Consider the following 60,948-nt stretch of genomic DNA (forward strand, 5'->3'; position numbering starts at 1 on the left):
TTTTCTTTTTTTTTTTTTTCCCCCTGAAATGAAGTTCCCTCCTCAGAGAAGAGAGTTTTATTTGGAAAAATGAATTCTGTGTGGCATGATTCAAACTGAACGTTGTCTCTTTGTTCCTTTTTAAAAGTCAAGTTGCATAAAAAGTAATACATTTCCAAAATCAGAGTGTCTGGTCCTTCAGATCTGATTACTTACTCCAAGTCCATCATTAGGATAGTGTAATGCAGATCCATGCTTTAAGCAGGACTCTCCAGTGAAAACAATGAGTTGTCTGCCTTCTGCCTAAATTAATAACACAACATGTCCTGTAGAAAATAACTAAAAGAATCAAGGCAAGTTAGTTTCATTTAGGCTAAATGTGGGAGTTTTGCTTTGAAGTAAGAACTTAGCAATTTGGTCATGTTCTGTTCTAAAAGAAATTAATTTGAGAACTATATCCCAAATGATCAAGACAGGCAGGAACTTTGTATATAAGTAACCAGGATTACATCCCTGAAATACAAATGAGGATTCTTTGCAGCTTTATTATCAGATTTTCCATACAAAATGGTCAGCATAAACTCTCAAATCCTATATTCCTCTTTACTTTTTATAATTGGCTCTTTTTTTAACTTTAGTCTGTGTAACTCCTTAACAACACACTCTTTTTGTCTATTTTGTACTATTCTGCTCATGCTAGACCACAAAAATAAAACAACTTTGTAAAAGGAGGTTAGGAGGTCTGTACTTTTGTTAAGTATGTGCTTTACTTGGTGTGCCTGCAGCACAAATAAACAAAAGCAGGAGGTCACATCATTGTGCTCGTGTGTGGCTCCAGTAACAGGACTTTGGACTATAGCCTACACAGGTGTGAGCACCACAATGGTCACATTAAGACTGCATTTCAAGCTTGTGTCCCAGCACATGTTTAAGCTCAAACTTGCTTCATGTCCAAATAATTTCAATATTAACACCCAAAACAGAGCTTCAAACAGAGATTTGGAGTCATACTATTCTTTAGTTCAGATTCAAACATGTTAACATGCAGCAAAATTACACAAGGCAGAAAAGGCCGTGTAGGTGCCTTCTAAAAAGGTTGGTATCTACAGCCGGGGATATGTAGGCTGTTGAACTGTACTTCAAGGCCAGAACTGGAGACACACAGATGAGAAAGTTCATTTTGTTTCACACAGCTTCCTGTCTTGTGCTCTACCCACAAGGGTAAGGGAGATGCAGCCTATGTGGCCCAAAGTTTCCTGATTCTCCTTAGAAAAAAATGCAATTTGTTAAGTAAGTTCTATTTTAACCTAATGGCAACCTCCACCGGCAAGGCAGTCCCCATGCTGAGATTCTTTTCACAGGAGAGAAAAGGCTGTCAGAAGGACTTTTCAGCCTGCCTTTGTTCATTGTATCTTCTCAGCTCTTGCAGGTGCTGAGCAAAGTGGCAACATCTGTTGTGAGAAGAGAGAGTGAATAAAAAACAGTGTGAACTTCTCTTCCTAGCGGCCTGGTCTCACTACCTGTGTTCCACCGTCTTGTATTTATGTTGTTTAGTCATTTAACTCTTACCAGGGGATTTGTATTGTTTTCATCTAATTGTCTCCAAGACATTCTGAATAGAACAACTTGACACAGAGCAACTTCACCCAGCTGAGAGAGAGAGGGATACAAATAAATTTTTCACTGTACTGTAGACTGGAAGAATGAAGGGAGGTCATACCTCACCTACCCATGCTGTACAAAGCTCTTATTCATGTACGTATGGTCACTGATGTAGAGTGGTCTTTAAATAACTTGTTACGAAGAAAATCAGTATCAGAAAAGTAAACAAAATTACAAATTTCTTGACTCTTCAGCTTTGCTGAGACCCTCTTTCTCATGCCCTTCTCCAAACATAAAAGGTACCTTAACGTTCTTTGTCATGCAAAAATTTCATTTGTGTGAGACGCCAGTGACTTGTCTCACTGGCGTTTTAGGGCATAAATACCTCTTCTAAAAAGAAGGAAAAGGTCAGATTCGTTAAAGACTTCACTCTACTCATGACTACCAGGCTATTGCAATGTAATGACTCCAGGAGATAGGTCTTCAGTCCTAGTGTTAAGGAATGCGATTTGAGCCGTTGCCGGTACAGACATGTCACTGATGCTACTAAAACAAAACTTGAGCTAAAATTTGTTTCAAGTCTTTACTTGCTTGCAATGGAAAGTTTGCTGGCAGCTGTTGTCATCATTAGCCTTGTGGCGATGTTTTTTCTGAAGTGTCTTGTGTCTTATTGAAGCTTAACGCTTGTTAAGTTGGGAGGGGACTTTGGGTGATCTGCCAGCAGCAGACAATAAAGTGTTCTTTTCTCCTGTTGTAACAGAGTCGTAAGTTTTGGTTTATGGATAATGGCAGCTACACACAGTAAATTAAAACACACACAAAAGAGAGGAAAACATGAGGGTTTTTCTCTAAGTAGCCTATTTAGCCTATTACAGGCTCCCCTCAGGTTTTAAATACAACCATAAAAACACTCTAATTTTTCACCATTAACTATTTTCTTTTATTAGTCAGCTAAGAGCAGGCATTTCTACAGCAGTGTCCCTCTCCAAGGACCCTAGCTTTACAAGCTTTGGGCAACATTACTATCACCTCCCTTTGCTCTGGGTTCCTAGTCATGCAAGGAAAGGTGTGATCTGGAGAACACCTCTTTTTCCCTGCACAGCTCTCTGGGAAGGAGCTGAAATCCATCATCAGCTAGTACACTGTCCTCTGGTTTTGCCTTCTCACTATGGATTGCTGGGATGGATGATGGTCTAATTTTTAAATATGGATCAACTATATCATCTTTATCCCATAAACTGTCACAGGGCTGTATCCCAAAGCATGCTAGGAAGCTCAGGAAAGAACCACTGAAGGAAACTGTGCAGTCCAAAGCAGACCACAGCACATTGTTTTGATGCAGTGAAGCCTCGCATATGGCTTAGAGACGTCTGTCAGGGTCATGGGACCCACAGCAGGACATCTGGTAATTTGTTGGTGTAAAACACTAAATGCACCAGAACCACTTAACTTCACCAGCTTCTGCGCAGAGGCCCTGTTATGTGTCCTGCAAGCAGATGGGAAGGTACTATGTCACTCTGCAGAAACACACAGCAGCCTCAGACTGCTAGGTTCAAGTTTAGGTTCATTATTCTAAAACAGGTCCAGTGAAAGCTAATCAGATTAAGATAATTAAAAAGCAACCAGGCACCTTCAGCAGAAAAAACAAGACTAGAAGTCCAAGCAAGGAGCAGCATGTTTTTGCCCATTGGTTGTGGTTTTCCTTGTTTGCTCAAGTTACCAGAGTCCTTGAAGTTACATGGAGCAAGCATGGCCAGGTACTGGAATTGTTTTAGCAGTATGATGAAACTAAACTGTAAAGAAATCTCCAAGGTGTGTTCAATTTAACACAGAGCTCTGTGGGTAGGCCCTGGCTGCAGACACAGGTTACGTGGGGAATTAAGTTCCTTACAGGAACTCCAGCTCCTCAGGGCAACCTTGGACTTGTCACTTCAACTCTCTGTGTCTTTTCTCCTCCTTCACATTACAGCCACAACGATGATGCACTGCTGCCTTACCCTTTCCTGTCTCACCTCCTGGAACAGGAGCTCCTCATGAAGCAAGTTGCTGGCAGGAGCACAGCCTGGCACAGCGACGCCACCGGCACTGATCTTCAGGGCTCCACCAGCAGCAGGAGGGTGTGTGACACTCCTGTGTCACCTCTAGACCACACACAGAAAGGTTCACTGTCCCTGCCACAGTGCTGACAGAAGGACAGCAGGCAATAACCACTCTCTGCACACTTAATAATTTAAAGGAGGTAATTGCCATACATAACTTAAACCTTATGGGTAACACAGGAAAGTGGAATTAATTAACTGTCTTGGCACTTGGTTTTGATTCTACTGCTAGGATGTATTGTAAAACATATAAACATCATGGAAGTGTTGTTCTATTTGTCATGCTGTATAACAAACTGGGGAAAATACTACCGAATAAGAAGCCAACATCTTTCCTCACTGCTTTAAGTAATCATCTCTTCCAGTACAGATCTGAGGCAACAGCATTCCTGCTATTAGCTGTCTTCCAGTTACACAGGAATATGAGGTACAGAAATAAAATTCCATTTCTATTACATCTGCCTTTCCTAAGTGGCCAGTGCATACATTTTGTTCAATTTAATTCTGGAATCTCAGACCCAGCCAGAGACCAGTCTCAAGGTCACTCACCTGGCAGTCTTTTGCCAGGGTCTTTGCACTTGCATATTTTCTTAATTTTCCTTCATGGTGTTTGTGTGTCTTTTGATCTTTCTGAATGATAAAACAAGGTAACCAGAAAAAAGTCATTTTAGCATGTGTAACCACAATTTCATAATTTCATTGGAATTTCTCTGGAAGGTTTGTAGTTCAATCTTGGCAAACACCTCAGGTGGAGTCCTTTTTTTCTTTTGTGACCCAAACATTTGCAAAAGATGGGCAGTTTTATCTCTTTTTTTTTTTTTTCCTCAAAGGTTCTATATTTTTTAAAAAAAGAATATTTCACACATCCGTTTTCACTTAGATGTTGAGAGAGCTGGCTGCCTTAATGGAAGTGCAGAGATCCCAGCTGAGCTTAGTGTCCCCTCAAAGTAAAAGTAAGGTAATGGCTGTTCAAAATCAGGCAACTGCCATGTTCTCAGTGGCAAAACTTATAAACAGACTGTGCCAAGAGAGATGTTATATCCTTTTGCTTCTGAAATGTCCCTAAAGCTCAGGTTCAGGGACCGGGGCTTTCCTCGGGTGCTAGAGGTCTGTAAGCAGCAGTAGCATATGTATTTCAAACATCAGCCACTGCTGAAAGACAATGAACAAAGGGCATGCAAAAGGGAGGAAAAGAACTCGGAGCCAAATTCTCTCAGGTCACATACCAGGTGAGATGACACCAGTTCAGGCCGTTCACTTGTCCAAACGAGGCCCTGCTGCCATCTGCCCACATATTTCTATCTTTCCGGTGTTGTTGCCACAGCAAGTCCTTCATTCTTTTGAAACAAAACAAAGAAAAAAAAAAAAAAGGCCACCTGCACTATTGTATATGTATTGATTTGGTTGATTTGCTGCCCGTGTAACTCAGAGCATCATTAATCTGATACAGAGAGCACCATTTGAAAGACTTTGACTGCATACAATATCAAGTGTCACCCTGAGCTTTAGAGTACAAAAAGTACAGATAGCACAAACAAAAGGGCCATATTCACCCTGGTTTAACTCTTCCAGCCTTGCTAACAATTGCCATAATATAGTTATTCTGGAGTTGAATCAAAGGAAAATCTGAACCAGAATAGAAATGGGAGAAAGTTTCTTGGATAAAAATGTTTTCTTGATTTCTTAAGAATGTTGTTTGATTGATATCACTGAAAATGCCAGATGATTGGAAACATTCATGTTACTGTTTTTCAGATGTTGGAATTGTCTGGTTTCTGGATAGCAATATGCTTATCAAAGGTACTAATCACTTCCTCCACATAAGCAAGATTAATTCTCTCCAGAAAATTAATATGCAGGTAGCCTCTGACCAGGACTGGTGAACTGCCTCATAAGTAGTTGGGCAACAGTAAAAACCCCTGAGAGTATATTTAGAGAAAGTAGCAGCAGGCATTTGCTTTTACAGGAAGAAACCTTTCAAACTCAAATACACCTTGTGCTCTTGTCCAAATTCCTTCCCCTCACCTGTATTCTGATCCATCCTTCTATTGCTGTGTCAGCTATCATCCTTGCTGTTCCCATGCCCTCCTCCTCTTATTCTCATCAATTGCTGTCAGCTGCTGCCTTCTCCAACAAGACTTAACAACTACAGCACACAGGGCTGCTGTACAGGCTGCAGGTCACCAGCCAAGTGCTTTTGGAGTCTGCTCTGTGATCCCACATGGATTTTCAGCATGTTTCCCCAGTTCCTACACTCACACATACACAAAAAAAAAAAAAAAAAAAAAAAAAAAAAAAAAAAAAAGAAAGAAAAAAGAAAAAAAAAAAAAAAAAAAAAAAATAAGAATGCCAAATCTCCGGCACAATAGGGCTGTCATAAGCCTGAAGCAAAACAAAACTCAGCACCCTGTCCAGCCTTCCCGCACTTGATCACTCCCCATATTACTCACCCCAGGAGCTCAGTCTAACCTTTATGTCATGCCTGTGGCAGACAGAAACTCCTACAGTTTTGCTGAAGCTAAATATTATATATGAATTTTCAGTCATTCAGGTGTCTCTTAAAATAAACTTTGCAGTGCAATTCAATGACTTGTCTTTGTCCTACCAATACAATCCTTCTTATGTTGAAAAGGGTATTTTGATCTGAATGACAGAGTCTGAGCTGGATCCTGCTCTGTTTTCAAGCCAACAAGATGGTAGAGGGCCAGGGCATACTTCAGCTTCCAGGTAAAAACCCAGGTAAAATCCAGCCCAGAAACAAGCAAAACATGATCTAGAAACTTTAATTAAGGTGAGAGGGGGAAACCAAAGCAACTGTGTTAAGTTTTTAAAACAGTTCCAGTACCAGTTGAAATCAACCCCATCTGCCTTGAAATTCACCGAGAACAGATTGTCTGCAGTTTTCGTGGGTGTGTCCTAGTCCTCTGGCTTAGCACTGCAAAAATGTAAGAAAAGAAAAAAAAATATTTTCTAAAGAAATTGATGTTGGTTGCTGACTCGGGTAGAGTACCTACGACAAAAACCCAACTTCTCTCTGTCACTGAATTATTGTTTCTCACTGACGTTACGAAAACAACCTGGAGATAAGCCATTGATAAATGGTTTCTATTTCCCCAAAGGTAAGTTTCCCGTTTTACGCTGCAGTGCAGACAATCGAGCCTATGTCAGCTTGTCAGGAACGCGTGACAGTGGTTTCCTGTAACAAACAGGCCATGTTCCACTCCGCACATTCCAATTCCATTAATCCTTCTACTACATTGTGTTTAAAATATAAGTAGCATGATTGGAAAAACAATAAAGATATCATCTGAGAAGTAAGTATATAAGGGTGCAGAATTCTTAGAGAACAGTATTGCTGACACTGGACTGTCCCTGGACTTCTCAATACTTAGGGAAGATGAGATCTTGACACCCTAAGAACAGGTGAACGTAATTCACGTGTGCTGACAAAATTCAGGAACTGAGGGTTTAACCTCTGCTGCTGCAGTGAAGAATGCAGAAGATGCTGCAACGAAGAAAGCAGAAGTGATAGATTGCTCCTGCAAAGAGCAATCACCCCCTCTTTCTGCTCTGCTCTCACCATTCATCTATTTCGTCAGCCTTTTACTGAGGAGCAGCTGGATAACTGGCTGCACATGGGGATGCAGATGTCCCTTCCAGCACAGGCATTCAGGCAGCAGAATCCTTGCCAGCTCAGTTTATGAAACAGGGGGACCCACTTCACCCCTTGGTTCTGTGTGTCCCCACAGACTTAAATAAAGACAAGTCTTTGAAGAATTCTAAAACACAAAACCTAAAGAGCAGCAACTAAGTGAAAGGAGAAAGCATGACTGACGATTTCCTCACGCACTCACAGTGAGATCATCCATTTCGGGATGAAAAATTATTTTATGCACTTCCTTAATGAAATAACAATCCCTTCGTTTCTAACACAGAAGCCGGCTTTAACAGTGGCAGAGCCTAAATCAATACCTTAGATGTGGTTTAACACTTTCTGCTTTTGTTTCACTGCCTTTTAAAAAATAACTCAAATACAAGTCCCTGGTAGTTGTTCTTAGAATTAATTATATTCCTGTATTTGCTTGAATACAGGCCAGAAAGTAATGAACTACAGACCTGAGTGTCAGAAAAAATGTATGATTGAAGGTACAAATACACTATCGACTATTGCATACATTCTTTAAATTGCTGGGGTGGGTAAAAGTGTTCTCCCATTTAGCTCACGCACTTTTATTTACTGAACTGAAAAAGCATTTGTTGGTCAGTATTCTTTGCTTTCTTTTAGGTTCCTAGTTGCTGCCATTTTACAGAGCACACTGTCTGGTCCTGACTGCATATGAGTCAGCCTGACTGCATATCAGTCAGTTTTAAGGAGGTAGGTGGAGAATTAGTGTTTGGGCCAGGTGAGGAGAGTGATACTTGTTTCCCTGATACTTTTGACTAGAAGTAGTTTATTGGGGAGCACGGGGTGGGCATCCTCAGAAATGTAGTTATGTTAATTCTAGAGGGTGCATCAGAGTGATTTTTCTAGGTGTTTTCTAGGTGTTGTGCCCAGGGAAGAATGGTTTCACCACTGTGCTCTGATTTTGCATTTCTAGATGCTTACATAAGAAAACCACCTTGCTGATTTGCAAATAGAAACATTCAAGGCCTCCACACTGTATAAGTAAGTTGCTTTTTTAAACACTAGCTTATATTCCAATTACTTTACTTTCAAAAAAGCATCTGTTAAAACATTCACTTTCTAAAGAAGACCACACTGCAAGCACCTGCACAAAGGATGATTAGGACAATTCCTTTCAGATACCTGAATTACGTAGCACCCAATTAAATTACACACTTTACCTGTACAAGCACCAATTTAGAGGACATGCTCCAGGTCAGCCTTACTGACTTTGCTGCCCACTTTTTGCTAATCATGGAGGAATACAAATTAATCTCATGAGTGGGATATGAGCAAGCTGTAGTGGATTAACTCCCAGCTATAAAAGATAACCACTGCCAAAAGGACTAGGGAACACCATCAGAATTCACTAGTTGGTCCATTTTGACAGTAGGATACATTGACACTTGCTACAAGTGTTGTTCAGAAGGGACTAGGGCAAGGTAGCCAGTGTGTTGTAAATTCACACCTTAGCTTACTTCTCTCTAATCTGCCTATATCAGACACAGTGATGAAAGACAACATTTAAAACTGATTACACTGAGCAAATCCAAAAAGTTGTCTAATCACTGGTTTGGTTGAAGTTCACATTCAAAACCAGACCTCCTGTCTTAGCTTAGACAATTTGGAATGGAAGTCAAAGTAAGTGGTTGCAGATTAATTTGGTCTAGCTTAAGTGAATCATCAAAAAAACTCTTCTACACTAAAATCCTGTAGTATCTGTTTTCTCAGACAACATGACTCAGTCCTTAGCTATCAGCTGGATTCTGACCCTGCCTTAGAAGGAGGCTCGGATAAAGGTGACCTGAGCCATCAGTCCTGACAATCCTGCCTTCCATCAGGGGCTTATGGAAGCACCAGAAAAAAATACACTTTCCTTGAGGCAAATTACTGCTTCCCTTGGAATTTTCAGAAGCTCACCAGTGCTTAAGGAAACAACAATACTTACATTGTGTCTGTTTTACACAGCTTTTTTTTTTTTTTTTTTAATCACTAGAGCATTGAAAAAGCTGTGGTGTTACATACAGCACAGTAAACACAGTGCAAAAAGACGTTTGACTGGCATCATGAAACGAAGAATCACTTCAAAGTTTATATCTTTCCTGTGTGGGTGAAGAGTTTATGTTTTAGCCATGCAGTTTTCCTGAGGGAGGAAAATAATACAAAAGATGCTGTTAAATCCCAATTATCTTTTCTGTGTTCGTTTGCTTTTTTTTTTAGTTGATCCCATCTCTTTAGTGATAAAGCAGCTGGAAATGAGGAAAATGTTACATATCATTTCTAGACTTAGTCCAGTAATGTGCTCATGCTGTAGCTGTCCGTTCATTATACAGTTTCCTAATGAAATCTTAAGGCTTTTAACAGCATTCATATTGTATTAAGTAAAGTTTTGGTCACTCTGCATGTACCAGTTCCCAAAAAGTTGGATCTCTTTCATACATTGAAAAGTTTGGAGCACGTGCCCCTCAGACATACCACTGCTTTGTTTCAAAATGAAACACCTTTGGCTTTAAAAAATAACCCTGTGAGCCCACCATTTTTGTCTGCCCTGCCAAGGTTTGCTGGTACCTCAGCTATCCTGATACAGATTTTGTGAGGTTGTACTATTATATTTATTTAATAGTTATGGTTTAAAAATTCCTTTTGTTTAAGTATAAAATTTTAAACCAGACAATTTCACCAATACACTCCACCAAGAAAGCCCACAAACACTTTCGTCAGAATATTCTGGAGACAATGACAAAGTTGGCTTCTGGATCAATCAAGAAGGTGAGTGATAGCCTCTTTGCCACTTGTGAATGTCAGGGCTTCCGATGTGTGTCTCAGAGGAAAGTGGACAGAAGCTCTGCCGAGACCTGTGCTAGGGAAAGGCACTGCCACACCTTTCCCACTTCTCCCTGCCCTTCCCCTACTTCTGCCACAAGATACCTCCTCCTGGGATTTCCCAGAGGTAGCTTGTAGGTGAATCCGCAGATGGCTGGGACAAGGAATTCTGCCGACCTGAGTATTCTAGAACATGTGGTTTTATTGCAAGGGTCGTGGGTAAAAGGGCCTTGCCTTCAGCCACCAGCCTCGGCTGAAGAGAAGTCCCAAAAAGAGAGAGAGAAAGAACAGCAGGGTGAGAGCTAAGAGAGAAGGGAGCAAGAGAGCAAAGTGGCAGGGGGAAGACAGCAGGAGAGAGCAAGAGTAGGGGGAAGAGGAAGGGTAAGAGAGAGCGAGGTCCTTGTTACAATACATTGTATCTCCTTTTGTGATGAATATTCTAATTTACAGTGACCAACGAACACAAGACACAAAATCCTACAGAATCTATATACAGCCTGTAATAACTACTATATTACCATACTGTGTTATATTTTAAACTCTAAAAACTACTCTTTAGACTTCTGTTTTGCTACATTGACCTTTGGATCCCTTAGCCAGCAGAAAGGTATTGTTCAATCAAAAGGGATTCTCCTTCAGCTAGTTAGGCTATTGTTTTCAGGTTATATAGTAACTAAGACTCAGTATCCTACAACTCAAAGTAAGCTTTCATTTCTATTTCGATTACAGATTCATATTTTCAGAATCTTTTGCTAAGCAATCATATTTATAAGGTTTCCCTGATTTATCTTCCCCAACAGTAGCTAATCTGAAACAGGATAAAGAACAAATAATGAATGAGGCATAAAAACAAGCCACTCTGTTCATCCAATTTCAATCATGCTGCAAGACTGGTGTGAACATTCTCCTTTTAAAGTCCTAGGAGAGCCAACAACAGTTTAAACAGTGTGACTGTTGTGGCTGCTGAATATAAACAAGTGATCATAGATGACAGAAGCTGAAGAAGGGAGAGAGGAGAGGACGTAGAGCAAGTGGTCTGCTGGGTGATGCCCCGAACTGATACAAGCGTACTTACGGTTTTAAGTCACAGGCTGAAGGTCAAAGGTAGAGGCTTGATGGGTCTGTCTTGATTTTCCATTTTTATCTTGCACAGCCAGGAAGGGAAGCTTGAGTCACAGTCACATGTGGTTCTGTATACTGTGTATGGACTAGTACCACAGAGAAATGGCTGCCTAAGTTTATCTCTCCCCCTTGCTTCAAAAAGTCAGTAGCTGCCTTAAGAGCACAAGCCAGAAACACATACTGGAACAATATATTTTTTTCAAAATTATTTTATCATACAAGAAAGAAAATGTAAGAGAATTAAAAATCTGACTTCAGTAAAGTCATTAGTAAAGCTCCTTCTAACTTTACAAGCTTGGAATTTTCTGTGAAAGACATTAATTGCAAAAGTCAACAGCTTTGCTTTTGAAAAATTGGAACATACATTTACATCCATCTAGTGTCTTCCTAATACCCTCTTCCTGGATCTTGTTTCTAAGCACAAGAACCAGGAAAGACCAACAAAACTTTAGGTATTGGAAGACAAAATTCTGCAACAGGACTACTGTTGCAGTAACAGAATGAAGTAACAGAATATAAGAGTGGTTGGATTTCCTTGAAGGTTCTGAATTCTGAGGATGCTCAATACTAATGTGGCATTTTAAGTTTCTAACAAAAGACACTGTCTCACTAACACTAGGTTTCAAAACAAAAATATTTTTTTCTCACTGATACTCAATGAACCAGAAAGCAACAAATAACAAATATTCTTTTTTAAAATAAGAGACTTATCAAAAATTTTAGTGAGTTTTTCTTCAGTAATAGCTTGATTTAAACAAATATTTATTTTGCAATATGAAACACAAAGACAAATCTAATGTGCTAAGAGTATTTAAGCAAGATTCCTACAATAGAAAACTGTAGCTCCTTAACAAAACTATCTGGTATATTAGAAAAACAGAAGACAAATAAGTAGTAGACAATCTACTTGGATTTTCTCAGGTCTTTGACCCAAGGCCTGCCGAGGATACCGTAAGTACAGATTAACGGATGGGAAAGTAGTTCTCATATTTAAAATGACTGAAGGCCCAGATGGCAGAACAGAAAAATAAAATGTCTTATTTCACCATGTGAAAAGATAACTGTGAGGTCCATGATATCCCATGCTTTCAGGTCTTCATATAGAAAGCCTGTTCCTTAATACAGTATCATCTGGAAAAGAAGACAAAGAACAAACAAGTATTTATTACTCAGACACCCAAACAATGACAGCAATGCTGCTTCTGGTTCCTACTTTATAACTATCTACAGCAAATACTCACTCTTCTGTAATGATTAATCTTCCTGAAAAAAAAAAAAAAAAAAAAAAAAAAAAAGGCAGAGCAGTCCTAAATGTCCAAAAGACACCAAAATATAATAACATTTCAAGGTTTTTTCCTCTCACAGAAAAATAGCAAGCTTTTGTATCAGGCTTACTTTTGTAGTGAGAATAGTGATAGTTCTCTTGTAATTAGTTTTTTATATCCTGCTGTCTCAGACAAGGTAAAGGAGAAACTTTTGTCATCAACAAATTAGTTGCAACAAGTTCTAAACCTGTTTTTGCTCAGGAAACCATCAAAAATGCTTTAGGTTGCATCCCTTGGCTTACTTCAAGGCATTTTTCTCTAGTTAGCCTCTAGGTCAGAAATTAACTGCTGCTACCTCTCCTCCTTTTCCAAGGTCAGACTTGGCCTACTTTTCATTTTGCCCTTTATGAACCAGCAGTCTCCTGACCTTACACTGCTACACAGCTTGTCAAGTGGAAAGAAATAATACCTAACTGTGATAGGGGGTGAGGGCATGTGTGTTATCTGAATTTGCTGGTGAATGTACTGAACTGCTTTTGATAGCTACGGGGAGGTATGTTGTAAACTCTCTGTAATGAATACTTGTAGACATGAATGTTTGTGCATACCTTCACTATAAGAACAAGTTGAAGCCTGCACCATTTATATTGTCTTACTTTTTAGAATTGCACCTCTCTGAGACTTCTCTTCTGAAGAAAATTTTATGAGATCACTGTATAAATTGGTAGAGTTCACAGATAAGCATTATGAGACTTTTCTTAATGGAAGCTGGAGATGACAAACAACTTATACTTTATTCTTAACTAGAAAAGCCTGTAACAGTAGGTTTGATTTTGAAGAGAATTCATCTGTGAAATCTATTCACTGCAAACTATATTTGAAATAAGAGAGAAATAGGTCCTTCAGATAATTATACTGCCTTCTTCAGGAGGAAAAACTATCTCTCTTACAGAGAACTCCCAGCAAGCCTGATACTACAATATTTATATCTGTGGAAAGTCTACATTTAGAACTGTTATGAGTTATGAGGCTGAGAACAAGAGTCAACTGATCTCAAAATATGTGTTGATACATGCAATAACTTCTGTGTCTTATACTTTTGCCTTTTACTTATAAAAAACCATATTTCTGTAACTTGTGGAAATGAATATAAAAGCATAACTTAAAATCTCAATCCTGAGAGCAACTCTGTATGAGAAGCTCTAACTAAGGAAAAGTTCCTGCTGAATCTCTAAGGGGTGTACCTGGTGCATTTTGTTTGGGGGGAACAAGTCTGGAATAAAAACCCCTTTTTTAAGCTCTCAAGTGAAAGGAAGAGGTAGTAAACATCCCTTTTACCCCTACACTTTTCAGAGTCCAATAAGAGTTCAAGTTTAAAGGCATGTACAATGCCTTTAAAGACCCACCATCAGGTTTACTATAAGACTCCAAGTTTAATGATGACTCAGGATGCAGAAAGAAACATTTCAGACAGTATCTTTTATTAGACCAGCTGACATAGTTGGAAGTAGACCAGCTTTGAAGCACACCAGCCCTCCTTAAGTCTAGTACATGAGCAGAACCTTTGCCGCATTGCACAGTCTCACAGCTATTTGGGGTGGTAATTTACACGTGCTAATCAGTTACACAGTTCATCCAATTATGCGACATTCATAAAACTCAAATCATAGGCAGACATGGTACATTAACGTTGGATAGGGATTTACAGTTCAAGATGAAGTGCTTGTGGAAAGGGCTTTGGAGTCTTTAAAAACTTCCATTTGATATGGCACCAAGACTGGGGCATACTCAGAACCCAAGGTCTCCAATCACATTTGGCAGTGATGCCCGATTATTCAGTACAGCCTCCTGAATCACCAAAACCACTTCCTGCAGCGGACTTTCTGTAAATCCCTTATCCAAGTACTGACCCAGCCCAGCCCTGCTTAGCTGTATGCAATCATAGCCTAAGGTGGTGTGACTGCAAGCACAAACAGCATACATCTGGCATTTCAGCTCAGTTAGCTGTCTTCACTAAAGACCCTTCCTTTCAATGCAGTTTTATAGGAAGGGTTACTTTCCTGCAGTAAAATCATCTGAGTATATTCAAATATCAGCTTGTCTTTCCTATTCCGGCTAGTGGTGAAAACACTGCCACACAACACTGTTTGAATTTCATGGTAACTTCCTGTTCTGATCACAAGTTGTCTAGTAACTATTATTGAAATTGGTAAGTAAGAAAAGTTTATCTAAAAAAATGATAAATATCACTGTGGGATCATTTTATGAACAAACACAGTTTTTGACAGTTACTCACTGCCTTTGACAACATTCAATACAGCAAAATTTTTCAATCCTGAGTGTTTAAATTTTAGGTGTCTAAACAAAAAATAAGCACAGGTTTACAAGCCTGATTGTATATGTACCCTTGATTACATTTCCAAAGGTGTTATTTGTATCTGAAAAAAAAAAAAAAAAAAAAAAAAAAAAAAAAAAAAAAAAGTACTAAGTTTACACAGATGCAGGCTTCTGTTGAGGCATATGCTGATCTCTGCCTACAGCCTGAATAACTATGCAATATGCAGGACTGCTGTGCAACTAATTCTTGCCCCACAGCCATGAACAAGAAGCAGCACAGCTGCCATTAGCTGCCATTGCAGCCCATGTGCTATTGTAGCAGGGCAACTGCTGCATTCCTAACAGTTATGGAAGCATGTCCTATATGTGCCATGTTCTCTGACCTGTTTCACCTTGAAATAGGCTGTGCTGTAACTCAGGGTCAGCTTGTACAGACCTAGAGCTCCAGTAAAGTCACAAGGTGGATATTCCACGTGCAAACTCCTAATGTGCTGCCTCTCATGTGGTAACAGAGACATGCTGGATCCTATGCACACACTAAATATACTTTAAATCTGAATTAGTGCATAATGTCAGGGGGTTTTAGCTGGTCACACTAAAGATTTGGTGTTACTCCATTATAATAAGTCTATACTGTTAGTGTTATTTAAAAAAAAAAACAAATTTTCTTCTCTGTTTCTCTTTGCACTTATGCTGAGCAGACCTCTAGCCCAGTTCATCTGCATATAAAATGAAACAAAATTTATGACAATAAGATCTTGCTACACTTCACAAGGATGTATCACTCCCCCACCCCTCGGTAAATTATTTTGCTGGAGGCTACATCATTCTCTCTGAGTAGTACAAGGGAGTTGACAGAGGCATGAATAATTCGCGGCGTAGAAGCCTCCCCAGCCGAGCTGAGCTGCAGCATGTTGGGCCGGCCTTTGATGCAGACTGGTTGGGCAGGTTCCTGGGTGCCCCGGGAACCGGTCTGACGGGCCTGTTATGCCAACAAATTCTGGTATGATTCCATGCTCTCCAGAATGCAGAAACCTGCCCAGCCAGTTAAATGAAAGGCATATTAGGTTATCCATTGCACATTGTATATATCTTAGGTGCAGCAGATCTCCTCTCGGCACTCTCTAGTGTGGTCCACAGTGGCTTCCTCATCTCACTTACACTTGAGGTTTATAGCTGGAGGGGAAGTCAATAGTAAATATTTATCACCCCGACCAAGAACAGAACTTTTCACAATTCAAACAGAAGGGTGAGTTTTGCAAATCTTTCTTTAAAATTAATTTAAGATAACCTTAAGCAAAAAATTTCTCTGATGCTTGAAGTGGTAGAGTGGCTATTTCCTTAATGTGTGTGAGCACCGCCAGTCTCTATGGCACTTGATGACAGGATTTTGGTAATTGCAGCTGTTTGAGCATTCTGTGTGCAGCTCAACATCATCTGCTCTGTCTGCAGTATTTGCTGCAGAGACAGTTCAATTAACCTAGCATGGGAGTGAGAGATAGAAACTCTATAGCCAATGACTTGGTATTTTGAACAGCTCACTTAAGTATTTCTTATTGGTCTTCTCTTTTATACGGTGTTCTTATAATCCCGGTCACATAACAGCAGTGCTGTGATAGTGTAATAGTGCTATTAGGGTAAGATGTGTTGTTACTAATTCTTGCCAGACTAATTTTTTAATTGTTCAATTTTACAGAGTGAGCTACTTAAGCCTAGATTTATCTATTTCATGGTAGGATAGGAAACTTACTTGTGATTCTTATTGTTTTCTTTCTACATACTTATTAGAAATTTACTTGTTTAGAATGAGTAATGGTGGTGGTAATGGCAATAAAAAGCAGCGCTAGTCATAAAGAGTATGACCTGAAAGTTGTACCTGTATCTGCAGCTGAATCCATTCACAGGTTCTGTGTCAAAGAAGAAAAATTAAACAGTGTAAAAACAAAAGCTGTGGAACCTGGTAACTGATTAACTACTGGAGCACAGAACTACTTGCTGAGCTGAATAGAAAGGAATGAAGACAGGTTTTGTCATGCCTGTTAGGACAAAATAACTCTTTAATTTAAGTAAATGTGAATCTTTTCAATATCTGTGTAGCTACATTTTTTAAAAACCATCACATAGCTACTTCCGTCTCCCAGGAATTCCTGGTTTTGTCTAACTTTAAGCAAAACAATTACCATTCTCTTCTGTGATGTGGAAAAACCCCATATCAGAATCAGTGGATATAAACCACTAGATACAAAATATCTATACAGGATTATGTAAGACTTTATGGTAGTCACACAGCAGGAAGCTTCAATTATGTCTACTGCCAGCTATTTCCAGGTTGATGCTAAAATTAATATTATTCTTTTGTAGAGTGCCAAGAAAAAGGCCTCCTGAGCCTCTTAAAAAAATCAATGAAGTGAAATCACTTCTCATTAGCAGCACTGTATGTGTGTGTAAATTTTTTTTCTTCAAAGTGTGGATAAACAGAAAAGAACATAGGAAAACTTTCTCAGAAGCTGATAAAATTCATCAGGAAAAAAAGTTTAATTTTCTTATATTCTCAGTTGATTCTGCTATCAAATACATAAGGAAAACTTGCTAAGGGATAAACCATTCTCCAAAGAAACATTACAGCTGGCTGAACTCTATGGTTTGCACAAGAACTCTGTGTAGAGCCTACAAAAGGCTACAAGAGAGCTTTGATTTCCAAAGCTATAGGATTTTAACACAGAACATTTTGAATATATTAAAATTCAAATAAACCACTCTTTCAAAATGCTGCTTGCCATCCTCTCTCCAGTTTATGTGTTCTGTTTTATTTGGGTTTTCCTCAGCTGCCTTTCCTTTTTAGGGGGCTGGAAGCGCAGGGGCTGTTGTGTGGGGATTTTTTTCTCCTAGATGGTAAGTAAAATATTACTTCCTACATATTGTTTCTTTTCTATCCCTGAATTCGTGTTGTTCACTACAGCAAAAGGTAGGTGGCATGGTTTTTTGCACAGATCTGTTAACTTCTACTTCAGCCTTCCAAAGCTGAGATAAATACACATAATTACTCAAACTGGTCATGTTACCCTGAGAAACATCAGTATGAGCAAAACAGTTCCGCATGCAGCTAACACAAATAGGCACTGCTGCTTAGAGCCTGAAGACCAGGGGTCCTGCAACAGCATCTCTCAGGTTGCCTTTTTTTTTTTTTTTTTTTTTTTTTTTTTTTTCCCTCCATCAATACTTCCTAGGAGACCTGAGAGTTTGAGTTGAATAAGCCCTGCTAGTTTATGACTATAGATGAGGAGCAGTGAAAGCACTTCAAAGAACAGAGTTCCTTAAAATGAACAGTGTTACTGGCATTGGGGAATTTGATCTTGGCTAAGTTTCAAATGTGGCTACGCAAGTAGCTTGAGAAGAATCAAATTCAACTAGTGGGGTGATGGAGTGGCTCCTCCCTATTTTTCCAGAGAAAGCAACCACCTGTGACGGACAGGAGTGGTGGTGTCTGTTGTCCTCCCTGGTGTAAGAAATCATGCTACTCAGAGCACTTCCAGTTCAAATTCCATTTAGGTAGCAGCTGAACTGTGCCACATACTCCTATTTGCTGCACCTGAAGTTGGCCTCCTTTGATGTTCTTATTTGCAGCTGTAACAAAAAGTACATTAAATGAACACGACTAGAGATTTAAGCAATAATATATTTATCCTTCAGTCGCAGATCTGCAAGTCGAGGAGGTTGTGAATACATTTGCCATGTATATGTATGTGTGATCTATTAAATCTGATGCAAATAGATAAGGACCTCACTATTTTATTTTATATATACATACATACATACATATATATATTTGTGTATATATATGCAAAGAATGAAATAGTTATCTCTGTACATAAAGCAAATGAAATATTTAAATTAAACTTCCTATTGTAATTAAAATCTGGTTTTAATGTTTACATCTAAATTTAAAGTAATAGAAACAAACAAAAAACCCTAAGCTTTCTGCTAATGTATTTTAGCCCTACTTTGTATGCATATGCAGTGAACTAGGCCATCTGCTGCTACCTGAGTGGTTGGAAACACTGATGCAGCCTCTGTACTACCCCTCAAAAAGGGAGGGAGGCATGTGCGAATTAAAGGCTATTTTTAATTTTATCTGTGCTGCAACACTGCAGTACTCTTACAATAGAATTTCAGTTATTAGCTGGTTTGCTGGTAAATAGTCCAGTCATCAAGGAGAAAGGCACTGCCACTAAACTGTAACTGAAAATCAACAGCTCCAGGTACTACTATAGGATTAAACATTTCAGATCATCCAGGTCTAAAATGGGCTAGGACAAAACAAAATTCCCTTTTTGCAGAATTGCCCATGGATAAGTGTTCTGTCACCTAGTTCAATGTGCCACAGTAAGGATTATTTTGAAATCTGGACACGAGCCATAACACCACAGGAAGTTTTGTATCTGTTCAAGCACAGCAACGGTGAAGCATTTTTCCCACAGTTTTATTGTCTAGGTGTGTGTGTTTACTTTTACGAGGTGAATGAGATGCAGTTCCAGTTGGACTAGTCATCTTAAGACACCCAGTGTGTGAATGTGGAATATCAGACTCTCCAGTAGCTTTCTAGCATGTTCAATGAGCCAGGGATCTATTCAGTGGCCAACTATGTGATTATGGAGTACATAAAATCAAATAAATCTGGAAGGGAGATAAAAGTAAAGTTCAACCGTTAGCGTTACTCTGTTTTCACTTACTGTGGAGTAGATAAGGATAACGCTGTAGAAGTCAGTGGACTTATATTGCTGTAAAGATCAACATGAGAGAATACAAAAACAAACAGCTCAGGGTTTATTGGGAAATAAAAGGGATGACACAATTATTTGCCAGAGTTCTTCCTATAAATAGTAAGAAAGGTACAGTTTATGGTAAAGTATCTGATCAATCAGCAAGAGGGCTATTTTATTGCTACTTATCAGATCCGTGTGTAGATTTAAGACATCTGTTCTCTTAATATAAGGAAATGATTGCTTGCCTACATCACAAACTTTTAGATTACAGAAATTTCAAAAGCAGAATAAAAGCTGCAAACAAGCACTATTTAGAAAGACTGGAGTGTCTATCACAACCTACTATGACATGGCAGCTTCTTCCAAAACACGTAGCTAATAGTTCCACCATATGTCTACTGATCTGATAATGGATCAAACTTACAATTCGATTTTACAATGAGTAATCTGCTGCTGAGCTCCTGAACAACAAGTTGAAAAGTAAGTGGTTAAACCTAAGTTGAAAAATAAGTGGTTAAACAATGATGAGAAATGAGCACAAAAGTACAAGATTTTTTCCAAATACTTCAGAATTCATGTACTTAATGGGAAACCATGTACATTTCCAACAATGGGGAACAACAGATTTGAAGCTTGAATCACGTGTCATCTCCTGTCTTACAGTATTTCAAAACCCCTCAAAAATGTTAAAATAGTATTTCAGATCCAGTTTTATTTATGCTGTAGCTCCTTATTTATGATGTTTTCTTGAGACCTGAGTGATCTGAGTAATGTAAAAAGAATTAGATGGAACAGCTACTAACAGTTATGAAACACCCAAAGACTTAACTTCTAAAATATTACTTTTAACAATCTAGAAAGTATGTTTGCAGTACTCTCCCTTCCAAACTGATCACTATTATCACATTATTATCACTGATCATTATTATCTCTTCTAGTCATGCCACCAAGCTGTCTCTGCAAGAGTTCCTACACTCCTATAGGGTACCAAAATGGTCCAGTGGAACCATGTGAAGGCAGAACAGTAATAGTGAAAAACTGTTTTGTTTCTATTTCATCACTATGAAGTACCTCAACTCAAGAGCTTTATCTCATTGCAGACAGCAGGGCTGGTCCCAATGAATGAAGGAACATTTATCTGCAATTTGGGGGAAAAAAAAGAGTAGTGACAAAAAAGTTCAGCAGCCTTATACTGTATTAATTATATGTGCCTACTGTTTCCATACTCACACAAAACACAAAAATATGCCTAGGCTGCTCTGTTGTACAGTAAAATGATGAGCCATGGAAACTGTTCTGATCAAGAGGATGGGGGAAACCCCCTTCATACGTCTGTGCGCAAGCCCCAGCAACCAGGTTACAAACCCTCAGGCACAGACAGACTTAAGCATAGCCTTAAAGGCAAAGCCACTTCTGGCACAACTGTACACCCCAATGATCCTCTTTATATCTAAACCAGCAGAAACTTCTTTCAGAAAGGCAGGAACAGCATTTGTTTCAATGCAGGCTCTCTCAGGTCTCTCACACACCCTTGCTTTTCCGGACTGTTCTGTGCCTGCTGTCACATTGAACTATGGCACCTGCCAGGGCCTGGGTTGTCCCATCAGTTTTCCTCTGGCAGCTCTCTATGGAAACCCCAAGTAACGGGCCAGAGGAGGAGAAGGCTGAGACACCTGGTGACCTCAACGAAATAGCAGCGTGCCCAGAAGGCCAATGGCATCCCGGCCCGTGTCAGAAATAGCGCAGCCAGCAGGATCCTGTACTCGGCACTGGTGACGCTCTGAGGTTTGGGCCCCTCAGTTCAGGAAGGATGTGGAGGTGCTGGAGCGTGTCCAGAGAAGGGCAGCAAAGCTGTTAAAAGGGTCTGGAGCACAAGTCCCAATGAGGAGCTGAGGGGGTGGGGGCGTTTTGCCTGGAGGAGGCTCAGATGAATAAGGCTGTGCCCTCTACAACCACCAAAAAGGAGGCTGGAGCCAAGTCAACCTTTTCTCCCAAGCAACAAGTTACAGGCCAAAAAGAAGTGGCCTCAGGTTGCTCCAGAGGAGGCTTAGGTTGGACATTAGGAAGAGTTTCTTCACAGAAAGGATAATTAAACATTGGAATGGACTGCCCAGGGAGGTGGTAGTCACCCTCCCTGGAGGTGTTTAAGGAAAGACTGGATGTGGCAGCCAGTGCCATGGTCTAGTTGACACGGTGGTGTTTGGTCAAAGGTAGGACTCGACGATCTCAGCGGTCCTTTCCAACCCAGCTAATCCCGTGATGCTGTGGCTGCGTCACCCCCGCCACCGGAACCCGCCGGCGGCCACCCGGGGGGAGCGTTCAGACCCTCACGCTGCCGCTGTCTCGCGAGAGCAGCGCGGAAGCCTCGCGAGAGCTGCGCGCACCCCGCCTCCCTGGGCACTCGCTGCAGTTTTTCTTTTTTTCCCGCCGCCGGCGCGCGGAGCCGCCGGGAGCCAACCAGGTAACGGCTCGCGCTCCGCTCGCCCTCCGCCCCCGCTCCGCCCCCGCCACAGCCGCGCCGGGCCCGGGTCCCGCCGGGCGCTTCTCGGGCGCTGCCCCGCCCGCCCCGGGGAGCCCCCTTCTCTCCGTCTGGGAGGCTCCCGGCGTGTAGGACATGCCATACCGCTCCTCTGGCGTCCCGGCTGCGGGGTGTGACCCAAGCTGGCGGGAAGCTCCCAGGTGTTGGTCATGGCAGGATTTCCCAGAGCATCCCGGCGTGTCTTTCGAGTGAGTTTTCTGTGCGGTGTTCGTGCAAGAGGGAAAGGAAAACAAAGTTCACCGCCGAGAAGTAAAGGAAAGTTGAGTTTGTAGGAGCAGCCGGTGGTTTTTGGTGGGGATGGAGGCGCCGGGTGCTGCCCAGAATCCCGGAGGGGCGGTGTGTCCCCGGCGGAAGGAATCAACACCGATAAGCAGCCTCGGCGCGTTTGTCGGTGCTGATGGATTCCTGGAGGCAATCACTGATGAAGCCGTGGAAAGCTTTACGGTGCCGGAGGGAGTTGGTTTGTGGAAGAAGATGGAAATGGACGCTTTTAGGTGGTTCTGTGAAAGCGGCAGTCGGCGGGATAGCAGCAAAGCAGGGCATCCGGGAGAGGGGCTGGCGCTGTGCTTCCACCCTCAGCCCCAAGCAGCTTCCAGTGATGTCCCTGCCCCGCGAGTGTCCGTACATCCAGCTCTGGAGTTGTTTTCCCCTAAGGACTGGAAAGCACTTTCTTAGGGCTGGAGACTAAGCCGTCACTTTTACATCTGTGCGGCTGCCCCGGCCTGTCAAGGGCTCGGCTTGAACACTTCTTGCGGGCCCTGTGTTTTAAGGGAGGTTGAACACCTGTAGGAAGCAATGTATCATTTTGGGATCTTGAAGCAGCTGAAGCTTGGGAAAATGCCTTGCTCTTTTTTTCTCTATTTGTATTCGGTTGGTGTGCTAATAATTTGCAGGAACTTTGTGCATTTTTTTTTTTCCTTGCAGTCATCTTGGGGGGAAAAAAACCCCAAAACAAACACTACAAACACCATTTACTGTCTAGAGTCAGCTGACTTTTCCGCGGAAATGAGTCATCTGACGTACTTAAATCTGAAACAGTAAGTGGAAGCAGGCGTGTGCTTGATAGAGAAAAGGCTTGATGGTGAAACATCTGTTGAAGGTAAAAAGCAGAAGTTTAAAGCCATTCCTAATCAGTCACATGATCCTAGGCAATTGGTTCCACAAAGTGTTGTAAGATGGCTTAATGTGGCTGCATACAAAGTGGAGCATTTCAGCTGCAAAGATGCAAGCAAATTACTGTTCAACTTCTGTAGGCATTGTTAATTTCAAAGGATAATTTTATTTTCTCTTAAGGATTTCTCTGAAGATAACATTTGCACACTTGAAGGCATATCCTGAAATAGGCATTGAATTTGCTATGGACAGAGAAAGTTAATGCAAATGTGGAGCTGCTGGCTGCATTAGTGTAACATTTTAAGTATCCTTATACTATAGAAAACATACAGTTCAAGTGTTTCTGTTGAGAATAATGTTTTGTTTCATTATTTTTATTCCATTGTAAAGGCAGCTGGGCTGAAAAAAAAGTGGCTTAAAACAGTGCTCATAGAGATGAGACAGGAGAGTGGAACCAAAGCCTCCAGGCCCTACACTTGGTTACTGACCACTGGACTGAACATTTGATGGTGATGAATCTGGAGGACCAGTAGCCACGTTCAGATACTCTGTGTTGTTTGAAGGCTCTCAAGATAGGAAATGCAGCTTCTTGACTATTCATGGGCCTTGTATCATCTGAACTACAACTTACACCTCAAAAACTTGAGACCAAATTGTTCCTTCCATTTGGCAGTATAGGCATAGTGATTTGCTTGCTCAAGTTGCTAATTTAGGAATAGTATACAAAATACCTAGGGTTTTTTTTTGTTTTTGTTTTTGTTTTTTTTTTTTTTTTTTTTTTTTTCTTACTGCATTTTATATTACAAGGTCATAGAGATAGCTTTGTCTACCTGGTAATGACAATCCCTGTTCAAAAGTGTTTGTTTAAAATCGACTGCATAAAAATGGGGAAAACTTAAATTGTCCAGTTTCACACAGAGGGAACTGAAGGACAGAGATTACAGTAGTATTTCAATATTGGACACCCAGAGCCAGCAGAATTGAATCTTACCTTGGCTCAGATCTGAGTACCATGCTTCCCCTATAGTTTGCCTGAGGGCATCATCTCGGTAAGGAAGCCTTCAAAACAAGTGAGAATTATGGGTAAGATGATCCTAAATTTTGTAGGCAGTCAAGCTTCTAAGACAGAGCTATCTCACTTGGATAGTTCTTCTCAAGTATTTATGTTTTGAAGATTCGTGTGTTTTTGTGATTACGCTCCTTTTTTTTTTTTTTTTTTTTTTTTGTCAGGGAATGGGAGTAATTTTAATACAGAATTATGGAGACTTCAAGGGGATGTGAGCTTTTCTTTGCAAAAGGGTGTCATTTGAATTCAAGTTTATGTAAAGGATGTATATAGAGAAATCCATCTCTGATAAAACTTTTGACAAATGCTTTTGCTGGCAGCCAGATTTTGGTACTATGGCATCCTTTTGGAAAACAGGATTTGGTATAACTGTATCTTTAGGTAGGAAAAAAAATAAAGACTCCAAAGTATTTTAATCTAATTTTAAGTTGATAGCTTTTGAAGGGGAGGAGAATTCTGTTAGTTTGTAATTATTTAGCATTTTCCAAGCTTTTAGGGTGACTGTCAGTATGAAAGTATATAAATATATTTTGTCAAGAAGAATAGACAGTAAACTTTGCATTTAATCCATGGCTACAAGTTATGCTCTGATAAATTTAAATGTGTTATCATTCTGTTGTTACAGACTTACGCCTCTCTTCAGAAACAGTTTCATAACTATGTAATTTAAAATACAAAGTTTGAGAGTGAACCAGTTTTGCAAGTCAAAGAAGCTGAGAGCAGAAAAAAGCAAGATGAATGCATCTGGAGGAAGCTGTGGGAGCCCTAGTTCTGCAGAACCTGCAGGAGACTTCTTCAAAGAACTGTGGTCCAAACTGAAAGAATGTCATGATAAAGAAGTGCAAGGTAAATCATTGAAGGTTGGATTTGTTAGGTTAAAGTTGGTATTTGTCATTTACCGCAGGAAAACTTTGAACCAAAATACTCTGCGTGAAACTAAATAGATTTTTAATGTTTTCAGTTCTGCAGAAAGTTGGACCCAATGATTACAAATGGTCCTTAGAGTTTGACCACCTAAGCTTGATTTAACAGGAGTAAACTACCAACATGTATAAATGATTTGCTAGGTCAGTGAAAAAAAAGTAACACAATGTTCTGTGGAGTCTCTGCTTGCCTACAAAATATTTGTGTGTTACTTTACCTTTAATGGATTATGATGCAAATTTCCAAACCATGTTATTCAATGGATTCTTTTCTTTCACTTTTGGCTTTAGTTGCTTCAGAGACATGAAAATTATTTGCATTGTTTATTTCCCCTAACTTGTGCAGAATCACTGCAGATTAATGTCACTGAAGTGAAAACTATTTCTTCAGATTTTAGTGTTCTAAATTTCTTCAGCAAAATTTATTATGTTTTTATAATATGATTTCTCTTACATTATGTGACTTGTAATAAGAATTTTACTACAGATTGGCTGTTAATGTCTGTTCATTCCTCAGTAATTCGGAAAATATGAATGGTTGCACCATATGTATTGTTACTGTAATACTGTGTTACAAAGAGTATTCATAAGGGGTTTTGCTAAAAATATGAAATAAGTTAACATTTTTTTCTGCGAAAGTCACATGATCCATTTTTTTGGATGGAATTAAACAGTATTTTACTGTTCTAACTGGACTGTACTTCTGGACTGTATCTTCTAACAAGTTTATCCTTATGTATGAAATAGTACTTATATTAGACTGGAGTGAAAGTGGGTGAGTTTTTGTGATTTAAGAGCTTTAGCCACGCAAGTGAATCTTAACCCAGACCATTTCAGTGGCCTTGGTTGTTTCTACTAGCCTCAAAACAGTTTCAGGTCTGTCCATTTTGGCCGAGTTATCCCATCACTTCTTGGTTTCAAAACCTGTTAGAGATTGTTTTATAATTAATAGATGTTACATGCCTCCTACAGAAAGTCTTGATTCAACAATTTCCAGCACTGGGCCGTGACACTTTGTTGTTGATTATTAAAAGAAAAAAACCAGATGAAACAAACAACCAAAAAGCATATACCAATATGGCAACTGGAAAGAAGACTATAGCAGACAGTAGCATTTCTTTACATTAACATATGAACTACAATTTTATATTGTGTTCCAAAACACACAGAAAATTAACTTTTTTTAATATTTATTTTTTTTAATTGTTGATGATTCTTTTTGGAGTGGGTGTGATGTCAACCACAGATAAATGCGGAAGTACCGACAGAATAGGATCTGGCAATCTATGGCATGTCTGAACAACAAAAACTTAACAAACAAAAAGCTCTGATGTAGAGACTTATGTTGAGTGACCCTTTCTCTAGTTTCTTGGGGTGTGCAGCACGTGATTTTCAAGTTTGGGTTTTCTTTATGCAAGCAAGATACTCTTTAGAATGCATGCAGGGTGTGGCCAGGTAATTTTGCCACCAGGCAGTCTTTTTCATGCCTAGCCCTTTGTCAGTATGTCCCACACCGTGTTAGGCAAAATTAGGTCTTCCATGATAACATCAAAGGCATGCCTGAAGGATAGTTAATTTTTTCAGGAGGTGGGGATCCTCTTATAGAAAATGGTACTGGAAGATATTTTAGAAACATCAAACACAGACTTGCCTAGACTTTACTTGTTTCTGAAGTCTATAAATAAGAATTAAAATTGACTCATGACTTTCCAATCTGAATGTCAGCAAAAATTATTTTAAAGGTGGTGGAAGGTGGATTAAGGGAAAGTTAGTAGTTGTTGGAAAAGCTTTTTGCCTGTACAATGTACTAAACACTGAAATGGTGGAATTTTTTTAATTTAAAATCCATGAAAAGTGGAATTTATGACACATGAACTTAATGTAGTCAGACGTTGTATATACAAGTTATACTTATAGAATGTAGACTGAAGAATACTTCAAGCTCATGCAGTTTTGAAAGGGATTTTACTGAGTTTTGATATTACTTTATTATTGTAAAGGATGTGTTTTTCCACCGTGATGTAAAGAAATCCAGCTTCTTCTTCTTTTAAACTGATCACTTCCAAAAAAATTCAAATTTTAGCCTTCTTCACCCAAATTAGCTATTATTTAACTTAAATTCATTTTGAGACAATGGACAGGACACCTACATCCCATAGATGTTTGGTATGGTCAGTGTCAGTTGACTTTTCATGGAGAAGCACTCAACAGCTCAGAATAATGGTCATTAAAACTACTGGCTTTTATGAATGTGTGGGATTCTTGCATAGTGCCTAGAAGATTCAAAGGAATTTAATAATGCTTTTTATAAACCGATTTATTTCTACAGGTAGTAATTCTTACCTCTTGCTTGTAGTAATTATATAGTCTTGCTGCATGTGGATCTTCTCAAGATGGTTTCTGAGGATTAATTTAAATCTAAAACTCTGTACTGAAAATGCAGCATAGAAATGTGAGCAGTGTTTTATGTACAAGAAACAGCCTAATTTTTTAAATTACTGCTTACCTCTGAAAAGCAGAGGGTATCAGTAGAGAAAAAACTGTACTCATAGAAGGAGAGAAACTTATGAATAAAGCAAACTCATTGATGGATTGCTGTAGGAAAGGAAATGGCTGGAAGTTCCTCAAAAGTAAATAATTGTAGAAAACGGAGCTGGAAGGGGTTTTCGAAGGTCATCTAGTCCATCTCTGTACCCTTGAGGTAGGATTATGTCTGCGTCATTGCTAACAGTAGCTTGTCCAACTTGTTTCAAGAACTCTTCAGTGATAAAGATTCTACAGTCTTCCCAGGCACTGTCAATTTTAAGGAAATGCATTTAATACATTTGAAAATTCATCAGAACAGGAGTTATCATAGCCATTTATTGAAATATTATAGCTATGTAGTCTAATCAAATAGCAAGTTTCATAAAATAGTGTTTAATTCATCTGCCTAATGGTAGTTTAAAGAAAGTCTCTGTTGCTTTAATAGGTGTAGAGTGTCATTTACTAATGCACTTACAAGCTTTAGGTAATGCACATTTATATGGTCCACAGCTTGTCTATTCCATAAAAATATTGTGCAAAAGATAAAATTGAATTGGGAAGGGGCATAGTGTAGTTCTACAGTTTCATGTGCTCCCTATGTTAAATAAGGAAACTTGAAAAAGCAAAGCTCCTTAAATGAGCCTGCTTAAAAACTCTCAGTGCTCTGGAAAAGCAAAAGGAAGAGACTGCAGAAGATGTAGTACTTCAAGGCTCTTGGATAAATGTGACAGGCTGGTTTCCTGCCTTCTCAGTGCAGTCATTTGAACTAAGAAAAAATGCAACCTTTAAGTAACTAGTTTAGTTCCTTCTGAATTCAGGTGAGAGGGGGAGATAGTGTTACCTGGAGCACAGTACTGGGCCTTTTGAGCCCTGCCTCTTCAATTGGTTGCTCAGGTTGCCAAAGTTACAATCCTAAATACTTGCTGAACAGAGTACCTGTTCATACAGGAGGTGCATTGTTGTGCGGCTTCATTCCTTCCGATGGGCGTGGAGCAGCTTTAAAGCAAGCTTTATAGGGGTTCTAATTGCAGATGCCTAATTGACTTGATGAATAGCAACTACTTAAAAAAATAAACCCTCTTTCTGTGCTGATCTGCATTATAGAACATAAAGTCTCACAGGTGCTGAACGCTTGGAGATAAAAGAAATCTTGCTATACTTCCTAAGATTTTTTTTAAGTAGTCTGTCTGCATTTTTAACTCATTGTCTCACTGCCATCTTGTAACAAGTATGGGTTCACTGAGTCTGTGGCTGGCTTGACATTTTAAGTGGCTTGAAGAGTGAACCTTCTCAAGCAATTAATTTTTCCCTTAGAGCTGTTCCTAGTTGAGTGTAGTAGAGGAGAAAAAATAGTCTGTTACCTGCCTTAACCTACATTTTCTATAGTAAGATACAGTATCAGCTGTGTATTTAGGCTTAAATTCAAAGCAGTCTGAAGTTTTCTTACTAGTGTTCTGGTTTTATAAGTTTATCCTGCTAATCCTAAATTCATAATACTTCTGCAAGAGAGCTTACAAGACACCTGATGTTCAACCTGAAGCTGGTAGCAACTTTTCATAGTTAGAAGAAAATTACCATGCTAGGAAATGTTATGTAATTTTCTGATGTGATATGAAAATTTCTCTTGGATTTCTGCTTAAGAAACCATTCTATCTGATTGTTTATTTGGAATAGGAATGGCCAGCTTGTGTGTTTGGTAATATCACATAAATTTCCATAGCACTGTGTCCTGCTTGTTAAACTGCTTTGTGCATAAATATCTTCTTGTCTCTGTGCACATACAAATGCACCCAAGACCTTGCAAGCAGATTGGCTGGACAGTGTTCTGTCCCTTGGGCTGTCTGCTGGCCACTCCTGCTGAGAACATTTGTGTTTGCAAACCTTTTTACTTCTGCTCAGAATATATAGTTAGGAGTGTGGAACTCTTTGTGGGAGAAGGGCCACAGATGAAATATTCCTCAGTTCACCTTCAGGTATTCCAAGGAAGCTCTGACTGAGCACATCTCCTAAGAAGGATGTTGTCCTTCTTTGCTTTAAAGCCTTGAATCACATATTTTTAATGTTTCCTTTCTGCACTGTAAAGAATTTCTCAGTTCAGTGATTGGATGCTTCATTATGAGTGTAGTATTACGAATTTATGTGCACACAGAACATATTTTATGCTACTTATGTGGGCATAGTCAATGAAAATAAATTGACAGTGCTGGCTATTCATGTGTGGTTACTTCACAAAGGTATTTGTTTACTTGTGTAAGTGAAAATCTGTGTGTTTGTTTAAGAAGTTCGTATTTCCTGGAGATCACAATGACTGTATTTGTTTCCAAGATCCTGTAGAACACACTCAAAAATTCCAGAAGGAACCTTTTTCTCTCCAGATTAATGACATTTTTTGTCTCTTTTTGCAGATGACAGTCGCAAAGATGGAGTTAATTTATTGTCTTACTCATTTTTTTAAATCAGAATTCTGCACCGTGTAATGTCTTCTTTCTACTTTTCAGGCTTACAGCTGAAAATATCTAAGTTGAAAAAGGAAAGATGCTTGTAAGTACTCATCCTTAATGATCTGATTTATTAAAGGAGAATCAGAGTCCCATTAATGAGCTGCAATTCTTGTAAGATCAATTAAGGTTTCATAGATTCTTCCTTTAAATGTGTAAAAAACTCTGCTTACTTTAATAATTCAGCTGAAGACATCTGAAGATGTATGGAGCTCTTTACAGGGTGTGTTATTTCTTAAGTATAATTTATAAATTAAGTAGTTGCTCATTTTTTACTCTGAAATGATGAAATTATCTCTTGCTTTTGATATTTGCCTCATGTGTCATAAGTTGTTTCCATGTTCTGGAATCTTCAATTGATCAGGCAGTTTTCTAGATGAGAAATATTATCAGTGCTGTGACTGAACAAATACCAGATAGGTTAATCATTGTTGGAATCTTTCTACAACTGCCACATTGTAGATACAGTCCTGTTACATAGGAGGTCTTGTTCTCCTTGCTGCATCTGAATACCTGGGGTTTAGTATTTCAAACTTGGTAATCAGATGACAATAAGCACCTTATTTTGTATCCCACTCCAGCATTGGAGCTAATGACTTGTAAACCCTAGGTCAGAGACTGGCCATTATGCAGTGCCTTCATAGCCAAAAAAGTCAGTCACATTTATCAGGTGCACTAGAATTTTAAGGGGAAAAATTCCCAACCAGCAGCAGCCTAGTTCCTTCTGTTGTTTTACTGTCTTCATGGGGCATTTTACAGGGTTTAGGTGAGAGGCATGTAGTATTGGTGTACATTAATGTCTTATTTATTTATTGCAAATGACTTAATGCTATAGAATGACTTAGAATTAACTAGAAACAATTTTAAAATTTGCTCTTTTAAGTCTCCTGTGAGTGGCATAAACAGAAAGAATGTGGGAATTTTTTGCAGTTTTAGTGTTTTTTGGAGGTTTTCTTTAATGTCCTAAACATTGGGAAAATATAGCTTGCTTTTGTCTGACTTCAAATTTTGCCGTGGCCTGGCTGCACTTGGTTAGTGAACTGAGGTAACAGAATTTTAATTATTTTGTCCCTCCCAAGTAAAAGTACAAGCCTTAAATGGTTCCTCATGCTTTTTGCATGTAACTGTGTTATGGGTTGAATACGCAGTTGGAATGGCCTATGTGATAGTACAGAAAAATAAAGCATCTGTACTTAAATTTAAGGATTAATAAAATAGGCTTGTGATTGTACACCATTGTAGAAGCTTCCAGCTGTCTTATTCACTTTATGACCCATGATTGCTGGTTTATTGTACTACCATAGTGCCAACAATATGAAAATGTGGTTGGCTAAACATATGTTAAAGGGATAGTGCCAATTTAAAAGTATGTTTGTGTAAAAGAACTGTATCAACAAGTTACTAAATATGTTTTCATTTCCTGATGTGTGTGTGTGTGTGCTTAACAGTTTTTCCTGAGCCAATTTCATGACTTCCACAAATAATCCATCTCAGGCACACTGAAAACAAACAAACTGCTTTCATGGATATATATACAAAGGATTCCATGGTATAAAAAGAAGAGCTGGGAATTTCTCAGAAGTTAGTCATGGTCATGTTACACAGATTCAGACACTTTGCTTTTGCTGAACGTGAATTTTCCTGTAGAAAATAATTGTGTGCTTGTCACCCATACCTTGTTTGCATCTTGAAAAGATGATGTGATCTGATAATAAAACTGAAAGGGAGCTAAAATTGGGAAGTTAATGTTAATTCCTTAGCTCTTTTAAGGAGAAAATATTTGTTAATTTATTAGTTGTGGTTTTAGAGAAGGTGTTTTCCACAGAATCATCTGCTTCTGAGGCTTTTGGAAAGAGACTTCTCTTGTCATTATTCATATTATGTGAATACATGCTCTATAGAGAATTTCTTCTTGAGGAAGTAAACCTCTAATGGATCTAAAGACGTTTCAGAGATTTCCAAACCTAATGTGGTTTGCTACGCCGCAGAATTTATTCACTGATAAGACAAGACCAAAATGACCTGATTGTGAAAGCTCCCATTAGATTCCCAACAGCTCCACAGCACAGTAAAGTGCAAGAGAAGTATTTGAGTTTGTTCTTTGAAATTGTTGCTTGAACATTGCTAGCTTTTGTGTCTTGACATCAATTCTAGTTTTTACCTGAACAAAAATCAGATCACCCGTATTATGAATTACAAACTAGCTGCATCTTTCCTCTGTCATTTGTCAATTATTATTAATCAGGAACACTAGCTTTGTTTATTTTCAACTTAATATTTGTGCTACTGATAATCACATTTCCCAAGGATATGAATGAAACATGCCAGAGAAAATTCTCTAGTGAAAAATTAATTGCTGCAGTTTAAAGCCAGAACTCATTTTTCCTCTTTTTGTTTTCAGGGATGCAGAGAGGCTTGAAGAGTTCTATACCAAGAACCAACAGCTCAGAGAACAGCAAAAAGCACTTCATGACACTATCAAGGTTTTAGAAGACAGGTGAAGTAGTATCTTCTCACTTTTGAGTTTGCTGTAGTTTACTCTTACAGAGTAGTTCTGGATACTTTGCCAGTTGAGTTTATTGTGTTTTGATGTGCGATTATTGATTTATTTTTTTGTTTTAGTAAGACAGTCCTTTTCTAGTGCAGTCCAAATAGTGTTATAGAGAAAGGTGTAGAACTTGCATTTTTCTGACTGAAGAACAATCAGTAAATATATAACATATATATTGATTTATCTCATCTATATCACTAAACATAAAATCTATAATGTATATCAATAAATAACAATTTCTGTTATATTGTTATTGTTCAAAGTGCTTATCTTGTTTAGTTGAGTTAAGATCAACAAAAGTTAGAATAGAGCAGCTTGGGAGGCAAACAGACATTTTCAGGTTCATTCTTTTGTATCCATCTTTGTATAGTTAAATTTTGTATTGATTAAGATGTAATACAAGTACAAAACCCAAAGGCTATAATATGTTGTGAAACTAATGAAATAACTCACTAGGAAATGTTTCAGATTTGAGGGTGTCTTTTTTACCAATTGCCTGTTTTACCTAAATTTGATCACAGGTTCCATCTGTTATCTCCTTTTGTCTTAGGTGTTCTCACCTTTTGATCCATTCTGCCTTTTCCTTATCTGTTCCTGTTTAATCTGGTATAGCAAAACAAACCTAATAGACATAAAATTACAGTGCATATTTTCATCTTTAAAAACTATGCCAGTTTTGGAAAGTATATGTTAAATTTGCTATTAATAGGCTCTCATAAGATTTCTGGGCATAGGATATCATTACACAGTAAATGGTTATCCACTCTTCCTGTGTTATCTCAAGTTTTAGAGCTGTGATACTCCTACTTTCAACTCCATTTGTCTGTGAAAGGCATTAGGGATAAGCTTGTAGCCATGCAGGTACAAACTTTCATACCATGTAAGTAGGGAGGCATTCATGGTGTGGATGGACTTTTCTAATCCCTTATCAGATGAATTACTCACATTGTGAAAAACAAAAGAAGTGTTTAAACTGATTTAATACAAAGAGATTGTAATACTGTGTTTGTTGAACATTCAGATTAGCTAGTATGAAGCGGCATTTCAGTGTTTTACTCTTGTCATAAGTCCACAATATTAAAACACCAATAAATCAGTAGGGCTTTTACTTCCAATACTTAGCTGTGAAATTGGAAACCTACATAGTTTGTTTAGTTGGGTTTCTTTAATACCTGATGTAGCAGCAGTAGCAATGCAGAACTTTTGACTAGCTGGTTTCTTATTTAGTAGGCAAAAGAGAGTCTGGTTTTCACTTTGGTAATACTGTTAGGTTTTGCTGTGTACCAGAAATAAATACATTCCATTTATCACCTATAAAATGAGCATATATTTCATTGCATGAATGAATGTGCCAGGTAAGATGGAGTGATTCTAGCCAGACCTTTTTTGATCATGAATGTGTTTTAAACAGCTAATCTAAACCATTATAGACAGTGGAGTGAATGCCTCTCATGGACTCATGGCAGTTGTTACAGAGTGAAATTACTATTTTTTGATGATTTTGCCTAATGACAGTACATATCATCCTTAGATGAAGTAGTAATTCTGTTTAGTGTAGTGATTTGCTTATTAGTATTTTCTTGAATGAACTTTACCTAACATGAATGCTGATTTATAGCTGACAGTATTCTTAGTAAGATGCCTCGGAAAGGATTTCAGTGGCATGGTGTAGCATGCTGCAATTTATTAAATAAAGTAATGCATGTTTTAGAAGTATCCAGTACCTACAATCATTTATGCAAATGTTAGAGCACATAGTATCAGATCGTTCAGAAATCTCACAACATTGCTATGTGAACATCTAAAACCACAGTACTTAGTGGTGGTGTTCTGCATAGCTGAAGTTTTCTGGTTTTCATTGTTCAAAAGGTCTTTTGAACATTGGTATCTGCTTCATGCATGGCAATATTTTTTTTAACAGAGGGACCTTTTTCTCTTCGTTTTATTGTAGATTAAGAGCGGGGTTATGTGATCGTTGTGCTGTAACCGAAGAACATATGAGAAAGAAGCAGCAAGAGTTTGAAAATATCCGGCAGCAGAATCTCAAACTTATTACTGAGCTTAGTGAGTTTTATCCCCAAGTCTGAAGACAAAACATGCTATTCTGTGAACTAGTTCTCTAGTAATTCCTGTAACTTGATATAATTTATACGTGATGTGTTTAGTAAGCCCAAAAAGTTCAGTCAGGGGATACTTAACTGTGCAGTCTGAAAATATGTAACATACCAGTGACTAGTCATTTGACCCACCTTCTTAGATTGAAGTGCTGATACTGAAAGTGAACTGACGTGGAAAATCTTACACTGTAAAGTAGCTACTTTAGATAAAATGTGACTGCTTCTGTTTATTCCTACAGCTAGAATGATTGCCAGCTTTCCTAAGAAAACCCTGACTTCAAAAGGAGCTAGTGATTTCAAAGTATCAAGTTCAGACAGAACTGGGTTCAGCTTGTGTTCTGTAGTTGGTCTTGGACTTAAACTGCAGTAAACCCGTAACTGTCACATAACCAACTGAAGCCATGAAAAAATAGCTTTATACCAGGCAGCTTGTAGCCAGCTCATTTTGTAATCAAGAAATAGAACATGTGAGACAAATTAAACTGTTTGTTCCAGGTGATACACAAGCAGGACACAAATATGTTCATAAAGAGAGTTTGGAAAGATTGGTTGTATAAAACATAGAATAGTACAGGACAGAATTTTAGAATGTTAGTGGTATCTTTACCATTAATTATTTTGTATCATTTAGTTGTCTTGCTTGGTCAAGAATAAGGAGACATTAAGGGAGATTTAAAATATGGGAAATGCCATAAAGACAAAAAGCTTTCTGGTGCATAATTAAATTATGGAAATATTAGGTTCTGTGCTAATACAAAATACATCAGTGTTTCAAGGGCTTCTAATACTGAGCACTTACATAAAAATGTTCTGAGTTTAATGATGAACAGCAAACAGGGTACAGCCTATCTCTGAATGTAGCTCTGAACCTTAAAATCTAGGTGACACCTATTAGGCACAAATCTTGAACTGTGGCAAAACAGTAGGCTCCCATGGGTTTGGGTTGAGATCTATATAACAATGAAAAAGATCAGTTGAGGAATCTAGAGGCAAAACAGACAACAACAAAATAAAATCAAGAACATAAAAATTAAAGTGAACAGAAGAGTTGGGAACTATCACTACGTTAGTTTGAGACAGCATGGAAGAAAGGCTTAATGGTTGCTTTAGTTGCTAAAACCAAATTCAAATTGCTTTATATTTCATGAGTTACCTTTGGCCTAAGGAAGCAATTTTATCCATGGGCACAAGTGAGCAATTCACTCATCTTTACAACACAGTCTCACTTGTGTGTACATGGACAAAAGTAATTAATGATTGTGTAGAACTAACATAGTGATACAGTTATTGTACCACCTCTGCCTTTTCTAATATGTCATTTTACAACTTTTTTAATAACTAACTTGAAACTTCATTTTTGTAAAACGTAGAGAAGGGATATGGTATTACATTTTACAGTTGTTTCTGTTTCCTGAAAGGACCTGATGAGATTATCATGTTAACATGTATGCATTGATTTTTAATTTTTTTTCTATAAATTTCAGTGAATGAGAAAAACAACTTACAGGATGAGAATAAAAAGTTGACTGAACAGTTCCAGCAATTACAGAAGGAGCTAGAGTAAGTTTTGGGTTGTTTTGGATATTTCCCCATTCCTCATTAGAGGTGTCTGGGAATATAAATATTAGCTTTTAAGTCTTTAAATCTTGTTTCCTCTTTCTGATAGATAGACTGTGAAAAGATAGCCTACTGCTACTATAACAACCTAATCCCAGTTTCCTTCTATTGTGCAGGTTTTTATTTTCATTTAACTGTGTGCATCTCGTTTAAAACTGGGAGAAGTAAATTTATCATAGAAATTTTGCTTGACTCCTGCTGACAGTGTATAGCAAAGCCATAGATCTCATACTTTTATATCTTGGTTGCCTCTTTACCATTTGTTTCCTCCTAGGCTAAGACTTCAGAAAAGCAGTTAATTAGATAGTCAAAAAGTCCCAGGATCTTGCAATGCATTTTTAAAATAAGCTTATTATAATTTTGCAATTTTAAAAGAAAAATACTATACTAAGTTTTTGAAAACAAAGCATAAAAATAATGAGCTACAAATTGACTGTGAAATTTTAATCTGTTATAGGAAGAATGTACCATCTAATGTTGTGGTTAATATGTGAATGCGGTGTACTGTGCAGGGCAGAGGTAGTGTTCCTTTCTTGTTGTGGTCTGACATCATCTGAAACTTACCTCACTTTTGCCTATCTATGACTAGGTTGTGTACATGGGAGAAATGGGACAGGATGTGTGGACTTGATAGGGAAAGTTTTTTATGCATGTGGTTTATTTATTGTCTCTATCAGAATTCAACTTTGGTAGGGATTAAAACAACTAGAGTTCAGTTCAGAATGACTGTAGTCCTTTTCCTTTGTATTTCTTGGTTTGTCTCCCATCTTTGCACCTTCATTGTCCTTTCTTTTTTCTGTATGCATTTAATCTTCTTGGGGTAACATACTCCATGACCTCAGCTTCCACTGAAAATCTCTGGCCAGTGCAGGAAAGGTGACAATGACCAATGTAACAATAAGTTATTTGCTCTGCATGTTAGGTGATTGTTCAAATAAGTGTGGAGTTGGGTGGATAAACAGTAATTTACAAAGATGGTACTGCTGTTTAAATACAGTCACTGCACTTGGTTGTTTTGGTTGACCCATAGTCATGGTATTTTATTTAGAATTAACAATTTAGATCGATATAATATCACATCACAGGTGCAGTGTAGCAGATTGTTTCTAGTGCATGATATGAAATCAGGTTTTTGCAGTCTTGTGTGTTTTGTAACCAAGTTATAATATTAGGAATTAAAATCTGAGAATTCTCCATAGAAGTGAAATCAATGAAAGTGTAGAAGAATTGTATTATCTGACCGTTTATGACATTGAGATTTCATTATGCATGGATGGAAACAGCAAGGAAATTTCTGCAAAAACCTCTTCTGCAGTCTCAGATAAATTCATGATTCAGAAATTATTTATTACATAGTTATGATGTGCAGTATGTATGGCAGCTGCTTAATTTGATTTTTTTTCTGTGGTGTTATGTAGAAATTACCTCTTAGTTTGTAAAGAAGTAAGGTGCAGAAAACTGTATTTTAGTAGGTTCATTTGTCAAACAAGGTCGCTTGTGCCAGTAAATTTTAAGAGAACTCTAATAACGGACTTAAATTTGCAAAGTAAATTGGTAAATATATTGGTCTGTTGTTTATTTTGATTTGTGTCTTAAGCTATTGCTAGTAGATAATACAGTTTTCCAATGCTTTCTGTGTAAATGTGCAAGAAAAGAGGAATTGCAAAATCACACAATAGGATTTGTCAAGACTTGAGAACATCAGTGCATCAGTATTTGTCATTAAATGTTCAAAGATAGAAGCAGTAAAAAGCCTTACTGCAAAAATGCTTTTTGTCTCAAGCCAGACAGCTTTTTAAAGTTTTCCATTGCCTTATTTTATGTATGATTTTGTAGTTCAGCTTCAATGCAAGCAAAAATTTATCTGTATTTCCTCTTCTTCCCTTGGACCACAACCTTATATCCTTCTCTTTATAGTTAGGAAGTGATCTTTTGGCCCATGTTTTCTCTTGAGAATCGTAAGGGAAAGTACAACCGCAGGAAGATCACCAAGTAGGCTGAGTTAGATTTCTGTGTGCTTTTCTCTTACTGCTTTTTCCACATCTCACTGCCACCACCATAGGGCAGATAGCCCCTTATGAAGTACTCCACGAATTATTTGAATTCAAAGATCCAAAATCAGTCATTTTTTTGTTGTTATTTTTTCACTATGTCTAGATAGAGTTTTTGGAGAGAAAAGACCTAGTTATTTGTTACATGTATTTTTATATACTGACTCTCCAACAGGCTGCTAGAGCTGACAGTGTGAGAGAAGGTAAACTTCATAACTCATCTTGTATTTAACATTACTTGTTTTACATGCTTTTTTATATTATTCCCTGAAGACCTTTCTGAATTGAGTTAGAGGTAGCCTCAATGCTTTAGAGAGGGATTGCTTTAAATACAGTGCTGTTCATTACTATTTAAAATTGTCCAAAAGCTTTTGTTTCATATTTAAGACAGTATTCCCACATCTGAGTCTATTCAGAATTGGAAAGGACCCAAGAAGGATCATCAAATCGAACTCTTAAGTGAGTTACCCATCCAGGGATTGAACCCAGAATCTTGGAGTTATCCAGCACCATGCTCTAACCAACTCAGCCAATCTCAGGGTCATAAACTGTGAAGATATACAGGGATTTAGACAAGCTATAACCTCTACAGTGCCTAGCTTCATCCAGGAAAAAGGGCTTCCATAGTGCAGTTGTATGTTGACTTCAAATGTGAAGAGCTAGGGTTATATGCTGTTCTTGGGCTTGATGGAACAATGGTTAATCTTTTGTTAAAAATATCTAAAGACTGAGTTGAGCATTACTTTTTTACAGTGTAGTGTTATTGAGGTGGCTGTATTTCCAGAATTGTGTTCTTGAACCGCATGATTGTCCTGCTTGCTGAAAACTCTTAATCTTGCCGACTTGGGGTTTTATTTGGCCGCCTGATTTGGTCTCCAGGGTGCAAAAGCAGCAAGCAATGGAGGCAGAAGGAGTCATTCCAGATTCTCCAGTTCTAACATCTTCATTTACTGTGGTTAATCGTATGAGAAGAAAAAAAGAGAATAAGCATGTCCGATATACAGAACATACACCCCCAGATCTGGAACTTAGGGAAAGCAACAGTGGTAAGAGTATTTTTTTTTTTTTGGTGATTAATTAAGGGCTAAAGTGAAAGATGGTGTAAAAACTTGATTGCAAAGGGCAAAATCTAAAAAAACCACAAAAAAGTTGTGCTTTTTTTGCTTTGCCTTTTCTCTTTTTGTGTGATAATGCATGAGTCTGGGGGGAAAAAAGTCTATAGCAGTAACTGTTACATCAGTGATGTGCTCAGAACTTATCTCAACCTTCTACTTTTATTCACCCACATGCACATGCAAATATAACAGTTTTCCAGCCTATATTTCTTCTCTAAGTGCAAATTGGCTGACAAAGCATCTGTTCAGGTTTCACATGTTCACGCAGCAATGCCACCACCTAGTGGAGAGTGAAACAGATGTTTTGCCACATTCTGAAATTATTCTGCAACTAAATTTTACTGAAACTGATAGATATCTACGTGATCTCTCTTTGTCTGTATTCTACACTATATGCATTTGTTTTGTGTCTTAAGTTCAGAAGTATTGTGTGCATTTAATTTCCAGTCTTTGTTCTGTAGTGTCATAGAAATAACTAAAATATTTTGTCTGCAAAAAGTATTTTTGTGAAATAAGGCACTTTGTACTTGTATTTTATTGATGCACAGGAAATTTCATCCAGGTCAATTTATCTTGTGGCATTTAAAAAGGTATTTTAAATATGAATATATCTAAATATTAGTCTTGACTAAAAGCCTCTTCCCAAGCATAAAGATAGTATAACAATGGGATGAAAAGGATAAGCTGGTTATTTATGCCCTTTATGTTGCATTTGAAGTTTTTGGTGCTGTGAGTAGCTTCTCCTTTCTAAGCATACCTATCTCTCTCCATATTCTCTATTAAAAAATGGAGCTACTAAATGAATCTAAAGTTCAATATGTAAGAAATTATGTAAATACCTATCACAGCTAACGGCTGTGAAAAGCTGTTGGTCATCAAAGTAGAAAGGACTATATGGCAAATGTTTGTCATAGTTCAGATCTCAGGTTTTTCACCTTTTTATTACCTTAGCTGATGCAGGACATTGTTGCCTTGGAGGGTTTACTCTTCAATAGTAATTGCCCTCTTAACAGATCAAATACAGCTTGAATAACTATTTTTATGTGGTCAGACTAGATGGTGGTGTCATTTTGTGTTAGTATTGTTTTAGGGCTGACTGGCTGTCATCATGTTTGTGAGAAAACGATTAATGTAAAATATTTATAATTTTATTTTTATTCTGACATATCACTGTCACAAATTACAAGATGTATTTAGATTGCTAGTTCTACTGACATAAGAGATCTTGCCTTCAAAAGTGCTTTTAAGATCAGGGTCATTGTCTGTAGCTACACAAAATTATCACAACAGGATACCTAATTTCACCATGCAAAAATGTTTCCACATCTCCTAGAGTTTGGAAAAATTCCACTCTTTTCCACACAAGTGAACACTCACCATGGAGGAGAGATACTCGTGGCAGACACCTGTGATCCACAACTGTCCCCTGTGCCAAGTAAGTTAATTAATAGATTTAATTTTAATTCCATTCAAAATCAGGCAAAAATATTGTAAAACTGAGGTTTCATCTCTTTAACCTTTTTTAAACACAGAAACCTAATAAAGTACAAACCTTTTTCAATCCTTTAATGACTGTGAGAATCAGCATGGAATTATTCGTGCCAAGTCAGGGTTGTGGTGGTTGCTGTTCTTGTACTTTCCAGTCTTACTAGCTTGCCCCAGTTTAAAGAACTGAGTAACATTAAACCCCTCAAAGAAGGAAAACTCATCTATTTGTTTTCCTAAAAAAAAAAAAGCCCCATGAAAAATAATGGCTACTGTCAGGAAATATGCAAGACAAGCATTATATTATAAATACACATTATCTCTGTTCTACATGCTTTTACCGGACTATTTGTGCCCTGGACTGGAAGTGTGAAAAATAACCTTTACATTGATGTTTAATTTTGGCAAGCTGTATTCAAATTGGACACGTATTTCTCTGTGCTGATACATCAGTTTGCTCTGATCAGAAATTCTTTTGCCACTTATCACTTCCAGATACAGTTTTGATCTGACAGAGATCAAACTGTTTCCATAAATGACAATTTTAATTTGTGATCTTTTTAGTTCTGTGTTTCTACCATGTCTATGAGTCGAGCAAGATGCTATAATGCATATGTAACTTATTGTGATCTTCTTTCTACTCACATAGATAAACCAAGGGTGGGAGGTTACCCTGTTCCAAAGCCATCTTTTAACTTGGCTGCAGTTGTCGCAGAAACAATTGGACTTAGTCTTGAAGAGGAATCTGTAAGTATTCCCAAATTTCTTAGATAACCAGCTTCTTGGGCCGGTTGTTTTCAAAAACAGTATTTCTCTCTTTTGCATTAAAATTCTGCAAAAGTATTCTGAGCCACAGTAAGCTCACTTTGGTTTGCTTTTGCTAAGTCTTTACTGACTTGCTTTAGCAAGAAGAGATATAAGTGTGCTGACCTGTCTTGAGGGGCTTGAGGAGGAGGGTAGAGACATGGTTCCTCCTTTAAGTTTTGTTAGTGCAGTGATCTAAATCCTTGGGTCTGCTAAATTCCCTTTGTGCAGTAATCAAATCTAAAACACTGAAAAATATTTCTTGGCAATGAGACTGGTTGGTGACTCAGAGGAGATTATTTTATGGTTTTGGTTGGTAACTACCATGAAAGTTACAGTACGCAGAATATTTTTGTGTCCATGCCTGTGAATTAATTTTTTCAATTTCCATAAGATTTCTTAAAAGCTGCTGGCCCTAATTTCATCTCTTAGCTTTTATTATTTTTCAGAGTTTTGCATGTTCTGATTTGAATGGGTCTTCAGACTATTTATGTGCCAACCAAGCATATTTCTAATTTTAAATCCTATATCTTCTCATTTCTTTTCTTTGTTTTCCCCTCATCACTTTCAAGGAGTCCCAGAGTGTACTGAATCTTCCCCTCACTAATACAGTTACGAGCCAGGCCTCAGAGAGCATGCAGCCCGAAAACTCAAGAAAACATCCAGCTTCTGAATCAAGAAATGATGACAACAATTTAAGGTATGTTTCCTCTCAGTTATGATAGTATTGTTTTAAGCAGGCTTATAGAAGTTTGAGTCTTCATAAAATTCCAAACCTTGCTGCATTTTGCTTTAAAGGCATAGAAATGAAAATAAGTATTTCAGAGGGCTTTCTTTCAAGTAAATAACATGAGAGGCAAGGAAACTGCTAGAATGCAAAACTGTAGACTTTTACTTAGTTCACAAACTTCTGGTTTGGGCTTCTTGTGTACACAGTCTCTTCTTTTCCAACTTCTCATTATTGCAAGGTATCTTCTCAAGCCCATAACCGTGTGGATAATGGGCCTGGAGCTGGAATGCAGCAAAGATCCTATTGCCCTAATTAGGTGTCAAAGCAATTAACAATTGCCCTTCCCACTCTCCTCAGGATATTGTAGTCTAAACTGAATTATTTTTTTGTTCCTATTTGTTATCCTGAATGTATGTTTTGTTGATGACAGGTAAAAAACCAGTACCTGGAAGGAGCTTGCACTTTTTTCATTCACTTGCAGAAGCTTTGAGAATCTTTTGTGGTTTTAAGATCTATACAAGAACCTAAATAGGCTCCTATTCTCACTCTCTTCCTTTTCATTTCACTGAAAGGTAGGGAGTCCTTGGATAGAGGAGATACTTAAGCAGGCTTAACACTGTCCTTGGTTCTCAGTTGAATGAGGAGCAGAATTGCACACTACACACCAAAATGAAGAATGAGATTGGTATTTTATTTTCCTGCTACAGCTCTTAAGTGCACCAGTACGTATGTCTAGAACAGATTAATTTTTGGTTTTCCTTTTGTTTTTAGTTAATATTAGTGTTGTAGTTTCAATTTGGTTTCCCGGCCAATGCACCATTTTGTCGTGGTTTCACATTCACCAAATTTTGTTTATCAGCTGGGAGATAGGACTTTGGGAGAAAAAGGCAAGACAGGGACAACTGAAAAGTAAAAACAGATAGACTTTATTAATATACACTAAAGAAAAAGAGAGAGAAAAAAATGAGACATTCTGAGACATTCAAACACCTTCCCTCCCCCCACTCTGTTCACTTTCCCACTCACCACAGAGAGAAAACTGATTTTCACTCAGTTGTCACCATTTAAACACAATCCTACCTCACCTTGGGAGCAGAGCCTCTCTAGAGTTATGGAGAACATGCCACAAGAAAAAGATCTGGTGGCTTTCAAGGCCACAGATCTGCAACCACCCAGAATTTTGGCAGATTCTGTGCAGTCTCACCCATATAACAGTTTTCCACACTGTTTATGGGTTTCCACATGTTTGGGGTATCGTTTTAAGAATGGTTTTCTAGTACAAAACAGAGATTCTCTTCCATCTCTAAATTCACTTCTATCTCAAAAGAAATAGAGACCTCTTTATTCTTTCCTAGGAGCCAGGGACATATTCTAATCAAAATTCTCAATTAAAACCCATGTATATCAATACACACAACCCTTTGGTTAGAACTTGCATTCCCCCAAGCAGCATTAGGATATTACAAAAACAGTCCATTTCCCCATAATTCACATCTAGAGAAGTCTGGTCAAAAAGGTCCGCTTCCTCCATCCCATCTTCCAATAGTCTTTCTCCGTTCTTTCACTGGCTTTGTCTCAATGCTGTCTCTCTACATTTCAAATCACTCTGTCTTCCACGGAGGAAGGGTTAAAGTCTTTGCCCAGAGTCTTTTTTTCTCTTCAGTGGAGTCTTGGAACTCCAAGGCCACAGGTGATGGTGGGAAGAGGAAGGGGGAGAGAGAAAGAGCACATGCTCAGTAACGCTGATGGACGAATCCTCCTCCACTCCTGGTCAGATCTAAAGCGACTCAAACTTGGATCAGCTCCCTAGGACTCTGGAGAAAAGTTCTTAAAAGTCTGTCCTCCTTCAGATCTGCGGTTCTGGCAACCAGGGCCCAGAGCATGGCCACCGTGGTCCTGGCACAGGGCCAGACTGCTGGTCTGCAGTCCTCCTCCTCCTCTCCCCATCGGAGGAGCCGGGAGGGGACAGACAGGACACGGCCAGCCCTGGCCACTGTCCCACAGGCAGGGGCCCCCCCGCCCCCTGCGAGGCCCATCAGGCCTGGCCCCGGGGGGCCCAGCCTGAACCCTGACCCATGAGATGGTATTTCCTTTCTGGTGGCCAGAAAAGGAAAGAGAAAAGTCACCAGAACCTGTGATTTAAGGCTGTGTTTCCAGAGGCGTAGAAACACTCCCATTCGTCAGCCAAGCTGTCAATCACAATCCATGCTAGAACTTCCTTGTGAAAAAAAACTTCACATCCATGCTAAACCACCACAACTAGCAGCTCACACAACTTTAAAGCAGAGCAGCAATAGGAGACGTTATATATTTTCAAAAATAATTTTCTCTCTTTCCATCTGTACACCAGAAAAATCTCTCATGTCTCATTGTATTCAGTATTTCAGATCCATCTCATATCACTCCACCCCATGATGACTGGGATTCTCAGGTAGCTTCTCCTGTATTTGGAGCTTCTAGCAGCATGAAGAACAACTCAAGTACAGTTCATGCTCCTTGTATTTTAGATTCAGGATTGAAGCCTCATCTCAAAACCAACCTCTTCAACAATGCATCCACTTCCAGGTCTCAAAAAAATAGATCAAAATCTGAAGATGTTGCTTTTGTTGCACCGCTGAATCTTGGGATGGAAATTAACTCAGTTATCAGCCAGGCCTCTGCCCATAGACAAATGGTTGTGAAAAAGAATTCTAATGAGGCTGTAACCTGTGTTGGAAACACCTGCACAGCTAAAAATGAGGTGATCAAGAGTGATGTCTATCCTGTATACCAGAAGCAGCTAGAAGGCAAGTGTGCTAAGAGAAAGAAAGCTGAAGCTGATCATGCAGTCAGCTGTGAGAAAACATCTTTCAGCACAGAGAGCTCTGCGCCCTTTCGATCGGATGGTCAGCAGGTGAATGGGGAACATACAGGTGACAAGCCCTTGGATCTGTCTGATCGCTTCTCTGGAGTTCGTGGGCAAGAGAAAAAACAGGGAACTGTGGAGACATATAAAAATAGACTGAAGCAAGTGACTCTGCATGACATTTTTTCACAAATGGCGAAGGCCATTCCTGAAGGTTCATCATCTATTCAAAATGCCAACAATGAGAGCTGTTTGTTTGGCAGAGATTTACAAGAGGAATCCTATGTACAAGAGACAGTGCTGGGAAAAACATTCCCTGACAGGAAAAACCAGATCCCAGTGAAAGAAGAAGTTCTTCCCTTCAAATTTGCACCACTGCCGAGTTCTGCAGAGACAGAGGAGCTTTTTGATGATGTAAAGGTATGCTTTTCTGACTCTTTTTCTTCTCCTTTGAAGTATTTTATTTAAGTTTTGGGAAATAGTAAAATTGCAATATGTTGTTAGGTTGCCAGTGGCCATGTACCAAATAGAAAGAAAACAAGGACAGGACATGGAGAGTCTGAACCAGCATCTGTACTTCAGCCAAACCCTTGTAGACTATCAAAAAGTAAAGCACAGCAAAATGAGCAAGGTAACTTGATGAAAATGTTCCTTTTACTGTCTCGCTACCCCCACAGCCTGTCCTGTGATTAAATAGAATTTTTCCTCACTTCCTTTCTTCCACTTCAATATCTTTGTTCTGCACCTAACTCAGTCACATTCTGTTTGGGATTTCTCAAGATCACCTCCAACATTTACAAGTCTGTGTCTTCCTGGCATTCTTTTGCCAATGTATAGTAAATATATCAGTATTATTCAGGTGTACATTCAACAGGCTAGGAATCTTGTTCTTTCTTGTTTGTTTAGGATTGTTATTTGTTGCAGTGTAATAATAAAATCTCATGAAGTTTGAGTTTAAGCTATCTGTATCAAATACTTGAAAACTACTCAGGTATAAGCATAAGTCATTTTGTTAATATTTTTCATTATTCGTAATTATCTGGTAAAGAAATTCGTACTTAAGTGACAATGAACACAGGTTGCCATATATTCTTTATAGAGCATGTATCTTCTTTCCTCTTAAGTGCTCCCAGTTGGAAAACCAACTTTTTAGAACTAGTGTTGTAGAATCAAAGCTTCTGTACTCCTCAGCCAAACTGGTACACTGCATACTTCATTTAGAAATATTTGCATTATGAATTTAAAAGATACTTGCCAGTAGTTGATGTGACCATGTAGCTTAGAATTGAAATATTCTGCTCAGAGATAAATTAAGAGGCATCTTTGAAACAACAACCAGACACTTTTGTACTCTTTGCTTAGACCTGACACTTGTATTGTCATTGATCTAACTTTAGTAGTGAACCAGCTAGGGAAGGCACCCCCTGGACCTGTTTTTTGTGAGCAGAGAAGGACTGGTAGGTAAAGTGATGGTTGGGGGCCATCTTGAGTATGACAGTCACAAAATGATAGAGTTTTCCCTTCTCAGAGAAGTAAAAGTGGGAGGTAGCAGAACTGCTACATTGAGCTTTTGGAGGGCAGAGTTTGGCTTGTTTAGGAGGCCAGTTGACAGTCCTCCCTTAGGAAGCAGTCCTGAAGGGCAGAGGAGTCCCAGAAGTCTGGACATTCTTGAAGAAGGAAATCTTGAAGATGTAGGAGCAGGCTGCCCCATGTGCTGCAAGGTGAGCTAATGGGAAGGAAGGCTAGCCTGACTGAACAGAGAGCATTGGCTAGAACTCAGAGATGGAAGAGAGTTTATGACCTTTGGAAGAGTGGGCAGGCAGCTTCAGGAGAACTATAAGGATGTTGTGAGGTTACACAGGATGAAAATAAGAATGGCCAAAGCCCAACTAGAGCTTAATCTGGCTACTGCCATGAAAGACAGTAAAAAATGTTTCTGTAAATTCATCAGCAACAAAAGGAGGGCTAAGGAGAATATCCTTGCTTTATTGGATGTGGGGGAAACAGGTAGAAAGGATGAGTAAAAGGCTGAGGTACTTAGTGCAGTTTTGCCTAAACCTTTAATAGTAAGATGGGTTGTTCTGAGGGTACCCTGCCCCTGAGCTGAAAGGCAGGAATAGGGAGCAGAGTGAAGCCCCATAATCCAAGGGGAAAATGTTGGTGACCCCCTGCACCACTTAGACATGGCCCCACACATGGGGCCAGGTGTGATCCATGTGAGTGTACTGAGGGAGCTGGCAGAAGTGCTCAGTGAGCCACTTTCTGTCATTTATCAGCAGTCCTGGATAACCAGGGAGGTCCCAGTTTACTGGAGGTGAGCAAATGTGGCACTCACCCACAAGAAGGGCTGGAGTGAGGATCCAGGGAACTACAGGCCTTTCAGCCTGACCCTGGTGACCAGGAAGGTTATGGAGCAGATCACCTTGAGTGCCATCATAAAGCACATACAAAGAACAACAAGGGGATCAGATGCTTCTGGCAGAGTTTGATTGTGATTATTTGTCTTTTTCTTATATTCTGTGCATACAGACCTGAAAGATAAACCCTCTTTAGAAAACTTCCAGTGGAGCATAGACCCAGGAGCTGACCTTTCACAGTACAAAATGGACATTACTGTGATTGATACGAAGGTGAACTTTTATAATAAGTCTGCATGTTCTGTGATGTTGAAAAAGCCTGCAAAGTAGTATCGTGAACATTCTGGACAGACCAAACCCACTGTGTAATGAAATTCTGAATTTGGCTCATTTGATATTTGTTCATGCTACATTTACCCTAAAACATTTCCACTGATTAAACTTCATATACTCAGCAGTCATATTCTCAGTATGAAAGTAGACAAATGGTTGTGAGAAGGAATTCTAATGAGGCTCTAACCTGCAGGAAAAAAGTAAATCAGTGTCCAAAAAGAAGTCAATAATTCCTTTGAAAGTGTTTCAGATACACAGCACTGGCACTGACTACACTAGTTGCTTCTGGGTGCAATTGTCATATTTGCTTTTTTTTTCCCTAGGGTGGGTCTCAGACCAGAGTTGGAGGGGAAGTTGTTGATATGGATTATACATATGTTAGTGAGAGTGTGCTATTAAAAATGAAAAATCAAGAGCAAAATCAGGAAAGCAGTCCACGTAAGACTTTTTTTTCTCTTCACTTTGGTTTGCTTTCTTGTGGTATAGTGGGGTTTGGGGGATTTGTTGGAGTTTTTTTTTTTTGGTTGGTTGGTTTTTTGAAGAGGAGGAGGAAAGAGTAAAAGGGCACTTTTTTTTCCTGTATGGCTAGATAGTAGAAAATGATCTGCAGTAAGAAAGTGGTGATGTATTTTTATTGGTTACACAGGTCTGTCTGTTTCCTAGAGAATTGATGGTGGGTTTTGAGTTTTTTTGTTTTTGTTTTGTGGTTTTTTTGTGTTTTTTTTTTTTTTAAACATAGGATTAAAAAAAGACAGGATTTGTGTGGAGTAGCTATTCCTTTACAGTGCTTAAAGGATGAAATACTTAACCATGTAACAGTTCTGATCTCAGCTGCAGTGAACAGCTTTGAAAGTTTTCTGTGTAATCATATCACACTTTGTGTGAGAAGACCAATTTCATTTTTAATGATGTATAAGTAGAACTAGTATGTTTTAAATAAATCCAAATGTGTTTATATCACTTTTAACATATGGTATGTGGTGAATCATGGCTGCAGGGCAGTGACTATTTCCTACCCACAAAACATAATTTCCTTCTGCTTGGATAAGGCCATAATTACAAGAACAAAAATTTTATGTATCCAGTATTAAGGTTAAAGGTACCACACAGTAATTTAGCAGTTAACCAGATTTTAGAAATGGGGTCCAAGGTATATGAAAAATAAATGAGCATTGGGCACATATGAAAGATTGACAGAGAAGTTACAGCAAGAATAAAGGTATAGCTGGTTTTGAGTTAATTGATACTGGAGCAGTTAGTAACTGTTAATTCTTTTCATACACACTTAGTCAAAATGCAGTTTCTTGACTAAAATCATTGAGACACTGATTTGGATGTTCTTTGTGCTTTTAATAACAGGAGGGGAAATAACAGATCTGTTTGATCAGACAACCCATGAAGAATATGAGTCCTGCCTAGCAGAAGATAGTCTTTCTACATGTGATGAAAAAGAAACTCTTCATGATGAAGAGCAGGATGAGGGAATAACAGCAGCAAACAAGAAACTAAAAGGTGAGATATAATTTGGTTTTGACTTTATTAGCTTACCTAAACTACAAGCATTGATTTGAAATCAGACTCTATTCTTTAGGAACAAACATGCCAAACTAACCACCAATTCCTTTCGCATAAATTTGTTGTAAAGTTAATTACTTGAAAGGACATAGCATAAAGCAATATGAAAATTTTTTTGGTAGTTCATTTATCACCACAAAAATGTAAAATGTGTGGTGGAAATTGGCACAGCAGCAGAACACCAAAGTGACTCTTAAACACTGGGGTTTGGCTACAGTTATTTACTTCCTTTCTTCTCACTATTCTGGGTTCTGTTGAAGATTTTACAGTATTTTGTATTTTAGACAGCCTTTGTTTGATGTTATCTTCTTTGCTTGTCTCACTACTGTTTTCCTTCTGCCCCAGTAATGCTTTTTGGTTGCTGGTTCTGTTGATTCTGTTATTTTTAGCACCTGTTTGAATCTGTTGTCTCAGACTGAAACGTACATGGCATTTTTATATTTCTTAACAGTTGGTTAATAACTGTGCAGAAGTTTCTGAAGGCAGTCTGTTAACCTTATATTTTGTTTTGTGTGTGTATTTACAGAACATGAGGATAAACAAGATAAAGCCAAACAGAAAGCTTTTGTGGAGCCTTATTTCAAAAGTGATGAGAGGTAATTTAGTTTGTTCTGTATGGGCATTTTAAGGCTGTTTGTATCTTCCCTATAGGGAACTTGATACTCCGTAAAAGAAATGTGTTTGTGTGTAACAGACTAGCAGTTGAAGATGCAGAGGTAGAAGATCTATTACATTAGATAAAAGACTTGAGATAAAAACTAGAGTAGGGGATGAAAATATTGAGATGTCTATTACATTTGCTGAAGAGAAAGGATTGCCTCTTCTGCTTTTTGTAATTTTAGTGAATGCAGTGTTATGTAATCCAGGTGGTTTCTTACATGCCTGAATTTATGATCCAAGAACTTATGGGCTGCTTGTGCAAATGAAAACCTTTCCTTCTCTGGTATTTTTGCCCCTTGCTCTCTAGGCAATAGATGAATAGTGTTCAACAATTGCACCTCTTAGTGCCTCCTCTGTTGCTTTCCAGTATAATCATAATTGGAAGTCTGACTCTTCATTTCGTAATGATACCAAGCTCTTCAGTTATCTTATGTTTTACCTCTGTGCATGTTTTCTTTGTAGAGGGAAACTTGTTTACTGTTTTGAGAGCAGTTAAGTTGAAAAGAACCTGCTCATCTTGAACCCCAACATATGTTCCTCTCATGGAAATCACTGCAAGCACAACTCTGTCTTGGACAAAAATAATCCATAGAAGATCTATATTTGAATATTTTCTATATAGTAAATGACTTTTACACTATGAAAAACCATAATAATGAGATATACATCTCTGGTTATGTAGAAGTTCATATTATGTTTGAAAACTGTTTTATTTATAAAAATTGCCCTATTCCGCTATGAAAGGCAATATGATTTGGGTTTTGTACACAACTTCTGATTTTTTTAACTTGACTGTCCATCATTGTGTCCTAACAAAATGGAAATTTCCAGTCATGTAGAAGAAATAAAAGTACTATTATGTGAGAACATTTTTGTTTTTCAGAAAGAATACTGTGTTAGATTTTCCTCATATTGAGGTTATTCGGAAAAAAGAAGAAAGAAGAAAATTACTTGGCCACACTTGTAAGGAATGTGAAATGGTAAGTAGTGCTTTAAAATTTGTCATTCTTCTAACTCAAAACAGTGTCTAGGTGCTGAAGTGCTGTTTTTAATTATTAATCTAGTTGTATTATCATCATTACTACAGTAGCTGGGAAGTAAGTGTTTACCAGAGCTGGATAACCAAGTTTGCAGGTGGTTAGTTTGTTTTTAGTGTAGTAGCTGTATATAGCATGGAAAGTCTTGGATTTGAATTTTTTGTGTGTGTGTGTCTATCTGTGTGATAGAAGAGCTTCTTATATCATGGTTCCAGTAAGATTACTGTTACTAAAAATTGCATTAGCTGGTCAAAGAATTATTACAGGCTTCCAAACTTTGAATCTAAAGCTCCACTGAACTTCATAGGTGCTGAAATAAGTAAGTTCTATATCTTGTTGTACCTTTATATAGACAGACAGATCTCATTTTGGTTTGGTTGACTTTTTTTTTGTTTTCTGGGTTAATTTTTTCAGATAATTGCACCAGCATAGGCAACAATGTGTATATTTATGCAAATGCGTGCAAAAATATTTAAAGTTACTTGTTTAAAATACTTGTTCAAAAGTACAAAACTTTAGGTTTCACATTACACTTTTTTCCCTTCTTTCTATTCACAAAACTGCTTTCAGATATTTGGTGTAGAGATAAAATATTGATGTAATTATGTGTGTAATAAGAACATATTTTATTTGGCCATTAATAGTCTTCATGATCTAATAAATGATGACTCGGTAGAAGTGTGGATTAATGACTGAACAATGGTGGATTTTCTGGAATCTTTCCACTTAATTTCCATATGTATATAGAACCAGCATTTTTCAGAGATTCTCCTGCTATTCACTTCATAGTCAAATCTCATTTACTTAGCTGAAGAAATTTATTAGAGTATGTTTTAATGAAAATATTTTCTGAAAAATAGTTTTGATAAAATTCATTAAATACAAATACTTAGTTTTTACAGTCAACTATAAATACTATTTTTAAAAATATGTTTGATTTAAAGAGTTTGAAAGAAAACAAAACAACTCCAACTTTCAGTCTGTTACATGGTTCTGGAGCCATGTGTTAAGCATTTTAATTTCCTGTTTCTGTAAACTACAGATCTTCCTTCTGCAAATCCAGTTCTTGTTACTTTCTGTCAAGTTGGGAGTGGTAACTATGGTGATGCTAGGAAAGTTTGGGTTTGTTGTTGGTTTTAGCTTTTAATTTTTTTTTTTTTTCCATCTACTCCATTCAAGATTAATGTTTTGAATGTGTGGAATGCTTGACTCTGTCATTTAAATGCCTGTGGAAGAAGGGAGTATTGGATAAAGCATAAATGATGCTTTAGGAAAGTCTTGGCTTGAAGATCAGCCATATGGGTTTGAAAAGCTGCCAAAGCCTAATGGGAGTATTTAGGGAGTGGGTAGAGATCAGTACATTGATTCTGGCCCTGTACTGCAAGTGGTGTGAGTGGGGTCAGTTACTGTCACTCTGAGAATACCTGAGATTCAACTTCTGCATGTGCCACAGCAGGCTGATAGTAAAGTCCTTTATGAGTGCTTATCTTAAAGCTTTGTGGAAGCATCTCATTCACTTTACAGTGTGGAACTTTTGATAAGAAGTCTTGTTTTGATTTTTTATGACCTTGTGATGCTATTGGAGAAAGACTGTAGGCAGAAGTTACTGGTAGCTTGTAAAAGTAACATTTGTTAGTGTGGTTGGTAAGTGTAGCTACACTTAGGTGAGTATGAGAATCACTCAGATGTTTTTATATGCATTTAGATTACAGGAATTATTCTGTAGGTTTTTGCTAAACTAATGGGAGGAATGTTTTTAGGATTTGTTTCCTTTCTGAAACTGCTAATCATAGAGTTTTATAAACAATTATTTTACAGGGAAGACCAGATGAGATTGCAGTATCTTCACACATGGAAAGCCTAGCTTGAATGTTTTGTGTGGATTAAAAATGCTGTGGACAGTGTGATCAATCTAGAAAACAGCTGAGAGTTCTTTCTGCTGTTTAGCTGACATACATAACTCTCGTTCTCTGTCAACCCTAATAGATTTCTAAACAAGCCAAAGAAGAAAAGTTTCTTTCTAATTTCTTTTTTAAACATACTTACCTTGATTTTTGATTGTTCTTATTTTCTGTTTTTAGTAAACTGTACTGTATTTTTCATTGTTGGCTCTGTAGTTATTCCTTACTAATTGTAATTTTTAATTTAAAAAAATGAAACACACTACCAACTTTTAGTAGATGAATTTCTAAAATTTCAAGCTGTTTACAGGACAAAATAAGGAGCACTACTAATTATCCCTAAATAAAACTCAGCCATATTTGTCTTACACAGACATTATAGAATTCTTATAGGTAATTTGGTTGACTTAATACCTCATTATTAATTTTTGTAAGTAAAAATTGAATGAGCATACTTTACAATTCCAAGTAGGTTTTCTGAAATCCTGCCAGTAGCTGGGAGTGTGAAATAATCTCTGTTGATAGAGGAATCCTGTTCTTTCCCTGATTTCCCCAGTCTAGGTCACTTTCCATCTGATTGAATAAGTTATAAACTTTAATTTGACTATTTGAATTGTAACACTGCCATTTCTGTAGAATTGTTTTACCATTTTCACAAGGGTCAGGTTTCTTGTGTGGCTGTGACTGTTTACTTACCATTTGAATCAAACAATTGAAACTATTTTGACCCTCTATGTGCCCTAAGGTCCAGATTCATATTTTTAGGAGATACAGCTAGAATTACAAACTAAAATAGTAGAAAACTGCATGGGAAAAAAAGGTACCCTAACTTTCTATGATGCTACTCAGGGAAACACTCAGCAAAAAGGTTTGGAGAGAGTATATACTTCTCATTGCAGCCCCCAGTACAGGTGATAGGGGTGAAAGGGTAAAGCCAATTTACTGTAGAGAATGCTGAGCTGGCAGATAATTTCTGGAGTCCCAGTGTCAGTCAGCTACTTAAACTAACTCTTTATTTACTTCTAATTTGAGGGTAAGTAAGTAGGAAGCATTTTGACTTAAGTTTGCAGTTACTACTGTGAATTTGGATACTGGAAATAATTCTGCAGCATGAGCTTTGTAGTGGGGTTTTTTCCCCTTTTTTTTTTGTTTTATTTGTAAATACAAGTTGACACTTAATATATTAAAAAATTCTCTCTCTTTCAACACCTGTGCTACTTAGCTTTATAAAATCAGTCAGTAAACTGTTGACATAAGTAATTGTACACGTGCCTAAACCTTGTTACTTATGGTATGTTAAAAGATAGAAGGTTAACAAATCTGCCACGATAAAGTTATACTTAGTCTGTAAATTCAGTAAACTTTTAGGATAATTGCCAGGTGTTTGTCACTTGGATAATGAATCTCTACTCTGGCTGTCCTCGCCATTGTTTTTATAAACACAGTGATTGATAATGTCAATTGTGTAAAGCAGTCACTCTATTATGTATGAATTTGTTAACTGGGATTTTTTCCCCTCCCTTACGTTCAGTATTATGCAGACATTCCAGAAGAAGAGAGAGAGAAGAAACTAGCTTCCTGTTCAAGACACAGATTTCGCTACATTCCTCCAAATACTCCTGATAATTTCTGGGAGGTTGGATTTCCTTCCACCCAAACCTGCATGGAAAGAGGTTTGTGGGGCAGGGGGGGAAGCACTTCTTAAAGGTCTTTTTTTGTTTTTTTTCCTTGAGATTTTTTTCCCCTTGAAATTATCTCTAGTTCATATAGCAGCCTTTCTCACCCAGTCCTGTTGAGGTCTGTTTATCAGCAGCTTTTATTTTTAATAAATATTGTCTGGTTTTAGCAGTTCCTGTACTACTAAGAAAGGAATATAAGGAGAATTTCTTTAAGCCTAGATAGAGAAGGCAGAAATAATTGGGATTTTCATAAAACTGAATGTGAACCCTACATATATTTGACCATAGGCTAGATTGGATTCTCAGAGGCAAAGGCCAAGAGATTGTACTTAGGAGAGACAAGCAGCACTATTGATGTCCTTTGTCAGTGCTTTTAGAGTTCATAATACCAGGTAATAATGGAAATGTTGCAGGTAAGGTGTAGTTAAAGCAGATTTTTATACATATACCCTGCTTGCAATTAGAAGATGTGGTGTTTAGTTTGGGGGTTTTAACTCATCTTCACATAGAATTTTGTTCTTTCTAAATAATTTTTCAAAATCTTAGAGCTTGGTGAAAAAAAGGGTTTTTACAAATTATGTTAAAACAAGGTGAGTTTGTAGTGTACTCTATGTACCATTCTTCAGAAGTGTTGCAATGCTGGGGTGAGGAGCCTTATAGGCACTCTCTGAGTTACTTATATCTTTATTTGTGCAGTAGCTGTGAAACATTAATATTTGCTTTTATCTGTCCTTGTAACAGTGTCAGGTCAGGCATAGGAAAATGTAACCAGAGTTGTGTAGGTGCAGTACCTTCCTTAATCTTTCAGAACAGGGAGCCTTGATTTTTATGAACCATGTAACTTGTTACTACTTATGTGGAATCTGCTTGTAGCCTCATTAAAAAGTAGCTTCTTGGCTGTCTCCTTGTTCTGCTGGAGTAGGGTTTTCCAGTTGTTAATGGTCCTCAACAGCATATCAGAGGCAGACTTAACATCAACCCTCCCGTGGAAAAGAAAATACTTTATAGCAGTGCTTGCAGCAAAAGAATTAAACACGAGAGAGTTCCCATGATGAGCAATTGTTCTTGCCACTCCAAAGTAGTGGGTTATAACATAGGTACTTTCTACTCCTTTTTGGTATCTTGAACAACACAAACATCTGTTTCTGTTGTTTTTTTAAATAACTGAGTTACAAAATTTTCCAACTATGAAGTAGAAATCTACTACTCTCTTTTTGGTGGATGTTGTTGCTGATAAATGGTAAGGAATTGACAAAAGCCAGGTGCTGAAACTGACTTGCATAAAACGTCTGTTCGCTGTCAGTGTTAGCTAAGTTGAGCATGTTATAGAAATTTTCTATACACTCCTTATCAGAGAGCTTTCAAGGTGTGTTTGATCCATAGGCTCATGTTTGGCTTTTTCCAATCTTTAATAAATCTAGGTGCTCTTAAAACAGAGGGAGGTACTGTTTAAACCTACAAAATACATTTGCCAGAAGTTTCCTCTGAATGACTAGGATTTACATTTTTAAAAGTGATTTTTATTAGTGAATTGAATTAGCAGTTCTTGCATGCTTTGTTACTCTTATGTGAAATCCTTGGTAGAAAGAAAATGAAAGGTGCAGTTTTGTTTTGAATAGATGAACAATTCATAGTTTCCATTCTGTTCTTCATTGTCACCACTTTATTCCATTACTGTGCAGTCGCCTACTAGAAAGCAGCTGTGTACTTTAATAAATGTTATTTGCACACTGGGATCTTAAAACTTATGTGAAGTCAGAACCAGTTGCCCCAAAAGGAAAAAAAAATAAGTTATTTTTTGAGGATAAACACATGTTAAAGCTAAAGTTATGCCTGTTTTTATATTATATTTCTTACCTCAGGTTTATTCTTTTTAAGGCTACATTAAAGAGGATCTTGATCCCTGTCCACGTCCAAAAAGGCGGCAGCCTTATGCTGTATTGTTTTCTACAAAAGCCAAAGAGCAGAAGACATAAAGGATGGGGAAGTAAGGAGTGCCAGCCTGAAGTGTGTCTTTCCTGTCTGTAGATATTTATAGTTAATATAAACTTGAAATAAAGAACTGTGTTTTCCACAATGATAGATAAATTGTTTAATTGAATATGTAAGTTTTATAAAATTCATTTGCAAGGCTGATGTACCAGGAAACAAAACTATTTAATGTATGTTTGTTTCATATTGTGTTAATACATTTTGTATTCGTTTTTGCACCTGTCAGACAAGTCTCCTACTTTTTTTTTTCTTTAAGGCCAGCAGCTGAAATTCCAGCAATTTCTGTCTAAACTTTGTGTCAGTGAGTAACTGCTTTGAAGTCACTGAAATCAATTGTTCTTGCAAGGGTAAATGTCTGTCAACGGGAACAGAAATGACAATTTTCTAGGCTGCTTTTATTTTGCTCTGGATTTTCTTTTTTTTCTTTTCTCTTGTTGCAAAAATGGTTATATCTACTTGAAATAAAGCTGTATTAAATATGAAATGTGTCCACTGTTCATAGTTTGGAGGTGTTAAAAACAGGAAGTCTAAGTGTCTTTCTTCAGTTCTGGTGTTAAATGTATAGCACCATGTTTTCTTCAGTGTTTAAATTAGAATATCCAATATTCCTATTATTTTTTTCCTTGAATGCTCTTTGTATATATGTGTCTTATTTATTAATAGAGATAAGCATTATTATTTCTAAATTTGGGTGACAGCTCTGCCCAGAGTTCTCCTAGTGGACAGCAATAGTCATCACCTAGATTACAAAGGATTCTTCAGAGATTTTAAATTAATATTTTGTAGGTGGGGATATGTTTCCATACTTGCATTGGGAAAACAAGATCATACCGTATCAGAGAGGCAGGGTAATGCCTACACAGGTAGGCAAGCCAAAGATCACCGTTAAGATCCTTGGGAATAAAGCTACAGAGTTGGGTTCAGCCAGTGAGAACTCTTCTAAAAAGAGATCATAAAGCAAGCAACTATTGAAATGCCTTAAGTAAAAAAAAAAAAAAAAAGTACAGATACAGCTGGGGGTTTATTTGCATGTATTTATATATGTGTATATCAATAATTTCTATTCTTGTATTTTATGTAGAAACTTGGTGGATAGAACCATTTAAATTCAGCTGTATTTATATAGGGAGGGTGGCAAGTTCTGCTGGTGGAGAGGTTGTACCATAGGCCCAAGAACAAATGTGATCAATTTAACACTTAAATGGCAGAATCCTTTTAGGTTGAAACTACAGATCTTGCAAAAAAGTAGAAAAAGGTATAACAGTAGGCACTGTCCCCATCCTACTTGCTTAGTTGGTTTACTTCAGCATTTCACTGGGGTATATCCTAAGGCATGCCAAAGGCATAAAGCCAAAAAACAATGAAAGTCTCTAGTCATTCCCATATCTAATAATACATGCTGACAATAAATGTTTACAATGCTGTAAAACTTTCTTGGAGTAGGTAGTCAAAGAACCCCTGCCAAAGTAAGTCTGGTGTCCTGAATTTTTTTTTTTTAATTGAAAAAAAAATTACCAGGTTCTGCCAAAAAGTGGAATTTGTGCAGGTATCTTGAAAATTGTTTTAGGACAACTATTACATGCTCTGAATAAATATTTCTCTATTAAAAAAAGAAGTTTTTAACAAGATAAGTAGGGTAGGAGACTGCTTTTAATGAGGGAGAGCCTTTACACAGTAGAAGCTATGTCCATCTGGAAGCATATTGCAACTTATCAAATGTAAATTTTGCTATAAAGTAGGCTGTTTGAGAAAATTTCTGAAAGAAATAACTATAAATGCTATTTTAAGAACTATCAGAACAAACTATCAGTAAAAGTGAAAGGTAAAGTAAAAGATCAAACAATAATGAGAATATTTTAAGGTAAGATGGCAAGAAAAGATGGGATTTTTACAGCAATGTTCTTTGTGGAAGTGCTGGGGAACCTTTCTTTGCAGAGCTGTTGGGAACCGAAATAGCAGAAAAGGTAAATGATGAGCATGTTGGCAAGTGGACAGGGTTTGAGCTTGCTCCCATGGGTTGGAAGGTGAGAAGAAACTGCTTAGTACCTCAATGTAGCATGGAACATGACACTCAAACTAGCTATGGTGGTCAAGAACACAGTAACAATTCTGCCTTGAGGATTATTTTAATATTTTAAAAAAGATTCCAAGGAGATCAGTGGGACTACAGCCTGATGAGTTATGGAGTCATGGGAACAGGGCTAATTGATAGGAGTATAACAAACAAGATTTTCAGAGCTTTGTAAATACAATGTGAAAAGATGACACTTTTTACAGCTGCTGTTCTGATGGCCTTTTAGATACTTTGAAGGTGTCAAATTATGATTTATCTGACAGCTTACAACTTGCCATGGTGCAAAAGAAGTTCTCTCCTAGAGGAGGCCTGTTTAAAGGTAATAAGACATTGCAGTGGGATTCTGCTAATATTCAGCGTATTTGTGTTCTGAGAAAGGGCAGAGGGAGAAGTTTTAAACTTCTGGGATGGAACTGGGATGTAGAAGAGAGGGGAAACTTCAGAGCAGAACCCCTTCACACACAAAAAGGGATGTGATGGATGCTGATAAAGTCATGAAGTGTGGAAATAGCAAGGATTGCTCTCCAGGGGCAGCAGGGTTAGTTACAAGAAGAAAGGAGCGGATACTGTCTGTGAGGATATTACTGCTCCACTAGAGGACAGTAAGGAACTGCTTTTGGGCTAAAAACAGTGTAAGAATTACTCTTGCTTACCCTTTGATAGTTGGCCAATTTCATAAGATTTAAATTGATTTTAAAATTGTAGATCTTTTGTCTAGCTCTTCTAATGCCAGAAAAACTATTTTGCTTCATCCTGGAAAGCAAGAGATCAATTGTAAAAATAGAGAAACGAGAATAGAAACAGACTGATTTCTCCTCCAAAAACAAGAATAAGGAAGTACCGAAGCCTAAGCAACCTTAGTGTACCAAAAAGAGTACTAAAATTTATAAATTTTAAAAATGTGAAATATTTCTATTTGCAGAAGCTTCTAATTATGACTTACCTGCATTTTTAGCACACTGTTGGAATAATGTGTATCTTTCGCCCAGAAATGATGGAAGAAAAAAAGGGAGCCAATTAGAGCCAGCAAGGGAAGTCTGCTAAAAAAAATCGCATAAAATATTGTTACATTCATACATCGTGTCTATCTTTGTCCTCTTTATGCCATGGCAGCACATTGTAATTGCAGTCAGCTGCACTGTCAAGAGGAGTGGACTGTGTTCTTTGAGATTTGTGAGGTTTTCCACGTCTATTGGCAGTGGGGGAAAAAAATCAGATAAAAACCATAAGCTGAAGTAGGTTTCTGTCTTTGGAGGAGACCGGGACTAAAACCAATGTTTGTGAGCCAAATATTCAATGGCTTCTTACCTGAAGGCATTACTCAGAAGTTGGGAGTGGGAGAAATTTCTTCGGGTGTATTGAATTTTGAGCATCCAGATGGGAACCTCTGAACAGCAGTGCCTGTTGGGTCAGGCATCCACCACCTGGCAGAACAGCCAGGATAGCCACAGCTGTCTTCTAGCTTCCTGTCCTTGTTTGGGACTACATCTTAGGATTCATGCTGCCTCTTCTCGTTTTATGAGATAAGGGAAAACTTAGTAATTGATGCTAGGATTTGTGCATCTTGCAGTTATGTAAATAAATGCTGATTTGTTAGATTAGTCATGACTGGAAGAGCTTGAAGACTTGACACTCATGTAGTAGGTACCCCCAAAGAAACAGTAGTATCTAGGAACTCATCCATTTGACAACATCAAAAACAACTC

General features: G+C 37.9%; 1 protein-coding gene across 2 annotated transcripts; it reads left to right on the plus strand.

The window, feature by feature from the left end:
• The first annotated feature begins 22,212 nt into the window (after positions 1-22,212).
• Positions 22,213-57,652, plus strand: RBBP8 (RB binding protein 8, endonuclease). 2 transcript variants are annotated; one of them, XM_066329828.1, is made up of 19 exons: positions 22,213-22,381; positions 24,998-25,218; positions 30,320-30,362; positions 32,721-32,816; positions 34,822-34,934; positions 36,472-36,547; positions 39,535-39,701; positions 41,104-41,205; positions 41,905-42,002; positions 42,632-42,759; positions 45,169-46,054; positions 46,139-46,265; positions 48,164-48,264; positions 48,648-48,762; positions 49,684-49,836; positions 50,426-50,495; positions 51,443-51,539; positions 55,029-55,170; positions 57,055-57,652. In XM_066329828.1, the coding sequence occupies exons 2-19, from the start codon at positions 25,107-25,109 to the stop codon at positions 57,150-57,152; spliced, it is 2,724 nt and encodes a 907-aa protein (XP_066185925.1). In that variant the 5' UTR covers positions 22,213-22,381; positions 24,998-25,106; the 3' UTR covers positions 57,153-57,652. The 2 variants fall into 2 exon arrangements, with proteins under 2 accessions (XP_066185925.1, XP_066185934.1); XM_066329837.1 differs by lacking the exon at positions 22,213-22,381 and having other exon boundaries at positions 24,382-25,218.
• The last annotated feature ends 3,296 nt before the right edge of the window (positions 57,653-60,948 follow it).

This window comes from Sylvia atricapilla, chromosome 1, assembly GCF_009819655.1.
Source record: "Sylvia atricapilla isolate bSylAtr1 chromosome 1, bSylAtr1.pri, whole genome shotgun sequence".
In the NCBI taxonomy this organism is placed as follows: domain Eukaryota; kingdom Metazoa; phylum Chordata; class Aves; order Passeriformes; family Sylviidae; genus Sylvia; species Sylvia atricapilla.

Bases quoted from the DNA above. Each gene is read 5' to 3' on its own strand.
- RBBP8 (XM_066329828.1), top strand. From the start codon at position 25,107: ATGAATGCATCTGGAGGAAGCTGTGGGAGCCCTAGTTCTGCAGAACCT. The intron at 49,837-50,425 runs GTGAGATATAAT...GTGTATTTACAG, and splicing joins AGCAAACAAGAAACTAAAAG to AACATGAGGATAAACAAGAT. The intron at 51,540-55,028 runs GTAAGTAGTGCT...CCTTACGTTCAG, and splicing joins CTTGTAAGGAATGTGAAATG to TATTATGCAGACATTCCAGA.